This window comes from Apteryx mantelli, unplaced genomic scaffold (assembly GCF_036417845.1).
Source record: "Apteryx mantelli isolate bAptMan1 unplaced genomic scaffold, bAptMan1.hap1 HAP1_SCAFFOLD_59, whole genome shotgun sequence".
NCBI classification, from domain to species: domain Eukaryota; kingdom Metazoa; phylum Chordata; class Aves; order Apterygiformes; family Apterygidae; genus Apteryx; species Apteryx mantelli.
Genome location: NW_027118789.1, coordinates 711719 through 782269, shown reverse-complemented (window position 1 = coordinate 782269; position 70551 = coordinate 711719). Strand labels below are relative to the sequence as shown.

General features: G+C 50.2%; 1 protein-coding gene across 1 annotated transcript; it reads left to right on the top strand.

Annotated features, from left to right (window-relative positions):
* The first annotated feature begins 35802 nt into the window (after nt 1-35802).
* Nucleotides 35803-40357, top strand: LOC136996614 (perilipin-3-like). Its single transcript, XM_067317505.1, has 6 exons — nt 35803-35877; nt 37314-37536; nt 37790-37989; nt 38179-38313; nt 38406-38763; nt 40278-40357. Exons 1-6 carry the CDS (start codon nt 35803-35805, stop codon nt 40355-40357), a joined length of 1071 nt encoding a protein of 356 aa, XP_067173606.1.
* Nucleotides 40358-70551: the final 30194 nt, after the last annotated feature.

The following is a 70551-nucleotide window of genomic DNA, read 5'->3' as shown; positions in this document are numbered from 1 at the left end:
CTTCTCCCGAGCATCAGTGGCCCCTGGTGCTGGCCGGCCCTGCTACACACCTGACCTTGTCGCTCCGTGGCCAGCACTGGAGACACTGTGGGACGGAACCTTGGAAGCATCCGTGTTCCCGTGGCGATAACAGCCCCGTTGTGAGGTGCCGGGGGGTGGGGGGGAGGGCAGGGCCAGTGGGGACGCAGTGAGGAAGGGTGGTCTTATGTTGGCCTTACCCTAGCACTGATGACCATGGCGGCAGAGACAAATCCTTGGTGTTGGGCTTGCTGGCTGGGAATGAGGTCTCCTCAAGCAATCCAGTGTTGATGCTGGTGGTCGCCTGCCGCAGAGGCTGGTGTCCACTCGGCGCTGTTGTTAGGCCCTTGCAAGCACGCTTTAATGCCTTGCTCTTGCTTCACTGCCCTGCAGCTCCCCTTACAACCTGATTTACACTAGGAGGTGTCTTTCACATGGTCGAGACGTGTTCCTTGGTAGCCCAATTACCCCAAAGGCCAGTTTTGCCCAGCTCCCAGGTATGCATCTCTATAGCAGAGCACCTGTGAGTTGGTGGTGGCCTGGGAGCCTCTGGTGTCCTGCTGGGCTCCTTCTCTTCTCATGCTGGGCACCTTGCAGGCGCCATGTCCCGCGGCTGAGCCCAGCCTTCTCACGGCTCCTGCACTACCGCCCATCACACGGGTTCGCTTGGCCTGCTCCGCCTGGAGAGGGCAGAAGGGGCACGTGGCTGCCCTGACCAGCGCAGACCTGAAGCTGTCGCACCCCTGCTGAGCAAAGGCCTCAGCCCAGCGAGGCTCGTGGGCTGGCAGGGGGAGCCCGCAGCCACCCTGGGTATAAGATGGTGGTTCCTTGCCTGGCAGCTCAGCCCCCTGCAGCCTCCGTGGGGCCTACGCAAGGGCTTGCAAAGGCACAAGGCCCCCCACTGCCATTGCCCAGCCTGGCATTTCTGGAGGCCGTTCGGCAGCGTCCTCCCTCTGCTGCCTGGGAGGAGACGCAAGTCTCTGCAGGGGCTTCGCTCCGCAGCTCGGCAGCGCCATGTGCGGGACCGTCGGCAGGGTTTGCAGGGGCTGCTCAGCCTGGGGAAAGGGGCTGCGAGCAGTGCCACGGCCACAGCCCAGCGCCAGCGTGGGCCAGCTGCAGGCAGTGGGGGAGCTCGTGCATTTTAGCAGCGCACCTGCCCTCCCCAAGCCCCGACGCGCTCGCAGCTCCGCCACAGCCGAAAGAGAGAGGCTTCTGTAAAGCTGGGTACCAGGCCCCGAGCGAGCGGCGTTGCCTCCAAAGGGCGGCTGAAGGGCCGCCGCCGCTGTTACGCCAGAGCCTGCTCGAGCAAGGGGAGGAAGCAGGTGGGGGAGAAGAGGGGTAGGCACTGCGATAGCCTTGGGCCGCAGCCTGCGGCTGCTACGTGTAAAACCTGAGGCTCTACAAGCAGCCCTGGCGTTACGCGGCGGGAAGAAGCCTTGTCGCAGCAGGCGCAGCGCTGCCTCGAGGCGCCAGGCTCCTGCAGCCCAGGAGAGACCATTCTTTCAAGCACTGTCTGTGACTTGCCGAAGGAAAAACTGGTGCTGGGGGACGTCACCTGGGATACAGGTGTGGGAGGTTTCTCCCGTCAAGGAGTCAAGTGTTGCTGCTGTTTCTAAAAGTCAAGCAGGGGACATTTCCTAAAACAAGGGTGGCTGCAGCCACCCTGAGGTCATGCTTTTGGATCCGGGTGCGGCAGACTTCGTACATCGGGCCCCGGACTGGAAGGTAGTGGCTGCCTAGGCTCCAGCCTGACACGGGCACGGCCTGACAGCGTTCACTACGTAGTGTATGTGCCTGCAGTCCGGGTGCAGTCTGAAGAAGGCTGCCGCAGGCTGCCAGCCTGACCGGGATGGGGGAGCAAGCTCTGTGTCAAGTACAGAGCCAGGCGAGAGGCTGAAGGTGCCCTGACCCATCATTCCCTCTTTTGCACCTTGACTGTCGGGACAAAAGAAGGTTAAGCCTTGACTCCTGGCTGTCACCGCGCTCCATTCTTGCCATAGTTTCAGAGAGGCTCTTGGACGGGACAGACCCGCGCAGCCTTTGAGGAGACCTCCGCCAATGGGAATCTCATGTCAGGCAAGAGCAGGCTCTCTCCTCGGCGAGCCTCTCCTCCCCTGCGTGAAGCCACTAACCCCAAGGTGGCTGTGCTCTCACAACGAGAGTCCTGTAGTTGCATCAGGCAACTACCTTGTGACTGGCTCCTAGAAGAAAGGGTGACACCCAGGGGTGCCTTTGCCCCACTTCCTGGGCGACAGGTTAGAAAACCGCAACTTGGACGGAGGGAGAGTGGGAGTTTGGAGCACCACTGTCACAAGGAGGCAAAAGTTGACTCCTGGGACGGCTTCCTCAGAGCCACCAGCCCGCCATCCCGTTACCTGATCTTTTCCCAAGCCTGCCTTCTCTTCAAAAGGCTCAGAAGACTCTCTGCCATGAATGAATTCCTCACAAAGGACAGAGCTGCTCTGAGTTATGTCGCTTTACTGCATCAGCCCCCAGACTCTTTGCTGCTCAGCCACTGCCATCAGCTCGCTGGGGGTTTCTTTGCTCAAGCCACCGGAACAGCTTCCACCTGCCTTTCCAAGGCTCCAAACGCAGGCTGCAGCACTGTCGTGAGTTGCACCTTACAGCAAACACACAGGGTCCTTTTTATGTGTTATCTAGGCACTGTTTTGCAGGAGCCTCCTTTAGTTCTTTGCAAGATTGGCCCATAGCTTACCTGAGCTGTTCTGGGTGCCCTTTCTGTACAGAGAAATCAAGGTGACAGACAAGGGTCAGCAGTGCCTACATCTTGCCCCCAGGCTGTGTGCTGCTCAGCCACTGCCATCAGCTCTCTGGGGGGGTGTTTGCTCAAGCCACCGGAACAGCTTCCACCTGCCTTTCCAGGCTCCAAACACAGGCTGCGCCACTGTCTTTACAAGGAGCGCCTCTTCCCTCAGGATGCAAACTTTGCTTGCGCAAGCACAGTGGTCCAGCACCCGGGGGAGGAGAGAAGGGTTCCCTCAGCACTCCTCTACTTGGGGACGATTCTCCTGCCTCTCGCCACCCCCGTGCCCTGCGCTATCTCAGCTCTGAGCCTGGCAGTCACGTCCACGCCAGAATGCCTGGCCCACCGCAGCAGTGCTCATCTCACCTTTATTCTGTGTCTTTTGGAGAGAAAACAAGAAAAGCCCCAACCCTCCACACTCTGAGTGTGAAGTGTGAGCCGTACTTGTTCTCGCCTGTCGATTTTCTGTGGTTTCTCGGCAACTGCGGTGGGCCGCAAGGCTCCTGCTGCACTGAATTAACGGAAGGCAATCGACTGCTGGCCGTGGAAACATTTCACAAGAACTCTGAAGCACAGCAGTCTTCGTGCCACAGGCACCCTAACCTAGGGACATGAACTTAGCTCAGCAACACAGAGGCGAGGGCAAGCGCTGGGAGTCGCCTCTCCTTCCCTGATGACTCCTTGATAGCCCAGGCCTTCCCAGTCCACGTGAGAAAACTCATTGTGGCTGGTTGAAGAGAAACTCCCACTCCTCTGCCTTGCCAGTTAGGCATAAGGTCTTGCCCCACTGTTGGAGGAGCTGCTGGTGACTGTTGTGATGAGCTGTAAATCACGAGAGCAGCAAAAGAATCCCAGGAGGCAAGAGCAGCGCTTGGAAGTAAAGCCTTTATTCTCTGCTGGGGAGGCGCGGGGAAGGGAGGAGGTGCGGGGGGGCAGGGGGCTCCGCTCCCCGGGGGCTCTGCGGCTCTGGGCAGCAGCTATGCTGGAAGATCCTTGGGAGGGCAGCCGGAGGGGCTGTGCCACGCGGCGAGGCCTCTTCCGCACTGACGCGCGAGTCGCACCATCGGCAGCCCCTGCGGCTCCGAGGGAGGCAGGCAGGGAAGGACAGGGCCATGAGCGCCACAGGGTGCCGAGCCTTCCCCGGCCCGGCAAAGGCAGCAGGAGGGAGGTGGAGCGCAGCCCTCTGCCATGTGCTTTGTGCATGTTCTTTTCCCCACGGACTGTTCAAGAGTCTGAGCAAACTCCCTCGCTTCTCTTGCTGGCCGTTACTTCTCAGCACCGGTGTGAGAAGCAGCTCTGAAGGCCGGAGCCACACACCTCCTCAGCTCAGCCCCCAGCAGCCACCCAGCCAGTGGCCTCTCTCAGCACTCGCCTGGCTCGCTCTTGCCCGTCAGAGGCTTTACGCGCATGGCTCTCCGCCGGGCCCCTCTCTGGGAAGGGGGCTTTGGAGCTGATGGAGGGACGGGCTGCCTGCAGTACTGCTGGGAGGGGAAGGTGTCTCGCGTGCTCCTGGGCCTCGCTTGAGGTTGGCTTTCCAGCACTGGAGCACAAGGTCTTGATGTGGGTGCCGAGGGGTGATCGAGGGGCTTCTGCACGCCTTCTGGTGTGCTCTGAGCATCTTGCTCGGAGCTTTGCAGGACAGGTGGGAGGAGATTAGGTGACAGTTCCTCTTGAGATTCTTCAGATTCTGCTTCGTCCTCTGAAGGCATGACCATTCCGGGGATGGTGATAGGTGGGAGCTTCATGCCTGCTGGACGCTTGTGTAATTTTTTAGCAGGGATTTTCTTTTCTTCCGGCCTTAGAAAGCCCTGGCCCAGAGAGCTCTCCTTCCCACCTCTTGGTCTGGGCTCTTTTGCGACCCGCCTTCCACAGTTCCCTCCTGAAGCCGCTGTGCTCAGAGGGCGACCACACTGCTCTACTAGCTGCTCCACTAGCTCACTCTCCTCGGTGCTTTCTTCTGAAGTGTCCTCAAAGCATCTTGCCTCGGCATGCATTTCTTTTTCTAACAACTTCTTCTCCTTCTTCAGGGTGTCAAGAGCATCACGGACAATCATTTCCGCATACGCTTTTAATTCTGCATGGAGGTGCTGAACGTTGGAAATGGCATTTTGGATGCCACGCCTTGCAAGTGTGCTACTCTCTTGCGACACAGCAGCAACATTTTGCAAAGGTTGCAGCAGGGGCAACCTTGTGGCGTCTGGTGTCCGATGTCCAGAGGCACTAGCTGATCCTTGCCCTTCTTTTGTGACCTGGGTGGAGACAGGTGTCTGGGGTGGCTGCGGTTCTCTCTTGGAAATAGCCTCAAGGGGCAGCTTCAGGATGTCAGAAAATTTGCACTGGAAGTGCCGTTCAAATTGGGAAGCTACGAAGGATTGCAAGGTGGCTGCAACACGCTCAACAGCATCTGTGGCGATTTGGTCCCGAGAAGGCAGAGAAGATGCTCCGTCACAGCCTGCCACCTCAGCTTGCCTCGCTCTGCTTTCTCCCCATTTGCCAGCTCGCGTGGCTCCTCCGGCAACGCGCTGCTGCCTCCGCCTGGCCGACAGCCTGGCCTCAGAGGCGTCTGACGGGCTGCCTACCAAACGCTTCCCCAAGCGATCCAAAAGGGTTGCTGCAATCGCTCTAGCCACCTGTGCAATTTCCTGCTGGAGATCTGCAGGTGACGTCTCCGAAGGCTCTGCCCTTCTCGCGCTAGCAAATAACCTTCCACTGATTGCCAGGGGAGCCCTGCTTAGGACGTGCACTGACGGACGCAGCTCTTTCACCCTCTCCAGCACTTCCTCGAGCACGCTCTCAGCCAGCTCTTCCAGCTCCTGGGCTTCTGTCAGCGAAGTCCATGCCAGCGTGGTGCGGACTTGGTGATGCACTTCTTTCGTTACAGGCTTCTGTAAGAGAAACCAGCAGGAAGTGATGAGTGACTGGTGAAGAAAAGGGTAGAGGAGGGGGAGGAGGTTAGGTTGTTGGACTGGACTCTGCGCTCTTCTGCCATGGCTGCTGCCTGCTCTCATGACGCCTCCGCCTCTTCTCGGAGGCTCGCTTGCACTTTTTCCAGTGCTGATGGAAAGAAGGTGAGTTTTGAGACCAAGAGAAAAAAAACAAGTCCTTCTTCCTGCAGCACCCAGCTGCTGTCATGCTTTGCCTGTCAGGCTGTGCCACAGGATGGAGCCGGGCAGCATTTAACATGCCCCGCTAATGAGAATCAGGCAACAGCAGGCTCTTCTCTAAGCTAACCTCTGAGCTCCTGCAGGAGGAAACCAACCCGCCAATGGCTAAGCACTGCCACTACTGGCCTCAGGGACGCTGCATGCTTGGCTGCTCGCCACACGAGAAACCAGCAACAGGGACCGTGGGGACACGTGGTGCAGCTAAGGGATTTGTGCTGAGTGGCGGAGTCTGAGAGCACAAGAGCCCACTGAGAGTGCCAGGCGCACCTGCTCCTGCTCAGCCGGCTGGGGGAGGCGTGCGTCTTCTTCAGGAGCCTCAGGCTTCTCCATGCTCTCCGCAATCCTGGCGAGATACCTTGGAAGAGACATACAGATGGCTGAAAGAGAGCGCCTGGAGCTGTCTTGCCCAGACCGTTCCCTGCTCAGCCCCTGCCCTCCTCCTGCTCTGGGCTTCCTGGCTCCAGTGCCCCAAAGAGCTTCCAGCTGCCTTTGCCAGCCTCCAGGCACTGCTTGCACCACTCTAGGCACAACCAGCCTCTGCTCACGCAGCAACTGGGCACTTTCCTGGAACACAAGGCCCCAGGCAGCACCTCGCCGAAGGGCCACGGGCCCGCTCCGAGCGCAGGCCTTCCTTGTGCTGCCTCTTACCTGGCCCTCACGTCCTGCTCTGCAGCTCTCAGGCTCTCTCGTTGCTCCCACAGCAGCCGCTCTCGCAGGCGAGAAATGTCCATGCCTTGCGGCAGTTCGGGGGCATTCTTTAATTTTGCCGGTTGTTCTCGAAGCATTTGCTGAAAGTTGACAGCAGGCTTTAGCTCCCCTTTGCCACAACATGCTCTCACGCGCCTGCGTGTGCAGGCTTCACGCTGGCCCAGAGCAGCGCTCTGCTTCAGCCGCGCACCCAGGGCAGGAGAGAAGGACTTCCCTCGGCACTGCCGGCAGGCGCTGGGGGATGACTTTCCTGCCCGCCCCCAGCCCCAGCCCTGTGAACCCTGGGCTTTACGTACTTGTTCTCGACGGTACATTTTGTCAGCCTCTATCCTGAGCGTGGTCAGGTACTGCCTGTACTCGTTGAACTCCCGCAGGGTGCAAACGACCTATGGCGAGATGAGGGGGAGAAAGCAGCCACCACTTGTCACGCTCACTCCGCAGCCTGCCTTGCCCCAAAGAGCGCTAAGGCAGCGGGAGCTGCTCCCCTGCACAGCCTGCCCTGCGCAGCGGCTGGCGGCTTTGCTCCCAGCCAGCCAGCCAGCCAGCGGGGAGCAGCGCCCCTCGCTCCGCCGCCAGCCCACACGCCCGCTGCTCCGTCGGCGCCGAGGCAGCGCGGCACAGCCTTGGAAGAGCAGGAGTGGGAATTCCCGGAGTGGGCTCTGGGCTCCTTCTGCCCCCAGGGAAATCAGCCCAGCAGCCCTGCGCCCTCCACCCGCAAGAAGCGGCTGCAGCAAGCGCTCTGGCAACCTGCCGCTGCCCCTCCGATGGAAACTGCTCTTCTCACCCTGATGTCCAACCTACTTTGCCGTCGCTGGTGATGTAACCTCCTCTCCTTAGTCGCCGGAGGTTGTCTTTGCAGTGGTAGTAGGCTCGCAAATGTGGGTCGTGCAGACTGTTGTACTCGGAGCTCAGGGAGCGGCAGTATGGATCTCCCAGACTGAAATAACCGGATGGCTGGTGAAGCTGCAGAAAGTATCGTCCGCAGCATGAGCAGGGTAGGAGAGATCAGGAAAGAGAGAAAGAGACTTCCGAGCTTTGTCAGCCCATAGGGTAGTGCTTTCAAGCCTCCGAGGTTGAGGGTATTGCCTGCAGAGCCTGGATTCACATCTCGGGCCCTGCCAGAAGGAGCCCTTCCCCCAGCACCTGGACGCCTTGCTGCCTACTGCACGCGGGGCATGAGCGGCACGCTTGCACGGCGCCACAAGGCAGGCTGGCGTTGGCTCTGGCAAGCTCGCGCACGGGCAGAGAGCAGTGGTGGGAGACGCTCTGCCGACCTGTGGCCGGTATCGGGCCCTGCTCTTTGCAACTCCTGCCTTCTGTCAGCGGCACGGAGCCCGGAGCTTGCTTTGCCCGCTGAGGCCTGCCTCATTTAAGGACTGCAGCTCCCACTCTACAGCACGTCGCCATGCTGATTTCTGTGAAAGGCTCTTTCTTTTGCAGGCTGCTCAATGGGTCTGGGCAAGGAGATAATGCAAAAGGAGGGACTTTTCCTCCCCCGTTGCCCTGCTTTTACCTTTTCCCCCAGCTCGGTCCGGTAGAAGACAGCGTTGGAGCCAGGCAGCAACGGGAGTTGGACCCCGAGCGGGATATCCGGCAGCTCAGGACATCCTACTCGGAGTTGCTGTCTTCTGCGCCCGAGCTAAAAAGACAGAGACGCTCATGGGCATTCGGGCCACCATCTCAAGAGGCTTCTTGCCCAGCACGTACCAGAAATGCTCTTTAAAGAGCCCAAGGAGAGTGCAAAGAGTGGCCTATTCCACAGCAGCTCTCTGCTTCGTCTCCTCCTTCCCTACAGCTCCAAAGCCTGTAGACCAAAGCCCTTGTGTCCTTGCGCGCTACCCCTGCACCCCTGCCGTCTGCTGAGCTGGAATCCAGCATGGGCAGAGAGACAGGACCCCCGGAGAGCCTCCACTGCCCTCTGTCTATCGCTGCCACTTCCCTCCGCACTGCCGCATGCCCCAGAGCAGCCCTGCGTGGTCGCCGGCTCCCAAGCTGAGCCCTCTGCATCCGTCCAGCACGCACCTTGCCCCTCTTCTCCTCTGCACTCAGCAGTCCGTCTAGGTCTCGGAGGCCAGCAGCAAGATAATGCTCCATGGCTCCTATCAAGAGCCCTTCTGCAGCTGCGACCCTCCGCTGGCACCTCTCGCTCCAGCGGCACGCAGCTCTGCTCGCCGCAGCCGGTCTCCCAGCGCTTGGCACTACCAGCACAACCGCGCACGGTTGCGTCGCCGCTTTCCCACGCCACCGCCCCGCTGCTGCGAGTCCACCGCAGGGCCGGCCTGCAGCCCTGGCCTGCCCTTGGCTTGCAGGAGAGTTCAAGAGCAAGGCCGAGCCAGCCCTTGACTAGCCTATGCCAGGCCTTCCCCGGGCATGGACATGTGTGCCCAGGGCTTGGCCTTTCCCAAGCACCAGCCAGAGCACCCAAGCCAGTAAATGGGTGCTCAGAGACACGCGCAGGCAGCGCTGCCGACCAGGACGCTGCTCTGGCTCACTCCGTGCTGCCCCACACCTCGCCCTCCCCGAAGACCCCTCTTCCTGGCAGGCACCGAGCGGTGAAGGGCGAGCCCCCGAATTCCCCCCAAACCACACAAAACTGGAACGAGACTCAGTCAAAGCTGTTGGGACCTCTTCCTGCTCAGTTAGGGGAAGGACACCGCCTTCCTTGCACCCGCCAGCTCCTCTCGCCCAGCGTTTGCGTGCAGTGGTCAGCTCGTCCCTTCCTCGAGCTCTTTGGGAGAGGAAATCCGAGGCGTCTCAGCACAGAGCCGTGGGCTGGAGAGCCAGCCAGATGCCCCGGCAGCCGGGAGGCAGGAGGAGGAGAAAGCAGGCTGCTGCAAGGGACGGGAAAGCCTGGTCGCAGCCCTGGGACATGAGTGCCACACAACTGAAGCAGACAAAATGGGCCCCAACACATGAACTCCCACACCCGCCAAGGAACGGGGACGACCTCCCTTGGTCACTTGGTTCCAGTCCCCGGTGACTGCATAGGGACGTAGCAGCTGCCATCATGGTCTCCAGCACGGGCGCGATTCCTGGCAGCAGGCGATTTCTTCACGAGGACCCTCCTGGGAAACTGTACCCCCCCCCCATAAGGCCTTTCCTGACGGTTTCCAAGCCCATGCCGAGCCATGTATTCACCACGAGTCTCTGAGAGCTCGCCTTTGCCTTTCAAGGCTGTCCGTCCTTTGGGCCCTACAGCTTCCCTTTGACTTTGGCATGTGGACTGTGGGTAAATGTTCTCGCAGCCATCCTGAAAGCTTCAGAGGTACGCCGGGGGATAGGGCTTGTCGATCTTTCCCCCTCAGGCATCCCCAGACCCACATTTCAAGGGGAGTCCTACAGATACCTTTCTTCGGGACCTCACCTGCACATGATAGCTGAAATCATGCAGCTATTTAGCAAAGCTCAACAAACATACCTACAGTCTGCATGCTTTTTGTGACTGGAGCTCACTTAAAAACAACACACAACACTTAAAGAACTACACATCAATATATATTTAAAAAACACAAAAACACAAAAACACAACATTCTCTTCACTAAAAATCTACATAATGGAGGAAAGAGCTATAGACGGAGGCCTGAGGAAGCGCGGCGCTTCCTAGCAGCAGCCAGGGTGAAGGACATTTTAGCCTGCAACAGAAAAGGAGGCATTTTTAGGGGAAAGGAATGTGTTGGGGGCATCCCAGCATTAACAGAGCCTCTTTCCTGGCTTCCCAGACTCTTTCCGAGGAGAGCTGCTGCCAGTCGCGCGCTGCCAGAGGCTTCCCGTGCAGACGTGAGGCCACAGCCAGGGAGAGGGCTCAGGCAGCCAGCCCCCGAGGGCTTTGCCGCTGCTGCACGTTGGGCAGCTCTGCCCCAGCGCCCATGCCTGCGAGACCTCCCTGACACCCCTGCCAGGATCCCTGCTGCCTGCTTTTGGAATTCACCCCAGAAGCAACAGGAACGGGGAAGGCCAGGCCCCCACCTCTCCCCATCCAGCCGGCAGCAGGGGGAATACCTGGCCACTGGAGCCGTAACTCTCCCACTCCATTGGCTCAGGCTGGCTGCAGCCTGCCAGGCTGTTGGTGCCCAGAGCCTGGAACAGAGAAGGAGGCTTTGGCAGGGGAAGCCACAAAGCCAGAGGCTCTGGCCCCAGGGCCTCTTGTCCTCTCCCTGCCCGGGGCAGGCGGTGCGCAGCACAGGCAGTGTTATTGCCTGCCCACAGCAGGGTCCTTCCCAGCAGCCCATCCCTTTCAGAGCTGGAGAGCACTGTGGGCAAGCAGGCAGCTAAAGTGCCGGTGTTGTGCCTGTCCCTGGCTACCAGGAGCCTCGGGAAGGCTGTTCTCCAGCACATGCTTGGTCCTTCAGTGTCTTCCCCGCCTCTGGGAGAGGGCCTGGGAGGTGGCAGGGCCCTTGTCGCCGGCATGTTTCACCGCCTTCGCCTCTGCAGCCGTGGCAGCTGTGCCACTTGCCCTCAAATCCTCTGAGTGGCCAGCTCCTCTCCAGGAGGGTGGCAAGCGCCTGTGGCCTTTTTGCCCACCCGGGAGGTGACAGCAGTGCCGCACTCCCGTGAGCGCTGCTGAGAGCTTGTCCCCAAGTGCGCCTGCCCAGGAAGTGCTTGCAGGAGGAGGCTGATGGGTTTTCTGCAGCCAAAGGCATTGCAGTGTCCTGAGGACGCCTCCTGGCCTGTTCTCCCAGGACTTGCTCAACTGACATGCTTGGGAGGCAGAGGAAGGAGCAAGCCCCCATCAGTCCCCATCCAGCCGGCTGCGGGGGGAATACCTGGCCACTGGAGCCATAGCTCTCCCACTCCATGGGTTCTGGCTGGTCACTGCCAGCCAGCCTGTCGGTGCCCAGAGCCTGAAAGAGAAAAGGAGGCTTTGGCAGGGGAAGCCACGAAGCCAGAGACTCTGGCCCCAGGGCCTCTCTTCCTCCCCCGGCCCGGAGCAGGCGGTGCACAGCACAGGCAGTGCTGTCTGCCTGGAGTGGGCTCTCTCCCACCAGCAGTCCCTCTTCCCGCACTGCAGAAGACTGTGCACAAGGGAGCCCTGAGAAAGGTTTCCACTAGGAACTGCCCTGAAGAGTTTGCCTCTGTCACTGGCTGCAAGGCACGTGTGGATGGTTGTTCGCTGGGGTTTGCCTGGTGCTGCAACTGCTTCCGTGCAGCTGGGAGAGGGCCTGGGAGGCGTCAGGGCCCTGGTGCCAGGCACGTGTCTCCTCCTCCCCCCCCACAGCTGCAGCAGCTGTCCCACTTGCCCCCCGGCCTCTGCGAGGCCAGCTCCTCTCCAAGAGGCTGGCGAGCACCTCTGCCAGGATCCCCTCTGGATGCTCTTGGAAAACCAAGGCCCCATCTGTCCCCGTGCAGCCAGCTGGCTGCGGGGGCAGTACCTGGCCACTGCAGCCATAGCTTTCCCAGTCCATCGCTTCCGGGATGCCCCAGCCAGCCATGCCGTCCGTCTCCAAAGCCTGCAAGAGAAAAGGAGGCATTTGCAGGGAAGGCCATGAAGCCAGCGGGCTCTGGCCCCAGGGCCTCTTGCCCTCTCTCTGCCCGGGACAGGTGATGCACAGTGCAGGCAGTGCTAGGCCTGCCCGCAGCAGCCTCCTTCCCACCGGCAGTCCGTCTTCCAGCGTGGGGGCAAAGTGAAAACTGGAGAAAAGAGAAAACTGAAATCTGGCCTGAGCCTGCTCTGGCCTGCAGTGGATTTGGGCCATCCCTCTGAGCCATCATGCAGGCCCTCCTGTGCCCGCGCAGCTCCCCTGCATCTTCTCCCGAGCATCAGTGGCCCCTGGTGCTGGCCGGCCCTGCTACACACCTGACCTTGTCGCTCCGTGGCCAGCACTGGAGACACTGTGGGACGGAACCTTGGAAGCATCCGTGTTCCCGTGGCGATAACAGCCCCGTTGTGAGGTGCCGGGGGGTGGGGGGGAGGGCAGGGCCAGTGGGGACGCAGTGAGGAAGGGTGGTCTTATGTTGGCCTTACCCTAGCACTGATGACCATGGCGGCAGAGACAAATCCTTGGTGTTGGGCTTGCTGGCTGGGAATGAGGTCTCCTCAAGCAATCCAGTGTTGATGCTGGTGGTCGCCTGCCGCAGAGGCTGGTGTCCACTCGGCGCTGTTGTTAGGCCCTTGCAAGCACGCTTTAATGCCTTGCTCTTGCTTCACTGCCCTGCAGCTCCCCTTACAACCTGATTTACACTAGGAGGTGTCTTTCACATGGTCGAGACGTGTTCCTTGGTAGCCCAATTACCCCAAAGGCCAGTTTTGCCCAGCTCCCAGGTATGCATCTCTATAGCAGAGCACCTGTGAGTTGGTGGTGGCCTGGGAGCCTCTGGTGTCCTGCTGGGCTCCTTCTCTTCTCATGCTGGGCACCTTGCAGGCGCCATGTCCCGCGGCTGAGCCCAGCCTTCTCGCGGCTCCTGCACTACCGCCCATCACACGGGTTCGCTTGGCCTGCTCCGCCTGGAGAGGGCAGAAGGGGCACGTGGCCGCCCTGACCAGCGGAGACCTGAAGCTGTCACAGACCTGCTGAGCAAAGGCCTCAGCCCAGCGAGGCTCGTGGGCTGGCAGGGGGAGCCCGCAGCCACCCTGGGTATAAGATGGTGGTTCCTTGCCTGGCAGCTCAGCCCCCTGCAGCCTCCGTGGGGCCTACGCAAGGGCTTGCAAAGGCACAAGGCCCCCCACTGCCATTGCCCAGCCTGGCATTTCTGGAGGCCGTTCGGCAGCGTCCTCCCTCTGCTGCCTGGGAGGAGACGCAAGTCTCTGCAGGGGCTTCGCTCCGCAGCTCGGCAGCGCCGTGTGCGGGACCGTCGGCAGGGTTTGCAGGGGCTGCTCAGCCTGGGGAAAGCGGCTGCGAGCAGTGCCACGGCCACAGCCCAGCGCCAGCGTGGGCCAGCTGCAGGCAGTGGGGGAGCTCGTGCATTTTAGCAGCGCACCTGCCCTCCCCAAGCCCCGACGCGCTCGCAGCTCCGCCACAGCCGAAAGAGAGAGGCCTCTGTAAAGCTGGGTACCAGGCCCCGAGCGAGCGGCGTTGCCTCCAAAGGGCGGCTGAAGGGCCGCCGCCGCTGTTACGCCAGAGCCTGCTCGAGCAAGGGGAGGAAGCAGGTGGGGGAGAAGAGGGGTAGGCACTGCGATAGCCTTGGGCCGCAGCCTGCGGCTGCTACGTGTAAAACCTGAGGCTCTACAAGCAGCCCTGGCGTTACGCGGCGGGAAGAAGCCTTGTCGCAGCAGGCGCAGCGCTGCCTCGAGGCGCCAGGCTCCTGCAGCCCAGGAGAGACCATTCTTTCAAGCACTGTCTGTGACTTGCCGAAGGAAAAACTGGTGCTGGGGGACGTCACCTGGGATACAGGTGTGGGAGGTTTCTCCCGTCAAGGAGTCAAGCGTTGCTGCTGTTTCTAAAAGTCAAGCAGGGGACATTTCCTAAAACAAGGGTGGCTGCAGCCACCCTGAGGTCATGCTTTTGGATCCGGGTGCGGCAGACCTCGTACATCGGGCCCCGGACTGGAAGGTAGTGGCTGCCTAGGCTCCAGCCTGACACGGGCACGGCCTGACAGCGTTCACTACGTAGTGTATGTGCCTGCAGTCCGGGTGCAGTCTGAAGAAGGCTGCCGCAGGCTGCCAGCCTGACCGGGATGGGGGAGCAAGCTCTGTGTCAAGTACAGAGCCAGGCGAGAGGCTGAAGGTGCCCTGACCCATCATTCCCTCTTTTGCACCTTGACTGTCGGGACAAAAGAAGGTTAAGCCTTGACTCCTGGCTGTCACCGCGCTCCATTCTTGCCATAGTTTCAGAGAGGCTCTTGGACGGGACAGACCCGCGCAGCCTTTGAGGAGACCTCCGCCAATGGGAATCTCATGTCAGGCAAGAGCAGGCTCTCTCCTCGGCGAGCCTCTCCTCCCCTGCGTGAAGCCACTAACCCCAAGGTGGCTGTGCTCTCACAACGAGAGTCCTGTAGTTGCATCAGGCAACTACCTTGTGACTGGCTCCTAGAAGAAAGGGTGACACCCAGGGGTGCCTTTGCCCCACTTCCTGGGCGACAGGTTAGAAAACCGCAACTTGGACGGAGGGAGAGTGGGAGTTTGGAGCACCACTGTCACAAGGAGGCAAAAGTTGACTCCTGGGACGGCTTCCTCAGAGCCACCAGCCCGCCATCCCGTTACCTGATCTTTTCCCAAGCCTGCCTTCTCTTCAAAAGGCTCAGAAGACTCTCTGCCATGAATGAATTCCTCACAAAGGACAGAGCTGCTCTGAGTTATGTCGCTTTACTGCATCAGCCCCCAGACTCTTTGCTGCTCAGCCACTGCCATCAGCTCGCTGGGGGTTTCTTTGCTCAAGCCACCGGAACAGCTTCCACCTGCCTTTCCAAGGCTCCAAACGCAGGCTGCAGCACTGTCGTGAGTTGCACCTTACAGCAAACACACAGGGTCCTTTTTATGTGTTATCTAGGCACTGTTTTGCAGGAGCCTCCTTTAGTTCTTTGCAAGATTGGCCCATAGCTTACCTGAGCTGTTCTGGGTGCCCTTTCTGTACAGAGAAATCAAGGTGACAGACAAGGGTCAGCAGTGCCTACATCTTGCCCCCAGGCTGTGTGCTGCTCAGCCACTGCCATCAGCTCTCTGGGGGGGTGTTTGCTCAAGCCACCGGAACAGCTTCCACCTGCCTTTCCAGGCTCCAAACACAGGCTGCGCCACTGTCTTTACAAGGAGCGCCTCTTCCCTCAGGATGCAAACTTTGCTTGCGCAAGCACAGTGGTCCAGCACCCGGGGGAGGAGAGAAGGGTTCCCTCAGCACTCCTCTACTTGGGGACGATTCTCCTGCCTCTCGCCACCCCCGTGCCCTGCGCTATCTCAGCTCTGAGCCTGGCAGTCACGTCCATGCCAGAATGCCTGGCCCACCGCAGCAGTGCTCATCTCACCTTTATTCTGTGTCTTTTGGAGAGAAAACAAGAAAAGCCCCAACCCTCCACACTCTGAGTGTGAAGTGTGAGCCGTACTTGTTCTCGCCTGTCGATTTTCTGTGGTTTCTCGGCAACTGCGGTGGGCCGCAAGGCTCCTGCTGCACTGAATTAACGGAAGGCAATCGACTGCTGGCCGTGGAAACATTTCACAAGAACTCTGAAGCACAGCAGTCTTCGTGCCACAGGCACCCTAACCTAGGGACATGAACTTAGCTCAGCAACACAGAGGCGAGGGCAAGCGCTGGGAGTCGCCTCTCCTTCCCTGATGACTCCTTGATAGCCCAGGCCTTCCCAGTCCACGTGAGAAAACTCATTGTGGCTGGTTGAAGAGAAACTCCCACTCCTCTGCCTTGCCAGTTAGGCATAAGGTCTTGCCCCACTGTTGGAGGAGCTGCTGGTGACTGTTGTGATGAGCTGTAAATCACGAGAGCAGCAAAAGAATCCCAGGAGGCAAGAGCAGCGCTTGGAAGTAAAGCCTTTATTCTCTGCTGGGGAGGCGCGGGGAAGGGAGGAGGTGCGGGGGGGCAGGGGGCTCCGCTCCCCGGGGGCTCTGCGGCTCTGGGCAGCAGCTATGCTGGAAGATCCTTGGGAGGGCAGCCGGAGGGGCTGTGCCACGCGGCGAGGCCTCTTCCGCACTGACGCGCGAGTCGCACCATCGGCAGCCCCTGCGGCTCCGAGGGAGGCAGGCAGGGAAGGACAGGGCCATGAGCGCCACAGGGTGCCGAGCCTTCCCCGGCCCGGCAAAGGCAGCAGGAGGGAGGTGGAGCGCAGCCCTCTGCCATGTGCTTTGTGCATGTTCTTTTCCCCACGGACTGTTCAAGAGTCTGAGCAAACTCCCTCGCTTCTCTTGCTGGCCGTTACTTCTCAGCACCGGTGTGAGAAGCAGCTCTGAAGGCCGGAGCCACACACCTCCTCAGCTCAGCCCCCAGCAGCCACCCAGCCAGTGGCCTCTCTCAGCACTCGCCTGGCTCGCTCTTGCCCGTCAGAGGCTTTACGCGCGTGGCTCTCTGCCGGGCCCCTCTCTGGGAAGGGGGCTTTGGAGCTGATGGAGGGACGGGCTGCCTGCAGTACTGCTGGCCCGTGGAGGGGAAGGTGTCTCGCGTGCTCCTGGGCCTCGCTTGAGGTTGGCTTTCCAGCACTGGAGCACAAGGTCTTGATGTGGGTGCCGAGGGGTGATCGAGGGGCTTCTGCACGCCTTCTGGTGTGCTCTGAGCATCTTGCTCGGAGCTTTGCAGGACAGGTGGGAGGAGATTAGGTGACAGTTCCTCTTGAGATTCTTCAGATTCTGCTTCGTCCTCTGAAGGCATGACCATTCCGGGGATGGTGATAGGTGGGAGCTTCATGCCTGCTGGACGCTTGTGTAATTTTTTAGCAGGGATTTTCTTTTCTTCCGGCCTTAGAAAGCCCTGGCCCAGAGAGCTCTCCTTCCCACCTCTTGGTCTGGGCTCTTTTGCGACCCGCCTTCCACAGTTCCCTCCTGAAGCCGCTGTGCTCAGAGGGCGACCACACTGCTCTACTAGCTGCTCCACTAGCTCACTCTCCTCGGTGCTTTCTTCTGAAGTGTCCTCAAAGCATCTTGCCTCGGCATGCATTTCTTTTTCTAACAACTTCTTCTCCTTCTTCAGGGTGTCAAGAGCATCACGGACAATCATTTCCGCATACGCTTTTAATTCTGCATGGAGGTGCTGAACGTTGGAAATGGCATTTTGGATGCCACGCCTTGCAAGTGTGCTACTCTCTTGCGACACAGCAGCAACATTTTGCAAAGGTTGCAGCAGGGGCAACCTTGTGGCGTCTGGTGTCCGATGTCCAGAGGCACTAGCTGATCCTTGCCCTTCTTTTGTGACCTGGGTGGAGACAGGTGTCTGGGGTGGCTGCGGTTCTCTCTTGGAAATAGCCTCAAGGGGCAGCTTCAGGATGTCAGAAAATTTGCACTGGAAGTGCCGTTCAAATTGGGAAGCTACGAAGGATTGCAAGGTGGCTGCAACACGCTCAACAGCATCTGTGGCGATTTGGTCCCGAGAAGGCAGAGAAGATGCTCCGTCACAGCCTGCCACCTCAGCTTGCCTCGCTCTGCTTTCTCCCCATTTGTCAGCTCGCGTGGCTCCTCCGGCAACGCGCTGCTGCCTCCGCCTGGCCGACAGCCTGGCCTCAGAGGCGTCTGACAGGCTGCCTACCAAACGCTTCCCCAAGCGATCCAAAAGGGTTGCTGCAATCGCTCTAGCCACCTGTGCAATTTCCTGCTGGAGATCTGCAGGTGACGTCTCCGAAGGCTCTGCCCTTCTCGCGCTAGCAAATAACCTTCCACTGATTGCCAGGGGAGCCCTGCTTAGGACGTGCACTGACGGACGCAGCTCTTTCACCCTCTCCAGCACTTCCTCGAGCACGCTCTCAGCCAGCTCTTCCAGCTCCTGGGCTTCTGTCAGCGAAGTCCATGCCAGCGTGGTGCGGACTTGGTGATGCACTTCTTTCGTTACAGGCTTCTGTAAGAGAAACCAGCAGGAAGTGATGAGTGACTGGTGAAGAAAAGGGTAGAGGAGGGGGAGGAGGTTAGGTTGTTGGACTGGACTCTGCGCTCTTCTGCCATGGCTGCTGCCTGCTCTCATGACGCCTCCGCCTCTTCTCGGAGGCTCGCTTGCACTTTTTCCAGTGCTGATGGAAAGAAGGTGAGTTTTGAGACCAAGAGAAAAAAAACAAGTCCTTCTTCCTGCAGCACCCAGCTGCTGTCATGCTTTGCCTGTCAGGCTGTGCCACAGGATGGAGCCGGGCAGCATTTAACATGCCCCGCTAATGAGAGGGCAGCATTTAACATGCCCCGCTAATGAGAATCGGGCAACAGCAGGCTCTTCTCTAAGCTAACCTCTGAGCTCCTGCAGGAGGAAACCAACCCGCCAATGGCTAAGCACTGCCACTACTGGCCTCAGGGACGCTGCATGCTTGGCTGCTCGCCACACGAGAAACCAGCAACAGGGACCGTGGGGACACGTGGTGCAGCTAAGGGATTTGTGCTGAGTGGCGGAGTCTGAGAGCACAAGAGCCCACTGAGAGTGCCAGGCGCACCTGCTCCTGCTCAGCCGGCTGGGGGAGGCGTGCGTCTTCTTCAGGAGCCTCAGGCTTCTCCATGCTCTCCGCAATCCTGGCGAGATACCTTGGAAGAGACATACAGATGGCTGAAAGAGAGCGCCTGGAGCTGTCTTGCCCAGACCGTTCCCTGCTCAGCCCCTGCCCTCCTCCTGCTCTGGGCTTCCTGGCTCCAGTGCCCCAAAGAGCTTCCAGCTGCCTTTGCCAGCCTCCAGGCACTGCTTGCACCACTCTAGGCACAACCAGCCTCTGCTCACGCAGCAACTGGGCACTTTCCTGGAACACAAGGCCCCAGGCAGCACCTCGCCGAAGGGCCACGGGCCCGCTCCGAGCGCAGGCCTTCCTTGTGCTGCCTCTTACCTGGCCCTCACGTCCTGCTCTGCAGCTCTCAGGCTCTCTCGTTGCTCCCACAGCAGCCGCTCTCGCAGGCGAGAAATGTCCATGCCTTGCGGCAGTTCGGGGGCATTCTTTAATTTTGCCGGTTGTTCTCGAAGCATTTGCTGAAAGTTGACAGCAGGCTTTAGCTCCCCTTTGCCACAACATGCTCTCACGCGCCTGCGTGTGCAGGCTTCACGCTGGCCCAGAGCAGCGCTCTGCTTCAGCCGCGCACCCAGGGCAGGAGAGAAGGACTTCCCTCGGCACTGCCGGCAGGCGCTGGGGGATGACTTTCCTGCCTGCCCCCAGCCCCAGCCCTGTGAACCCTGGGCTTTACGTACTTGTTCTCGACGGTACATTTTGTCAGCCTCTATCCTGAGCGTGGTCAGGTACTGCCTGTACTCGTTGAACTCCCGCAGGGTGCAAACGACCTATGGCGAGATGAGGGGGAGAAAGCAGCCACCACTTGTCACGCTCACTCCGCAGCCTGCCTTGCCCCAAAGAGCGCTAAGGCAGCGGGAGCTGCTCCCCTGCACAGCCTGCCCTGCGCAGCGGCTGGCGGCTTTGCTCCCAGCCAGCCAGCCAGCCAGCGGGGAGCAGCGCCCCTCGCTCCGCCGCCAGCCCACACGCCCGCTGCTCCGTCGGCGCCGAGGCAGCGCGGCACAGCCTTGGAAGAGCAGGAGTGGGAATTCCCAGAGCGGGCTCTGGGCTCCTTCTGCCCCCAGGGAAATCAGCCCAGCAGCCCTGCGCCCTCCACCCGCAAGAAGCGGCTGCAGCAAGCGCTCTGGCAACCTGCCGCTGCCCCTCCGATGGAAACTGCTCTTCTCACCCTGATGTCCAACCTACTTTGCCGTCGCTGGTGATGTAACCTCCTCTCCTTAGTCGCCGGAGGTTGTCTTTGCGGTGGTAGTAGGCTCGCAAATGTGGGTCGTGCAGACTGTTGTACTCGGAGCTCAGGGAGCGGCAGTATGGATCTCCCAGATTGAAATAACCGGATGGCTGGTGAAGCTGCAGAAAGTATCGTCCGCAGCATGAGCGGGGAGGAGAGATCAGGAAAGAGAGAAAGAGACTTCCGAGCTTTGTCAGCCCATAGGGTAGTGCTTTCAAGCCTCCGAGGTTGAGGGTATTGCCTGCAGAGCCTGGATTCACATCTCGGGCCCTGCCAGAAGGAGCCCTTCCCCCAGCACCTGGACGCCTTGCTGCCTACTGCACGCAGGGCATGAGCGGCACACTTGCACGGTGCCACAAGGCAGGCTGGCGTTGGCTCTGGCAAGCTCGTGCACGGCAGAGAGCAGCGGTGGGAGACGCTCTGCCGACCTGTGGCCGGTATCGGGCCCTGCTCTTTGCAACTCCTGCCTTCTGTCAGCGGCACGGAGCCCGGAGCTTGCTTTGCCCACTGAGGCCTGCCTCATTTAAGGACTGCAGCTCCCACTCTACAGCACGTCCCCACACCTCCCCCTCCCCAAAGACTCCTCTTCCCGGGGGGTGCCAAACGCACAAGGAAGGGTCCCGAGCTTCCCTGAATAACACCCAAATCTGGAGCGGAGCTCAGCCAAAGCTGCTGGGAACTCTTCCTGCTCAGTTAGTGGAAGGACACCCACCTTCCTAGAAGAGCAGGCTAAACTAGAGGCCTGTCAGGCGGGGATGGTGCTGGCGACCTTGGGCCTCCAAGCTCATGGCCCGGAGTGTCTCTAGGGACACAAGCTTTCCCTGCTCCAGAGCAGCGGTGCTGCTCTTTAGCTCAGGAAGGTCTCTCTGAGCAGGGCTGGCCTTTCTCCTTTGAGCAGGGAGAGGCCGTGCTGCTGTCTGTCAGCGGTCATCGCCTGCTCCAAGTGTGCCGGGAGCCCCAATGAGCAGGGCAGGCTCACAGGTCGCAAAACCTGTGAACGGTGTGAGAAAGACGCTGCCTTTGCTGCAGTGCCCAAAGGGGCGCGAGGTGCTGGTGCAGGGGAAGCTCTGGCAAAGGGGCAGTGTGCGCGTGCCGCTCCCCATGTGGCAGCACCGCTGCCCCGACACCCTCTCTCTGGGGCAACAGCAGCCCACTGCAGCCTGGCACTTCCCAGCCATGGCTGCACCCCCTCTCATGGCCGACTCCTTCAGCTCCAAGCGCATCCCCTGCTGACAGCTGCTGGATGAGTCCCGTTTGCCCAGCAAGCTGCCCCATGTGCCAGGCTGGCTAAAAGGGTCACTTGCTAACGGAGATGAATTGCCACCCCCTAGGGTAAGGATGGTAAAGCCAAGGAGAGACAGAACGAGAGATTTCCCCGGTGCCGTAGGGCATCTCCCTCCCTCCCTCCGAGGAAAACAAACCCAAACCAAGCAGCGCAATCCCCCTGCCCACCAAACTCCTTGGGGCGAGTAGAGTATTTTCCTCCTCCGAAAACTTGCCAGGTACCTGCCTTGCGTGGAGGACGGCTCCACTGAAACTGAGTGCCAGCAAGCTTTCCGGCTGTGTTTCTGAAGTACAGCTACTTCCTCAGTGTTCAAACACCCGTGTAAAGCTGAGCTTGTCCTTGCTAGGGTGGCCCAGGCCTGTGAAGCTGTTTTCTTGGTGTGACGGGACAGCGGCAGCCATAGGTAGGCAGTGGGGTTTTGTGGCCGTGCTGCTGTGGCGAAGGAGAAATCTCGTGCTGGCCAGGTGGCAGCGTGGAGAGGAGGTCTCGGGGAGAAGCGAGGAGCTCCCTTTGCACACAAGACGGAGCTTATCCAGTGTTTTCTAAGCTTGCTTTGTACCAAAGACCTGCGTCTGCCTCAGTGGTCCGGGGGGATTGCTGCCGTTTGTAATTGGTTGGCCTGGACAGGCCCGTCCAGACAGTGCTGTGAACGTGGGTCTTTAGCCCGTGCCTGCTACCAGATGATATTACCAAAGGGACTGAAGAAAGAGAGGCTGTTGAATTCTCTTCTTGTTTTGCTATGGATGAAATTTTCTTACCCGGAGACTTGACAACTGACTGTGCAGCATCTTATGATCGGTTTCTTTATTTCTCGGCGATGATTAAGAACACGGCTCTTTGCTTCCACCCCACAGCCGAATGCTTGCCTTGCAGTCAGGCAAAGCTATGCAGTCGGCAGTTGCCACTATGCAACAGTTTTACAGGATCCCAGGAACAGGAGTTTTGGTTCGACAGCTATTGAGCAAGATGCGGGTAGGCTCTTTTTGTCTTTTCCTTTCTAAATACCTTCTAGTATTACCTAGGTTTTTATTCCTGGTGGCAGAAATCCTCAGAAGTGCTGAACATGACTAAATCAGCCAGTCTTAGAAGTCTTGAAGGCTGTGAAAAGGTGTCCCTAACCAAAACACATGGGAAAATACAGCTTCATCTTGTTGCCAAGAGTACTGTTTGCAAGTGTTATGATAAGTTCTTCCCTCCTAGTACACATGAAGCATGAATCAAGGGCTGTGTTGATTCCCATCTCTCTCTGGATTTAGGTGACATTCCCATGGGGGGAAGACTCATGGGTGCCATGCATTTTTTGTGCCCTTATCTGCACAGGGATTCTAACATCAAACACACCTGTGATTTGCCAAGGCTTCGGGAAAGTGCATTAAAACTGGTGCAATTACTCAAATCAGTAGTGCCGTGTCCTGCTGTTCCCTGAACCTAAAAGTGGCTGAGTCTGTATAACCATCACTCTTATATAAAAACAACCAGACTTAAGCACAACACAACCTTGGAACAAGCCAAGGCTTCCAACAAGCAACAGGGACGAATAACCAGTATTTTGCACAGCGGATCCTATGACAGAACTGGTGCACCCTGCTCCCCCAGCTGTACAGCTGTGCCAGCGGGTTCTGCAGGAGCTGTCACATAGGAGAAAAGGCTGGTCAGCTCTGCTGTTCTCTGAGGAAGACTTTTTAAGATGTAAAGCCAGGGCTTTGAATTAAAGGATGAAATTATTACAGATGGTAACTTCTGAAGAGAAGCAGTCCTCACCGGGCAGTTGCAGCTGATTATATACAAATAGTTTTTGTAGATTTTTTCCTTTTTTTTTTGTTTTTTTATTTTTTAATGTTCAGGAGCTGGCTACAGAGTGGGCTTTTCCCAGTAGTGATACTTCATGAACAGTCACAAGTCAGTACAATTTTGCAATATAAAAGCCTGTGAAGACACTGGAATACAGCTGAGTACATTTCTTCAGGTTCTGCTTTTCGCTTTCTAGCAAGAAATATTTTGGTATTTATTTAGTAAAGTCATTTCATCTTAAAATTTGCAGAATGAATGCATCTCTCTTGGCCAGTCAGAACAGCTTGTTTCAAAATTCCTTATACCTTTATTTGAACAGGAGAGAAAAGATCATATTCTAAAAGAAGCATTTTTCTCAACTCAGACCAAGTTTAAGTTTTTGGTTACTGCATTATTTTCCCCTTGTTTTGGAAACTGCCAGTCCCAAACCCCATAATACGCATGGGCCATAGCAATAGCAAAACACTGCTATTGCATACACCATGCAAACCAGCAGCAACAACTTTCCCTTGGACTTCCATTTTAAAATGGATGCAGCTGACATGAGAAACATGCCCATGAGAACAAAATGTTGGAAATACTTATATTCCAATAAGAAAAAGAAAATGACAAAATTCCAACTAAATTTTACTTTTGCCCAGCCACATTTAGTCAGGAAATGAACAAAAAAAAGTCAACATGTGAGTTAATATAAGTTCTGGAATTCTTAGTAACTTGATCTTGTCTCTGCAGACAAGCATGTACACATCTTTCCACTGAGCTGACTCCTTTTGACACAAGAATCCATTCCACATTAAGTCAACCCCCCCCAAAAAAGTTTTTTCTTGGAATTTGCTATGTCTGCTCAGATTTTTTTGCATAGATACTTTGGTGAATGAGATTCCTCAGAGAAAATAGGAACAGCTAGCTCAACTGCAGGGGAATGAAACCAAGCTCTTGGGCCCTCTGTCCTTCCTTACGTTGTTTACTCTAGAGTTTGCTGCGTTCTCTTTTGAGCCAAGTTCTTTACAGCAGTATTGACAATGGGAAGGTATGAAAACCTGAGCCAAGCTCTGCAACCATCAGGTTTTCTGGAAGGAGTTCTCCATTTTATTTCATTCTGCAACTTTTAAACCTGAGATGTGTGCCAAATCTTCTTACACAGTTGAGAATCTCCAGGTGTGACCATAAATCAAAGCCAGAATAAGGAAATCCTGAGACTAATAATATAAAAGCTTGTTTAGCTTCACACTGGATCTTAAAGAAAGTAAATGAAGAAAAAGGGAAATCTGTGTTGAAACTTTCCTTTAAGGACTGTTACTTAATCTTGTTTCTGAGTTAAAACGCAAATGAAAAGAAATAAGACTTTGGTTCTTCTGCCCAGAGTGGGTAAACCAGCGGACAGAAGAAAAGGGAAACTAATTCAGTGGGAGCAAAATAAGCCTCTAGTCTGCTCCAAAATCACTTTTGTGCTGATATAGTTGTGTAGAGAATTTTTTGTAATTTATCAGGCAGTGCAGCCTTTGGAGGAGGCACAACTCCTCCCCTGTATAGGAACTTATCCCAATAGGGTACAAGGAATGCACACATGAGGAAGTTAGCACAGGTAACTGATGTGAATTTGAGCATCTCAGCTCCTGGCTGTCTTATTTCCCCACTGTTTCCATAGAGAAGGCAACAGACTCCATGTTCATGCACTGAATACTCCACACAAGCCTGTTTGCCTGCTTATGCTGTCACTGCATTTTTGTCCAAGAACATCTCCATCTGTAGCTATTGTAGCTGTGTGCATTACCCTGTATGCTTTCTCCTGTGTTCCTCAAGGAAGGTTGTACTGCTTGAATTATTCTACTGTACAAAAAGCCCAAGAGACCCTCAGTTCCTTAATCCAGCATGGTGCTGAGCCATCCCTGGAGGTTGCTAACACCCTGAACTCCTTAGTCTTCAAGGGAGCTCAGAAATACTCAGGACCATCTAGGATGTGATCTTCCCTGCTTTACACCCACTCCTCCAGTGGCTAGACTATTACAAAGCATGAAGTCCCCACAGTTCTGCAGCTGATGCTCATTCACCCTTCTGGGCTCATGGTTCAGCTCCACAATGAGGATGAGGGGATCCAGACCAGGGCATATGAGCAGGGGATGAACAGACACTGCATCACAGACTGCATCCCCTCATCTGCTGAGGATCAGCAAGAAGGGATAGGAAGTGAGACATATGCAACAGTAGATATTACAGGCAGAACCATTTTGAAGGTTTAAAATTGCTTTTCTCTCTATTAAAAAAAAAAAAGGCAGTGCTTCCAATCAGTTTCTTGCAGGGTAAACACTGCACTCTAATTTGTTTGGTAAACCTTGTATTTTCAGCCATAATTACCCCATCAAGGCACCTAAATGAAGATGACATTTGAAGTGACCTTCAGCTTACAGCTGCAATAACCATCCCACAGGAGAGGTGGGGAGGGAAGGCAGCACTTGGTTCCCAAGGTGAGAGGTGCCTGTGAACATGCCAGCCAGATATTCCTCCAAAAATCAGCCCAGTTGAGACAGAGAATCATGTTTCAGTGGGGACAGCATGCCCAAGACTAAGCTCTTTGATGTCTCTGCTAGAGGAAGGACCACTGTAAGGTAAAGGCAGTTTGTTGTTTCCTCAAAAACAGATAGCTTAGGATATTTTTCCTTCTAGGGAATAACAGCTCCTGCAGAACTGAGGTAGGTGAGGATACTGTTTCTTAGGATGGTCTATGCAAGAGGGGGGTTACACACACTGCACATCTCCTGGAGTCCCTCCTCCAGAGGAGTATATTTTTCTTCAACATTTACTTGGCAATGGGGAGAGATATTCCTTTGCCTTGCACTGAAACACCCAGTGAAACAACTCAGTGGGTTACATGCACCCACTACCCTTACACAAGCAAAATCCTCAGTTTACCCTCCTCTCACAGCACTTTACATCTGTCCCCCAGCTCCTGCAGCCTTTGTGGGGGATCCCCAGCTATACTCTAACATTCCCTCTTTCTACCCCAGGTCACCAGAGGCTGTTCCCTGCTCAAGTCCCAGACTTCACAAGTGCATCACAAACCCTGTCTCCCCACTTACTTACCTTTTCCCACACTGGCTTGACTCTTTCCCCAGCACCTGCATCTCTTCCTCCTCCCCTGCACCTCCTATCTCCAACACCCTGCCCTCTGGTTTCTCTCCCCTCTATCCTTCAGCTCCTTCCCTTCTATCCTTCTCCTCCTTGGCCAAATCCCACCCAGACTGAACCCCTCTCTGAACAGTACTCTCTTGCTTTTCTCCCATTTCTCTGCTCTGGTCTCTTCAAACACTCCTCCCTGACACACTAATTCTCTCCATTAATCCCAGTCCCATTTGCAAGCTGCCATAGGGGCCCTTTACAGAGATATCTTGAGCTGAAGATCTGCCAGACCTTAGGAGTGTTTCTGCTGCCTGTCTCAACTCTTGCCCCAGCAGTCCTGGTACACTCAGCTGAGAAGGCAAGCTGCTAATTGATAAGAAACTGATTAAGAGCAACAAAGTCCAGAGTTTGCTTCCATCACCCCCAGGTGCTGAACTCAGACCAGTAAGCAGCTGAACTCCCTCGCCCACCTCTGAGAGCTGCAGAGTTGAGTAAGGACAAGACTAACATTTGAAGAATTCTGCAATAAAAAGGAGACTGCTGATACTCGCAGAGATGCCCAAGTGGGCAATGCAGGAGTAGAGATGGGCAGGAATCTGAATTTGCCTACCTGGCCAGCATTCCTGTTCCACTGAGCTCCCAGAGTTTATGAAGGGCTTAACACAAGTGGACGGAAAGACAGTATCAGTACTGAGGATGGCACAAAAAACAGCCACATCAGCATTCAGCTTGTTAATTATCCTCTGGATCACCTCCCCTCCACATTCACTGCAGAAGAATCTCAAAGCATTTCCAAACCTAAACAAATATGAGAATCAAAAGGAGACTGGGAAGTCAATACTGCAAATGGATTTTCCATTACCACAAGGGCAGGCACCAATGTCCAGAAAGCACCACAACCAGGGTAATTATTTGCTGCCTGTACTCTGTATTCACAGAAGGTGCCTTGCCTGGTTTGCAGCAGCAAAGGGCAACTGCGTTATTGATCAGGTCAGATGCCTGTCACCCTCACAGGCATCAGGGGGGTTTTGAACAAGCCACACAAAGGCAGTATTGGAATTGTCACAAGTTCATGCTTGATTTATAAGGCAATCCGAAGCAGATTTATTGACCCCCTTTCCTCCTCTGCAGGGCAGAGGGAAGCAAAACAAAGCTTTGTAGGACCTGTCTGGTCCTACTGCCAGGACCTGACAGAAGAGGCCTCTGGCAGGAACCTCTGCAAGAAGGAAGAGTGAATGCCGAGGCCTGCAGAGGTTTCTAACTGGAAAAGCACCAGTGTGCCCCATTTGGGAGCATGGATCACTGCAAAATGCTGCTATTGAAAGCAGCCCTGCCCTTCTCCAGCAAATAAATGCCTTTTCTCAGCTGCTCCTAAACCCATCCTGATCTCACCTGATCACCTCACCCTGTCCAGGGGCACAGGATCCAACTCAGAGCACATCAGGTGTATCGGAGCACAGGGAATCCCCTCCAGGGTTAGCACTCCAGTGCACTGAAGCATCCAGTCTTTCTCTGATGCAAAGTAGGGACAAGTAATAGGAAAGAGGGGATAGGGCTTTGCAATATAAAAGCACAGGGCCAAATACTAACCCACAAAATAGAATTCCTGCCTGCTCACATCAGACAACAGCTGGAGAAAGATCAAGCAGAGTAGTTCCCACAGCCTGATCCTGCTCCCACACTGACCAGTCACGATAGCATCATTTCCCAGCACTGAGGGTAGAAACATCATCCCTTTTCCTTTGCAAATTAATTCAAGTCAGCTTTGAAGGACTTAAGTTCCCCAACCAAGATGACTTAAGGTCATATAAAAATTAGAACTCACAGGAAGTTCACACCTAATCCAGGCCCCAGCTAGCAAAGCAGCCCTTAAGGGAGGTCACAAGCTTATTCTTTAAACAGAGTGTTTTCTTACAGCAGGCAACAGTACAGTTTTTGTAGAAGAGGTGACAGTATGAGTGCATCAAGTAGCATGGAAATAAGAGGGTGAAATTAAGCTCCTTGCAAACAACTAGAGAGCCTTTGCCTTTCAGCACTAGCCAAGAACTTTGTAGAGATTAGTCTATTACCTTCATGACAAGACTGCTAACCAGAGATTTGTGAAAGTGACAGCTTTTTAGAGCATGCCCAAGGTAGTCTTCACCCAAGACCAGCACACTCCCTGACCTAGAAGTCAAGCATTTGAACAAAGAGCAGGGAACAGAGAAAAAAAGGTAGAAGTGCATGAATACAAGTGGAGAATTAAATAATTAAAATATTAAGCAAACTGGCAGAGGGAAGTGAGGTGGCATCTAGGAAGAGGCAAACAAGGAGCAAGTGGCCCTTTGATTGCATTTAAAGTTCAAATCAGCCTACAACTGAGTTATCACATGTGGCCACAGCATAGCCAGGTGTCGGAGTGGGAGAAGGATCTGGAGTAACGACGGAGTCTCAATGTGAGTATGATCGTTCTCCCTTTATTCAAGCTGTTACAGAGTATATATAGACAGGCGATAGAGCATGTGCTAGCAATAGCTATATGATTGGTTTACAGTCTCTGTTCACACGCCTAAAGCGAATATATGATTGGTGCAAGGTTGCTGTTCATGTGGAGGGGTCTGTCGGCACCCTCCTTGACTTGTTTACCACTACTTGCCTTCCCCCTTCTGTAACGGTCTAGGGATGTTCAAGGACAGCTCGCATACATGTGGGGTCCTCCCTCCATTGTGAAGACAGGATTGCTCACTTCTAAGAGATCATGCCCCTTTTCGCTTAACCATTCTTCCACAGCCAGGGAGAAATAGCAGGAGGAAAGGGTAAAATATAATCACTTGGGTTATAACTATCAGAATCAAGGAACACCACATCATTCCCAAGGGCCACTAAGAGCCAAAAGAGACATCTCAAAGCATTTCTACTGTGCTGGGGTGCTTGGTGAGGATTGTCACATTACTTTGTACAGAAGTCTAAAGAAGTTTGTATAATTCAAAGCATAGCTAGTCAGAAAAACAGGTTTGGATAAGATTGAGAGCAGTCTCGATGCTCCCCACCGAGTTCAGATGAGTTCCACTTTAAACCATCACAGAAAGCCAGTCCATTTCTTCTGCATCCATCTCTTTCCACCTTCATCATTCTGCTGCCTCTGCAGCATGGATGAGACCAAGAGAGGAAGAACTCACAAGAAAGTCACACACCATTCCTAACCACAACTAGTCTGGTGAGAGTTTTGCCCTCCTTGCTACATCTAACAAATCTCAACGGTTCCCTAAACCTTCTGAGGTTAAATACAGGAGAAAAGGCACATAGACACTTCCACTCAGCCTACCCTTCCTAAGCAGAGCTTTAGGAGCTGCCATGAAGAGGATGGCTTAGCCTGTTGCAGGCCATAGAAGCTCTAGCAGTACTACAGAAGAGCCAAAGCCATACAGGTGCTAGGTTGCCCCCCACAAGGGCCAGCACAGGGAATACAAGGAAGATCCCAGCTGTGTGCACAGCTTGAGTTTTCACCTGCTAGCACCTGGAGAGAGGCCCAAGGGTAGGGTGGCTAGGGAGCAGCATAAGACAATGGCTCCTTCAGGTTACAAGCTGGATGTACAGCAACCAGGAGAGAAAGGAAAAGACTTTCTGCTCTGTCCTCTTGGGCTTGTCTCAAAAAGATCTCAGGAATGCAAGTACTTTGAAAGTCTTTCCCCTAAAGCAACAGTTTTATTTGGACACAAAACCTGGGCTAGGACTGCACAATGGGGCTTTGATTTCTGCAGTTTCACCTCCCTGTAACATCTGATAGTTGGCAGCTCTCTCTCAGGGTGCCTTGAGTAAATGAGGCAAGGTGGGAGCAGGGACAAAGGTAAAAAGTGCTATCTGGTAGCCCTGAGCCCTCAAAAGGCAGCCACAGAGATTCCCACCATTCGGAGCATCTCTTAGCTGGGAGAAGAGAGAATTGAGAATTATAGATTTTAAAAAGTCAAGGTCTTTAAGGAAAAAAAGTGATTGTTTTTCCCCTGACATTTGGGCAGTTCATTGCTTTAAAGACATCCTTGAGGGGCATTGCTCTGGAACCTTCTAACTGAAGAGAAGGAATTACTCATGCTAGCAATCATCCTGTTTGCTTAGCACAAAGAGGTCATATTCACAGAAACAGTTTACCTCCAGCATGGTTTAGTAGTCCATGTTTTTTCTTTATGAACTCAAACATCCAGAAACATCCTTCAGGGGGAAAAAAAAGAGCCCTTCAGAGTGATTCACCTTCTCCCAGTAGGAAGAGAACTGGGCACCAGGCTCCCAGGGTAAGAGTAGCCATTAGTGTGTATAGGAAATGGAGTTAAGCAGTAAGTTAGAATACGCCCCAGTGATCCATAAGTAGACAAATCATGATTTACTAGGCTAAGCATAATATTAATCTGACATGCTGCAATATTAAAGTCAACATAGCGTATGGGAATATGTAATTATTTCCTAAGAAGCACTTTTGTCCAAGGAAGTTTAAATAAAAAGGTTCAGACACCAAGGTAGCGAGGTGCAGCTTTGCTGTTGAAGAAGAGAAATTGCAGCAGATTTCCTACTGAATAGCAGGACTACTTCTGCTACTGCTTACAATTAGTGCCTCACTTCCCTCCCTACAAGCTCAGCTATGATGATCTCAGGCAGACTGAAGCTGCCTCTCCTTGAGCTCTTTGCCAGGGAGGAATTGCTTGGCAGTAATCAAAGCATCCAGAGGAGAGATGACCCCTGCAATTTATCTCACATCAGATCTCGACAATAGCTTGGCCTGGCAATTGTCATTGGCTAATTATTTTGTCTTCAATGAGACCTAGTGGCTACACATGAGAAGCAGAGTTTGGGCTGTTATCTGATAGTCTCTGAAGTGCTCTGCTCAGTGAAGCTGGACCCGGAGCTTTACCACATCAGGGGATCACATTGTATCAGTGGAATGACTGAACCAAGACTAAAGGGCCTCATGAACCTGCCATGGTACAGTGCTAAGCCATTACACACAATAATGTGGGGATAGAAGTGTAGTTGGAGCAGTAGCCATTTCTGCTTAAGAGAAGAAAAATAGAGGAAGAGTTCTTCCTCTAAACCCATACTTACTTCCCACAAGGGGGCCTCCTCCCCCGTCCCCATTTCTAACATCTAAGAAAAGGGAAGCTAATATTGGTGTCTCTGGCATTAAGTCTGGAGGAAGCAGCACTCACATTGGTAACAGATTCCACTTCTTTCCTTGAGAGGAAGGCAAGCCATACAGAAGAGAAACAAGTATGACTCTTATTATGTCAGTCCCTCACTCCCAGTGGCAAGCAAGGCATTTGCTCTGTCCTCCTCAGCTACTCCATAGTCTGGTAAGTCCGGGGTGGGGGGAAGGGGAAGCTGTTTGGAAGATGGCTAAGCTTGGTAGCTGAAGAGCTTTTGGCTCAATTGGAGCGCCTCCTGGCTAGGAGATGGTGGTGCCAACAGGACCAGCACCAGCAAGTATCTGTCACCTATGCTTTAGTGATTTCCCATCCCAATGGTCCACATCTTTCCCAGGCAGCCACTCCAGCAGTCCACTCTCCCACCACAGACCTTGAAGTCTTCACCAGATAGAAGACAACTATAACTCTAAGAGGGGAATTAGGCATAAGAGGTGTGGCAGAACACACCTACCCCCCCCCGACACACACGCACACACACCTCTCAGGCCCAAAGCATGGCAGAGCACAACTACCCCCCCATCTCAGGCCCAAAGTGTGGTGAAGCACAACTATCCCCCCCATGCACAAACACCTTATCTCAGGCCCCAGCTGACCTCAAATAACTGACTGCACCCATGGCTGAACAGGAGGAACTAGGTGATACTGGTTGCAACTGGTGAGGCCAGAAACGGGCATGAGAAAAAAAAAGGTACAACTCCACACCAAATATTGTATGACCATGAGTCAAACTCCGTGCCCATAAATAGCGCTGCAGCCTAGATCCCCTTGAGCTCTCCTGCACAGCAGCAGGCTGCACAGCAGTGAATCTCCCCTTAAGTTGTGACTCCTCTCAAGGTTACTCTCCTGGAGTTAAGAGAGCCTCCGACAAGAAACCGTTGGAGTGGTAAGAAACTGAGACTCGGGCACTAACAAATGTGCAGTAAGATTTGCTTGCTATGACTACACTGTATGGCCATCTTCAATAAATCTGTTAACTAATAACCAATAACCTTCTCCCCCTCCCCCTTCACCCCCACGACAAGAGGCCAAATGACAAAGGCTGTCAGGATCCTGAAAGCTCCCCACAGCTTTTCCAAGTGTTGGGAAGCACCAGGAGGACACATGCCTGCCACCAGGCCTAAAAATGAGAAGGCATTATAGCTCAGCCTCTCCCAGGCTAGTACCAAAGCTCACAGCTGTACTCCTTGTTGTTCCACTGCTGGTTGACCACTTCTTGCATTCCTGAGTGCAATATCCCAGCATCAAGATATGTTACCCAAAACACTTAAGGCCTGAATACTTGGATAGCCAGCAGCTGATGAACTAGTTTTGTGCATCCCCATTGCTGAAGGCAGGCTCTGAAAACTTCTGGGACAGGCACAAGCACTGCTACTGTTTTCTGTGACAACTCTTGCTCTGCTACCCAAGACCCAGGATGAGCATGCTCAGAGTCTCCATAGCAGAACTGCAGGCTTGCTCCTACGGCACAAGTCCAGCCTCTACTTTGCCCAGAACCAAGGAATAGGAAGATGACTACCTACTCCCTTACCTCCAGACCTATGGAAATTGCAACTTGGAAGCATCTTGGGAACTTGAAGACCATTGCTTAGTTTCAGAAGCCTCTATTTTCAGAACTTTGTCCACATACTGCATTTTCCAGTTCCTTAAGTGATACTGCCTTGTTCTGCACCAGAGCTTTTGCAGGTAGAAGAGTACAGTTCACATCTGTTGATCAATACCTGTTCTTGCAGCCTCTCTCCAAAAGAGAATAGAAGGTAAGCTTTCCTGCATGCAGTAGTTTTATTTGAAACAGTTATAACCTAGTACAAGCAGCTTCTAGGAACACACTTCTAGAAATTGAACACTAGCTGAAGGCTTTAGACCAACAGCAGTCACTGTGCTGAGCATAGACACTGTCTGGACACATTGGTGAAGGACATATCATGAACTCCTTGCTAGAGAGGAGGAAGCATTGGATACTTCAGCTGTTTTACTTCTGGCCCAAGTATCAGCCCCTACTCCTGAATGGATCTACAGCCATTTAGGAAGTGTGGCCCTGCTACCTCACCTCCCTCAAGAGCCTCCTTGGTTGCATCTATCACCTCTGTCACTTTGCTGCTCACAGCATCCTTTGCATCAGCCACTCTGGATGACATTAGCTCTTTTGTGTCAGAGAGAACCTACGGAAATAGGCTAGTGTCAGATAAGAACTGCAGTGCTCTGTGACCCAGTCCCTGCTGCACCAAGAGGAGTCTTCAGACAGTATCTCCCGCTTGCTTTCTTACTCCTAAGAGAGCTCACTCTATGCACTCAGAGATTTGTTTCCTCAAGAGAACTTGAAGTATTTCTATCCTTGTAAAGGCCAGCTCTGCCCTCCTCTTCCAGCCAAGGAGGGCATAGCCTTTGGTTCTTACCTGGTCCATTGACTTTTGAAGGAGAGGGAGCTACTCCCCTACTTTATCCAAGCCCTTGGAGGCATATTTGTTTGCCACAGCAACTGCAGAAAAGAGGAGGTGTCAAGACTTGGGTTTTCTACTATTTCATCTTGCAAGTCCTGCCTTCCCGATTATGCTGCCTTGCAGGGACTGTGGGTAAAGACTCCCACTCAGGCAGATGTGTTTTGATATAAACTGGATTTGCTGAGCAGCTTGTCTTGGTTTCCACTGCTGCTTGGTCTTGAGCTAAGTCTGTTCACTTTGAGAATAACCAGTCCCGACTTGCACTAGCAAGAACATAGCCACATACTTTGGAGTCCCACCTGCAGCTTGTTTAGTTCTTGACCAGACAGTTGCTTAGCTCTCACTTCTGCCCTAGCCTCCATGTCCCAGGGATCTAGAATCACACAGTAAACAGGAGGGGGCCCACTCTGGTCTTAGAGTTAAACCAGTCCTGTCACATCAGCTGTTTTGTCAGACCCTTGCCATCAGGATCAGCCCCTCTCCCTCCATGAGGTTTAAAAACTTCTCACATGCTGAGGGTCTAGTTCTGGTTCTTGGGTTTTTTTTGTTTGTTTGTTTGCTTTTCCCCCCCCTCCCATTTGTGGGGGTCGGGGGGGGGGGAAGGCAGCTCCACAGGAAACAGGACCATTAGTAATGATAGCCCTCCAAGTGGGGCTTTTCTTCCAGCCCCCATGGGCTTCTAAGAATCAAACTACAAGCAGCTGTCACCTAATACTTTGGGCCTGGCAAGATCAGTTTTAGGGTAGTCAACACCTGAGTCAAATCCAGTCCTTCAGGAAGAGACACTTCTTCACACTACTCTGATTAGGACTCAGCCTTTTTTGCTTTACTTGTAAGTCTGGAGCTATCCCTTTAGTAAGTCAATGAGAGAGGTGCCTTTCCACACCCAAGGGCTCCTTTCAGGGTTGGAAGGAACCAAAGAGTTAGGAGTCCCTCTGGGAAGGGGATTTGGCCCTCACAAGCAGGTGTAAGCCTCCCCACCACATTACCTTGAGGCTCTAGTGTAGTCAGAACTGGTTGCACACAGGTAGCTGTGGCTTCAGTCACACTCTTCACTCCTTGCTCTGCTGCCTCACCCACAGATCTGATGTAGGGGTGGCTCTCCTTGGTGGAGACATAAGCTGTAGAAACCACATCACAGGCAGAGCTGACCAAGGTCAGGTTAGCCACCAGATTTATTGCAGCCTACGAGGGCAAAAAAAATAAAACAAGCCATGAGGCTTCCAAGCCTGACAGAGCTTTCTATGCAGCCCTGCACCAAAGCTTCACCTTTCTGCCTGTTCAAGTAACCTGGTCTGGTTGAAGGAGGGCAAACCACAGCTCATATTCACTTCAAAACCTGCAACTCACTAAAGAAACAAGCTGTGGAACGCTGCTGATATTTATGGTTGGTCCATAACAGAAAGGTTTTCTTCCAATACAGAGTCATCCAAGGGACAGAGGAGAGTGTAGACAGTCTCAGTACTGCTAGAACCTTACCCAGCTCCAGTTCATTTGACATAGTTATTAAACAATTCCAGGAAAAGCTTTATCAGAACAGGATCACATTGATGTTAAGCTGGAAGACTCCACACTAGTCAGCAAGACACACGCTGCAGTCCACAGAGGCAAGTGCATGAGGTTTTGGGGCCCCCAAGACATGGGAGCCATTCCACGAAAGCATTGCCCAGGCTCTCGACTAGAGGTGTAGAGAAGCATCGCTCCTAGCCAAGAGCCAGGCTATTTTGCTTAATCTAGCAGGTTACTTACAGGGTCTTCAGGCCTGCTCTTTTGGCTGTGCTACCAGTCATTCCCAGAGAAGCTGCAGGGCACAGGCTGAGCAGAAGAGACTCCTCCCTTTGGGCAGGCTTAGTTTCCCCCTAGCCACAGTAGCAGCCGCTTCCTCACACCTGCACCCAGAAGCTGCTGCTCCAGTTACAGCTCACACAGAGTACCTACCTGCTGTTCCAAGTGTCTCCCCCCCTGCTGATGTGGGGGACATGCTGGCAGGATGTAGAAAGTCTAAGATCTATTTACATGTTCACTTTCAAATGCATTTGATTTCTGATTTGCCTTTAGTTGCAACAATGAAGGAATGTATTTACCTGGGACAGGACAAATTGGAAGACAAGTTGCCAAACCTGCAAGAACCAGATGACAAGGTAACAGTTTCTGGTGGATGGGAGGCCAGGTGAACTTGCTTGTCTAGCTGGACCTGGCCAGTCTCCTTGTTCTGGGCTGAGAGAAGAGCAAGGCTCTCTTCTCTTCTCCCACCAGGTATCTTGTGACTCACTCATAACTGACTTCAGTATTGAATCTCTTTGAACCCTTACCCAGCAAATGGTGTGCCTTGGTCCTGAACTTCTATGCAATAAAATTTAGACTTAAATCTGGTCTGTAGAAACAAACAAAACAAAACAAAAGAAGGGTGGTGGGTGGCTATGACCTCCAGAGAAAAGCCTTGTTACAGACCAGTTGAATCTACATACATGCAACTTCTACTGGAGAGGAAAGAACCAATATTGACTGAAGGAGTACCTTGACTAAAAATGCTAATCCTTCAATCTAACACAGAACTAGAAATTCTCGCCAACTAGGAACATTCCCCCCCCCCCTTCTTGGTGTCCATGACATGTTCTTCTGGAACGCTCTCCCTCACAGAGGAGATGAGACCTGGGTACCTGCCAGTTCCCTTGGGCTGGCTCAGATGTCCGTTCCCCCTGCTTCCTACCCCAAGGCTCCTCTAACAGCCTAAACCAGCTCCTCCTTTCACTCCCAACTTCCTTTGGTTCTTTTTGCCTGAATGGCTCTTTTGACTGTCTGATCAAGCCTGGTACATTTAGTCAATAGACTTAAATGCAAATTCTGAAGTTAGATGGCAAACATACTGTAATCTGTATTCAGTAGCTGCAGTGCAGACACTCCTGGCGCTGGACTTTCCTGCTGAAATGATTAAAAGACAAAGGAAACAAACAAATAGTTACTCTCCAAAAACAAATGAGTGTTACTTGAGCACTCTGTGTTGAGAGTTTCAATCCTGCAGCTCTGTCCCAACTGGGAAAAGTTTGAAGCTGCAAAGCCAGAACCCTCTGGAGCTGTCACAGCTGTTCTGACTTGCCCTTCTGTCCCCTTCTCTCCCAGCTGGTGGGTTGGTACTCTGCTACATGCATGTTCTAGAGTCCATCTTCTGGGAAGATGTTAGAGCACAGCTGGAAACTCTTTGTATCCTTGCTGCTGGACTACTGTCCCTTGACAAATTTGAATACTCTAACCTGAGGTGAAGTTTCTTAACATTTGTTGTCCCACGTTCTTCTCACTGAAGCTCTCAATGACAATTTTAACAAACTGTCAGATTATTTTTGTGGAAGGTCCCATGCAAGTCTCATTACAGTTTCCACATCCCACAAACTGGGTGAACTGCACCCCAAGCAGAGCTTACTCACACTTGTAGTCTGACTTATTCCCCACCTGGGCTGGTCAAATAGCTCTGATGTTGAAATAGTCTCATCAACCTCACGGTTGTACCAAATGCTGTTCTACAGAAGTGGGTACATTCAGTCTTCTGATCTCTCTCTACATTCTCTCTGGCATCAAAGAGCTGGTGTCACCCAGCATCACTGGTGCCGAAGACGCTGCGATCAGAGTGGTGGTGTTGGAGGCAGCCAGGGAAGTTGTTCAGAGAGTCCTGGAGTCTGCTAGGTCCGTGGTGACCAGCCAGGGCATGGCAGTGGATTGCGAAGCAGGCAAGATCACTGACAGAAGTGTGGAAGCTGTGCCAGGAAAATCGGATCACCATTTCCCCATCACAGATGAGGAACTAGGTCAGAAAACACTTGCGTGAGGCAGATCTGCAAAGAAGATCTTTCTAGGCTTCTCTGCAATGTAGAGAGGTAGCGCGAGTGTGTGTGGTTGGGGTACTCGGCCTCCCAGTTCCTGCTATATTTGGGGGATACAGACACTTTTAAAAGCCATGGTCACTCTGACTCTAACCTGCAAGGCTTCATGACTGCTGACTGTCTGTCGTATGCACTCTAGGACAATTAACAATTAACTTCTCATCGCTGTTTTTTCCAGCTGACCTTGTGGTCTCTGTGGAGGGGACTGAAGGGGCAGCTGTCCAGCAGCAGTCAGACCATCAGGGTTATTTCATACATCTGAGTTCCTTGCCCACTCATCTGCATCAAAAAGCCTACCAGTGCTTCTTAGCCAAAGTGAGGAAGATCAAGACGGTCACGCAGGAGACTTTCTCAAAGTTGCAGGAGGTCATTGAGCTGGTAGGAACACTGTTCTGTCTCCAAGCGTCCTGTCTTGAAGCTGCTTGCTGTACAGCAGTCTTCCCCTTTACTCCCTGTGAAGACCAGGAGGATCTCTGTGCCAGCTCACAAGCTGGCTGGGGTAGTCACAAGGCAAGTCTTGCTGCTATAGTAATTCACTCTTGTCTTTGCTTTCCTGTCCTACTCCAGATTGATTGTGACAAGCAGGGTATTGATCAGAAGCTTCAAAATGGGCAGGAGAAGCTGCACCAGATGTGGCTGACCTGGAACAAGAAGCAGCCAAAAGAGAGTGAGGACGCAACTTCCTTGGAGCTGAAGATAGTGGTCTGCCGGAGATGCTGGCTCACTGAAGCTGTTTTGGGGTGGGAGTGGGTGCACTGGGAGCTGCTTCTAAAGCTTCCTTTCCTCCCCTGTAGTGGCTGGAGGTCCAGATTCTGGCCATGTCTCATGGCATCACCCAGCAACTGCAGCACACTCTGCAGACTCTACTGGCCAACAGCCAAGGCTTCCCATCCAACATCCAGGACAAGATGCAGCAGGTACAGCAGGAATTACAGGAGACCCACAACTCCTTGCAGGCTGCTGCTTCTTTCCAAGACCTGTCCAGGAACATCCTGACCCAGAAACACCATTTAATGAACACAGGCCAGGAGTGCATGGATGAACTGCTGGAGTATGTGGAACATAATAGACCTCTTGCCTGGCTGGTGGGACCTTTCACACCATCTTCTAGAGCCTCTGTAGGATCACAAAAAGGGACAAAAGAGAAGGAAGGTGAGGGGAATAAGTCCTCTAATACCTACTCTTGTGGGAACCAACTTCTCTAGCTAGTACTGATATAAAAGTTTCCCCTGAACTGTGACTCCTGCTGTTGATAGTAAATCATCCCTCCCCTGCAGTGCTTAAAACTGATCAATGACTTCTAATCCAGGAGTACTCAGGATTCAAGAACAGTTTTGTAACAACAGGCATTCTTGCATGTAAAAAATAAGCAAGCCTGGTGATCCCAAGCCACCTCTAAATAAATTAAGATCAAGCGTGTATGATGCAGAAAGCTTTCTGAAATAAAGTCATGTGTCATCACTTGAGGCACTCCTCTGCTTGGCTACCCACCACAGCTTTGCTCACCCACGTGTTGGGACATAACCTTCATTTCTCACTGTGTCCCACAGGAACATGCAGTGCATGGTGAGGAGCAGTAATCACTAGGTGCTGCAACTTGTGTTCCACGAGAGCCCCTGGTCCAGTCATGGTCTGTCTATCTACATTGCAATATTGCAGTCTATCTTCCCTGCCCAACAAGGTTAGCCTAGTTCAAAAGGTCTTTCCAGATGAATCCCAGTGCTGCTTTTTCCTTATATTGTCAGCATTTCATTCCTAGGAACATTCTGTAAGACCTATCTGCAGTCTACCTAAAATGGTTCACCTAGATCTAGACGCCTGACTGTGCGTGGGTAGTGTGTATGTAAAACCCTGTGGGTTTCCCAGACGAAAAAACATTAATGTTTTTGCTTCTACTGCCTATGGTGAGTGTGAGCTGTCACACAGTAAAAAGCAAACAGCTAGATTTCTTCTTAAATTCCTTTAGTTGCCATCAGAGAAAAGCAGAACTGTTTACAAAGAGATGAGTGTATCATCCTGGCTCAGCACCTGTACTCCTGCAGAAAACCTTTCAAAACCATACTGATTTCCAAGAAACTGCTACTATTCCCTCTTGCACCCACTCTTTATCGCTTATTTTTCATGGCTCTTTCTGAAAGTAAAATGTTTTGCTAAGTCCCCTTAGCAGAAAAAAACTCATACAGAGGTAGAAAACAGCAAGCAATTTTGTGTTGTGGGTATGCTGCTGTTGGTACCAAAGAGCATGTCCCAGTGGTTTGTATCACAGAGGAACAGAAACTCTCCAGATGGAAATTGCTGTTCAGATCCTTTGTAGTATTGGCTTAGCCTTGCTTAGCCTTTCTATCTTAGAAAGATGTATTGAGTGTGATAACTGTCAGCCTGCTGCGGAGTTTAGCATACTGCTGGACAGTCAGGTTTCAACAACTGTGTAGTTATGGTGACAATTACCACTGTTGCCTTGGCTGAAGCTGCTGAGCACCTGTATTTATAAGGAAAATAAAGATGAACGGTCAAAAATAAAGGGAGACTCTTGAAAAAAGAAACAGGAGAGTTTCCTTTGTCTGGGTTTTTCTCCTCCAATAAAGATCAGCATACCCCTTCCCCTGGAATCTGTTAAATCAAATTATTTTGGTTTAATGGGTAACCTTTTTCCCCATCTCTTTTAGCAGCAGAGGAGGAGAGGGAAAGTAAAGCAGGACAGGAAGAGGTAGCCAGAATTGGCATTGGCTATACCTTGTGCTTGTAGGCTGATCACCTAATATAAGGTGATGCAGAGAGATTAGGGAAGCTGAGAGTGGTGAACTGAAGTGGAGAATCCATTGCTGCTAGACCACTGACAGTCAATGAGAAAACCTGTGCCAGCATCTCAGGGCTGGAGTCGCTGCTATAGAGACTGTATCCAACTCAGTGGCAGGTTGCTAAAACAGCCAAAGGACCCAAGAGGTAGACTGACTCTGAAGGACCAGACAACATCAAGCTGACTGCTCTGAAAAGGAGTTTGGCGCTTTTTTTTTTTTTTTTTTTGGACAGCATGGGTGGTATTGACTGAATGCAGTAATTGGCTGAGCAAAGTTTGGTCTTCAGAACTGAACCTAACCCATCAGTATGTACTAGGAACTGTTCCAGTCTGGGGTGGGGGAGGACAGAGATCCAGAAGCAGAGATTTGCTTCTCATCTACTTTATCTCAGATGTGCTGAGCGTGTTGCAAGTGCTCGTAAATCCCTATAACAACAATCTGGAAGAGACTAGTGGAAGGACAGAGAGCTGAGCCTTGCTTGGGCAAGCTGCCTGGCCACAAGCTTTGACTGTGCTGCTACCATTTCAATTTATTTAACATAGGAAGGATGATTTAACCCACCTCATCCACACTAGACAAGGAAGAAAAATACACTTCTTTAAAACAGCTAAGTTAGAAATCAGCATTTCTGCAATACAGCTGGATCAGTCTATCCCTATTTTTAACAGCTGGCCAAACTCTCTGCACCAGCTGGGCTCATTCCTGTAAACGGTTCTGCTCCCCAAACTGAAGGCTGTTGTGGATAAGGAGGTCTCTGTGAGGCACTGCAAAAATGCCCCTTTCCCCAGGGCTGTTCTTGCACAAGGTGAGCCTAACGTGCCACCCCTCAGGTGTGCTGCCAGAGGTAATCTGAATATTGGCTCTGAAAGCATGGCAAAACCTCTTATTGGAAGGAAGATATGTAAGGAGCCACCTGAGGGCTGGGCCAAGCTCAGATGGGAAAGCTGGCACCTCTGAGAAGGAGATGGTGTGATGCTCTGATGAGCTGAGTGTCCCCGCATGGGGAGGAAGAAGGCAGGGAATGGCAGGGAGGTTGTTTGTAGGATGTCAGCAACACCACAGGTGAGTTCTCAGCCATGTCTGTCACCAGCTGAAATATTCTTGCTAGGGTGTGTGTGTGTGAAGGAATGGGGGGGGGGGTTCTCCCTGTTCAGTGCTGAGACCACATGTTGTTGAGGAGAGCTAGTGTCCAAGGCAGGGGATGGAGATAATACTGATGCTCTGTTGTGAAGGACACAAACTGAGTGAAAGTTTCATGTCACAAGTCATGGAAGGTAACTGATTCAACAGGGCCTGAGAGTCTGCTCCTGAGCAGTTGGTGCTGGACAAATCAGTGAATCAGCTAGCTCAGTTAATCTAAGAGGGTTACAGTCAACGATTTATTTTGTCTTCTTATTGCATAGTAAGCATCTGCACCAGTTGCAAATGAATCCCTATTTCTGTGCTCATTGTTGCATTGACATCTGAAGACCACAGAGCTATTGTGAAAGAGAACTGCTCCAACCAAGTCAAAGGAGAGCCTGTGGATGCTGTATCCATGACGACAGCTCCTTCCACTTTCAAACATTCGACACCAATTAAAGGGAGTCTTCCCAGTGTTAATAATGGGACTAGAGATGCCAGATCATTGAGCTGGATGTGGGAACTGTGGGATACTGTCCTTAGTTCTGTCAGCTGCCTGTGGGGAGACTTTTTTTGCGGCCCTTCAGCTCCTTGTCCCCATCTTTAAAATGGAGATCATGATTTTGACCTTCTTCTGCAAAATGCTTTGTGATCTGCTAATGAAAAGTGCCATATAAAATATAGGGATTAGTGATTATAAACTCCACACTTACCATTCAAAAGGCAGCTCATGCTCAAGACAAGCCACAGTCCCTGTAACTAGAGAAATACAGTTCCTCTGCGTAGATCTGATGAGCACCAGTTTTCAAGTCCTTGACTTCACTTCACCAGGATTAAGAGGCACATTCAGCCTCTGATGCAGTGATGTGCATATGCAGACGTTTGACTCTGAGCATGTAAGCAGAGCCACCAGGAGGACAGACTGGGCTCTGCTGCTTGTCAAAGTTTGCTCCTTCTGCTGGACCTGGGTGATCTGACACAGCGACTGCACAAAATAGATTTCTCCCCCCCCCCCCCCCCCCGAGAAAGTACCAGCAGCTGGCCTCCGCTGGCATCCCCTTTAGCAGGACCAGGACTTCTAGGCAGGCTGGATTACAGTGCAATTTTTGGCTGAAGCAGAGCTCATGTTGGATTACCCATACAAGACCATGCAACAGCGTTCTTCACTCAGCAGTTGACATCTGGCTAACTGCACTTGGTTTCAATTCAGAAGACATCTGGGGGGCTTGCAATATGCATGTGAGCAGAGGGGGTTGTTGCTCTTCAGCAGCGCAAAGTAGGAGGTCTGAATGCCCTTCTGCTCTACAACACGCTTGCTCAGACTGCACCAGCCTTTTCCAGGCACCTCTGATTCATGTCATCAGCAGATAACTTAGGCCCAATAGTTGAAGAGAGCACCCACTAAACTGTCAGAAAGACCCTGTAAACTATTCAGAAATTTCATCTGAATTCCCTTCCGTACAAAGATACTGGAGCTTGAAATATGTACAGAGCACCAAGGAACAGGCTCTAGCAGCAGATTTTTAAATCAGTGCTTTAGGCAATCTCCTTAGCAGCTTGTTAGATGTTTTATAAGTGTCCTTCCCAGCTACAGAAGAAATAATAATACTAACGATTGTGTCAGATACAAAATAATTTTGCAGCCTTTTTCTCTGCAAGCTCTCCAGTTTTGATAAATCATGCACCCTTCCATGCAAGGAAAGGTATCTAAAACCATAGTACAGACAGCGTGGCAGGAAGACCAAAAAAAAAGCCAGGGCCATCTTTTTCTGAGTTAGTTCCAGCCAATAATTTGTTTGCCTTAGCAAGTCATGCATTTGCTGAGCTGTGATACCTTCCCATTAGCATAGCTGAGTGCTCTCTGGGCTCACAGGAGGAGGTGTTAGAATTAAGCATGGAGAAGCATAATAAAGGAATCAGAGATGGGTTTTTTTTCTTCTTCTTCTCTCTCCTGGTTTTGTTTTTCTGTAGCAGCAAGACTGAAAGATGTGCAAATGGTTTGGAATCACTTCCCTTACCAAAAATAAAAGTTCTGATTTAAGTAGGGCTGGGAGACTCTGAGAAAGGAAAGAAACTTATGTCTCTTGCTGAGAGGAGACAGACCCACCTATCTGGAGCCAGACAAAAACTCGAAGAGCTGCCATGCTGCATTTAAGGTGGCCCATCTGGTGCTGGCACTGGTCTCTTGCAAGCACATGGACTGCATTAATTTCTCTCTTCCAAGAGAAGTGGGACCCATGCATTGGCATGGCGCTCCCGGGTCCTGGTTCTCATGTACCTGTATGTTTCACTGGTCTGCGAAGTGGACCAGCATGACCAAGAGAGGTGGTGGACATCCAAACTAACCCAGAGCTGGGGTGGAAAGATAGTCACCCTGGCAGTGGCTGCTGTGGCAGAATATCCCTTCAAGCAGGGAAGTGATTTGAAGCTGAATGTCCAAGGCACTGGGTGAGTGTTTTAACCAGTGAACTGTGAGAACTAATAAGCTCCCTGCCCAGGATGATTGTCCATGTGGATATGACCACACCTGAGTGATTGCATCAATCAGACAGGAAAAGCTTTCCTAGGTAGAAATATCCCTGCAGATGGCAGAGATGAAGCAGGGCAGAAAGGACACAGATGCCTTTGCCTTCTACCCAGCAATAAAGCAGTCAGCAGTGAGGGGTTTATTTCTTTGATTTTAAAGATGGAATATCATATAGGGGAAGTGGCAAACATATTTTACACTTCTCCTTTGAAATTGGTAGTTTATTTCTAACAAAATCATTGCAACCCAGGCTAGCATTTTTTGAAGTACCCAGAAGTAGCCAGTAAAAATCTACATTTCCAGGTATTCTCTGAAACTCTATGTTTAATTTTCATTACGGATGATGGAAAAAGGTCCCAGGAATGACTGTAAGAAAAGAAAGAAAAGAAAAAAGATGCCCTGAAATGAGCAGAGGAGAATGAATCTTCAGTGTTCAATGCAGTTACAGACCAAGAATAAATAACTTACACTGCTAGATCAATCTTCCTATACTGATTGTATTCATCTACTCTTTTTGTTCTGAATAATAGAAAACATCACTCCAGACTCTGCGGAAAGTAGACTGAGACCAACAGCTCCAGTATCAGGGTCTGGGCTCCGATGGTCTGTAGAGCATTTGAGAGGGGGGTGATAGCCTCCTGTTCTGGCCCTCCTCACTTACAGTTGCTACCTCCTGTTAAATGCAACTTATTGCGTATGTTACTTTGGGCCAGGACGGCTAGCAGAGCTGCTCCGTCTTTGTTGGTGGGTGAGAGAGAACTCACCCTACCCTGTGCAAAGAAAAGACAAGAGCTCATTGCTCTGAGCTGCCCATCACCACACACAGTCCCTGAGCAGTAGAGCAGATGAAGGAGGCTTATGTCTCATGACTGACAGAAAATCCCGACTGAGGCTTTATCTGGAATTTGTACATCTGCAAAGGCCTTCCCTCTGCAGCTCAGTCTCTGGTGCCTAGCATACTTTGAGCTCACACGACGATCTTTCTCTCAGTTGGGATACTTACACTACTTCTTATTCAGTTGCCTATTTTTTCACATTTCATAAGAAATTAATTACCTTTGAACCCCCTTCCCTGCTCTGTAAGATCTGGTTGAAATTTAGCCAATGGATTCAGAAACTACTATGTAGGGACAATTTAAAAACCCAAGGAGATACTTACGCTTCAATGTGAAATAACATATAATCCATTTGAGTTTAATTTATCCACAGCACTTAGAACTTTTTCCTGTATGTTACCTGATACAATTCTGAGAAAATTATTCCAGTCCTGTATGTCACCCCCTTTTTTTTTTTGAAGTGCCTGAAGTACACAGCATCACAGTAGCTATTCCCTCCCAAGACCTGCCAGGAACTCCTCAACAGGCAGAACGGCAGCCTCTGCTCACAACCTCTTCAGTGTGACTGTGAAAGTGGAAAATGTGATTCAAATGAGAAACAAAAGGTCAGAAATCAGCAAATATGTGATTCTGATTGAATTTAAATATATGTGTGTGGATATTTAATCACTTAATTGTTACAGCTGTCTCTGAACTCCTGGGCATGGCCGTATAGGTAATGAGCAACTCAAGTGCAGTGATCTGCTTCAGGGACATCTTTGTCTTCTTTGTTTCCTCTCCATTGCTCTGTGTCTAAGACTTGGGCCTTATCTTGCTTATTCCACTGGCACGAGCAGTGATAAACATTGCACATATAGAAATACAGGCCTTGCTCTCTTGGATTCCTGTCGGTAGTGCCGACTTTGGTTTCCAGAATGCTGCTCCTTCCAAACTGGCATTTCACACTGTTATGGACAGGCACTTTCTATCACAAGGTGGCCTGCAATCCTTTTTAATCTCCCTTCAGTGCATCCTTTTAGGTAGCAGGCCTAGGGGTACAGCTCAAATCAGCTTAGAGAGGCTTTTTATCCAGATTACACTCCCTCAGTTCCAAATCCCCGTGCCTGGGGAAATGAGAGCCATTGCGCGGGGACCCAGTGAGCTCTTGGCACAGTGCTTGCTGTGCAGCTGCAGCCTCGCGCCAGCAAGCAGGGAGGACACTGCAGACCCACCGCTCAGCATTAGCCCCATAAGAGATCCCTGCTCCCTTTTCTATACCTCTGATACAAAAGTCTCCCAGTAACTGCAGTCTGAGATTAATAAGAATGACTAACTGGGGCAATATGGTGTTGTCAGCCCTCCTGTGTATTGCCCTTTTTGGAAAGCACCTGACCTTTAATATCTTTCTTCAAATTGTCTTTCACTGTACCATGGATTAATCCTAAGTAGATGTCCTTTTTCCACAAAGCGTGGCTTAGGACTTTCATGGGAGAATGAGGACATACTATCTGGTCCTAGAAGTCTAGAAACTTAGTTTTAGAGAGGAGATTCTACGTCATACTTCTTGGCAGGGAGACTGCAGGGCAGGTGTTATTAAGTATACAGATGACTTCTGAAGGAAGGTTGTCTGCAGTCAGTTGAATTCTAGTCACTAAATACAGATGTTGAGGCTTTAGGCTTTCACAGAGCATTTGCAAAATGTTCCAACATTTAAGTGCAGTTAGTAGATTAATTTCACTATGGTTCAATTTGCAGTTTAATGGAGTCAAGGTTAGAATGGATTACAGCCATTTAGTCTGGCCTCCAGCTTTAACCACAGTGCAGAATGTTATTCACTGAATTTCACAAACATTTTAGGAATATCACTAGTATGCAAACAGCAGCCTATGGACTATCTCAACTCTTTTGCATTTGAATTTCAGAACTGGTGGCCTGAGGGACAAATAGCTTAAATACTTGTTTTCACAATTTAACTTCCAGTCTTATTTGGTTTTACGATGCCTGGCAATCAAGATCTTTCATGAATGTGCAGTTATGGAAAAACTCTGATGCAGTCAAAGGAAGAGCCTGTAACATACACACATTGTTTCCCCCACCTGCAAAAAGCTCCGTTTTTTTGGACTGAGAAAGTTAATTCATTTTAAAGAAGATGTTACAGGAGAAATGTGTGTGTCTACACTCCAGAGCCTGCCTACCTTTAAAATAATGCCCTCCATGACTAATGACAGTGGAGTTTCCAGCAGCCCCATTTTAGAGCAGGCAGGGAACAAGCCCAGACAGCCCTCAGCCAGCTGTCCTGAGCCAACATCCGTGCCGCCACAGCTGTGGGATCATCCATGCACGAGGGACGTCTGGTTCAGCTCCACCTGTGGCAGAAGGCACTTCTCCTCCTCCTGCTGGAAATCTCCCTTGCGAATCATCTGTATGATGAGAGGCACAATCCTGTGTAATCCTTGCCGCTCAGAGCTCTAATGATGGTCGTGGTGGGCTGTGGCCAGGAGCTCATGTCCCTGCTTCCAAGGGATTGCTGTTGCTTGTGGCAGACTTTTCCAGAAATCTCTAAATATCGGTGCAGCTCAGTTCACAGCTCATGACTTGCCCCTGTTTATTTGGTTGCATGTTCTCAAGTAGCCTTTGTTTGCATTATTATCTGGAGCAGTGTGATATGACTGTCCTACTTTGCCTCCTGTAAAAATAGCGCAGAAATAAGGTTTGATCTCTTTCCAGCCACAGAGATAATTGTGAGCTGTTTGCATCCAAGATCTGCCTGGTAGGTTGTTACAGCTATTTTAAAATAATTCCTTTAAAGTTCTTTTTTTTTTCTTTTTTGATGGGGTCACTGAGATTGGTGGTAAATCTTGATACACCTGTCAAAATACTTCTTTTCACTGAGAGAACATCTTGTATTACATGTCTCCGCGTTAGCATATTTTAAGACATATCCCTTTCTTTTTCTAGTCTTTAAAATAGTTTTGAAGATACAGTTTTCAAATCTTTTATTGTACATCTTTTCATAGAAATGTCTTCATAACTGCTTCTTTCTTTCTTTTGAAATCAGATTTCCTTCTGATAGGATCAGATCTGAAATCATTTGTTATGTTCTTTGTATTTTTCATTTCTGAAGTCAGTCATTGCTTTTCATACTGTTTCTGGGGGATTTTTTGAGGCTTTTGTACTTTTTTCTATTCTTTTAACACTGATTCTCATGTTTGTCATGCAATTTTATTTCTGGTGTCTTTATTCTCTGCTTTATGTGATCTTTTCTGTTGGTTCTTTCCTGCAAGTTTTCTGACTAAATTTCTTTAATTTCCAGTTGATGTACTTCACCTAAGTATTGCTGTCATGAAAGAAAACTGGAAGAAATATTATAGACTTTATGCTAGTTTAACTGTCTAATAAAGAGATAGAAGGAATGGGAAAAACAAGCTTCCTATAAATCTAATTAATAGATTTCTGAGTTGGCTGTTAGGAAGCCATGGAAGGGGAGCTAAATGCCAGAGCATGCAGCTCTGTTCAGTGTGCATCACAGTAAGCGAACAAGGATGTTATTAGCTCTGCAAGGAGGAGTTTCTGAGCAGCGCAGAGATGACCACTGCATCTCCCTGCCAACAGAGAACTCTGGGAGCACCATGTTCACAACCAGCCAGGTCATCCGGGGTTTGGATTGACAGCATCAAGGGCCAGGTTCAAATTTAAAGGAGCCTCTAAGAAAACGCTGGCTGATATTCCCATGCAGAAACCTCAGCAAATTCAGCGACATTTTGGATGCCTCAATTTTCTCTCAAAGAGGTTGTTGCTTAACAAGGCAATTCATGATATGCTTCACTTTTTTTAACAGGAACACCTCTGAAACCTACCAAAACATGGTGTGTAAAATCTACCTGTTCCCATCTGGCCCACAGGGCCCTCTTTCCACCTGACATCACCCAAAAATGCCTCCTTTCAGGGTTGCTTCTCCCTGGGATCTTCTTGGAGAGGGTGGTCTCAGCCCCCAGGACAAGAGTACAAATAGGAAGACAAGAACAGGAAGAATCCTCTGAAAATTTTAAAGCAAAGACACTGAAATGACCACAGTTTGTTTACAGCAGCAAAACCAGGTAGGGGAATGAGGTTTGTAAAGACCTCAGCAGTGATCACGATGACGAGATCTTATGAATTCTCTCCTCCATTCCTCAGAGCAAGAGTGTGGGGGCTTTCAGTGCTGCCAAAGAGCAACAGACTCCAAAACAGCAAAAAAATCCTGTTTTTCTTCTCGGCAATCAAATGTGGAACTCAGTGTCATGGAGAGGCCTTTAGCCCAGGAGTGTAATATTGAAAAATGGGATAAGTCTGTTATATGATTATAGGTGATAATTGGTGTAACTAACAAAATGAAATCTGTGAAGGCAGCTTAAAACCTTAAGGTTAGGGCTGAGAGCGGAAAGGATCACTTTAAAGACCTATACCCCTGGGGGGGGGGGGAGTTGTACCATCTTCTGTAACAGCTGATGCTGGACTCCGTCTGGTAGAAGATTTTAGACCTAGAGGGTCCTGGTGCTCTGAAGTAGTGCAGTAATCTTTGTTTTTCTTCAGTGACGCTTCCTCTTACTGTGGACCTAAACTCTGGGCTGTGCATAGCTGGTGGAGGACCAATGACATGTTCTTAACCATCCCCAAGAGATGAACCCCTAGGAAACAGCAGCCACGACGTGAGTGATGCCTCCAGAGAGCTGATGGTCACCCACTGCGCTGCCCATGGAGCAGACTTGGGGCTTACTTTTAATGGAAAAGTAATGTATTTCACAAACATAAGTGACTTCCAAAGAAGAACAGCATCTAGCTGTGGATCCAGCCAAGCCTTGTTGGGGACATAAATTAGCAGTTGCTCTCGAAGGTGTATCTCCTTAAGGAGAAGAAATGAAGCTATTTCTATCAGATTCTGGCTGTCAGTGGAAGGTGATGTATGGCATATTCTGAAGTCTGGATAGAGGTGCATCTTTTCACTGTCTTTCCACAAGAATTCAAAAGGGTGTTGTTATATAGCAGGGTGAAAAGTCAGGGACGGTAATATAGCAGCTGAACACTGATGTAAAAAATTAACTAGCAATTTAGAAAAACATATCCAGATACTGAAAAAAGGCTGGAATGAATTGCATTCAGCTGCTGTTTTTTACATTTCTCACGCTCTTCTTGTTTCTTCAATTTCTTATGTCCCACGCTGTTCTCACTGTATCTGTTCTTGATGCTACTGCACTGCCACGGCTAGTTTCCCACTCTGCTGGGGGTGGAGAGCAGCAGCCAAGGATTCAAGGAGGGACTCTCTCAAGGCATTTCTGCTGCTTCTATTTAACTAATAAAATCGGTTTTTAACATTGCTGTTGAGGTCTAACTGAGGGCTCTGGCAAGGGTGTGCGGTGCATATACCCATGATCCCAAATGAGAAGTGAGACTCTGCTGCAACGATCTTCCAGCCAGAGTAGAGCAGGTAGCAAGCAGGAGAGATGTCAGAAAACCATGAGACATTGCTAATAAAATTAGCAACGGTCTGAGCTGCCAGCGTGTGGCAGAGGGCTTTGCAACATCACGGCCGAACTGAGGGCTAAGGCAAGAGGAGACGGTCTTTGCAGGTCTGCTTCTTCCTTGGAAGCAGTGGAGGAAGCATCCGGCTGCTCCCACCGGGTTTGGGGCGAGCCATACATGCGAGGCAGGCTGGGGACAGCACCACTGCCTGCCAGTGGCCTGAGAGGTGCAAAGGCGAGCTCACAGTGAGGCTACAGCCTAGGGGATTCCCGGGAAGGACATGAATCCAGGACTGCCTTGTCTGCATGCCACCTCCGGAGCAGCAAGGAAAAAGAGCAATTTCCTGGGCCCTCCTGTGGTGTCACTGCCCTCCTTACTCTAAAGACAGCCAAGAAAGATGTGCAACTTTTTTCCTTTTTTCCACAGTATTCAGCTTTCCCTTGGAAGGGGTTAGCAAAGCCAGGCCTCACCACAGCCTCCCCAGAGCCTCCCTAGCTCAAAGGTTGCTAATTTTGAATGATTTACCCCCCTCCATCTGTAGGAAGGGGGAAATCCCCATGTGCCCAACAGTAAAATGGAGTAGTTATCTGACCTTTTAAAAGGAATGTTTTCTGTGTAAGGAAACAGAGCTAGCCAGAGAGAAATTGTTCCGCGAAGAGCAGGAATATCATGAGGCCTTTTCTCCATTTCTAAGAATCATTGTTACAGAATCACAGAATTGCTGAGGTTGGAAGGGACCTCTGGAGATCATCTAGTCCAACCCCCCTGCTCAAGCAGCGTCACCTAGAGCACATTGCACAGGATCTCATCCAGGCAGGTTTTGAATATCTCCAGAGAAGGAGACTCCACCACCTCTCTGGGCAACCTGTTCCAGTGCGCTGTCACCCTCACAGTGAAAAAGTATTTCCTCATGTTCAAGTATTACCAAGTAATAACTTGCTATTGATCGGGCACAGCCTAGATCCATTTCTTACTTTTTCATTTATGAGCCTGTTTTAAGAGCCTTATAACTCAGCTGTTCAGGGCAGAATAAAGGAGAAAATCACAGGAACGTGTAACATTCAGGGAGTTCCGCTGAAAGACACCACTTGCAAGAGGTCTCACTCACTCTCTCAGCTCCAGGTACCTTGGGGAGTCCAGCCTAGCCCTAACTATGGTCATATCAAAAAAGCAAGAATAAATGTTGCATTTGACAAGTTCAAGAGAGTAGATGTTCTTCTTCTGCGACCTTTCCATTTGCTCTATATGTGCTGGGGATACAAGTGAGATGTCAGGGAGAGGGATGTCGGCAGCAGCAGTGAGCGTGAGAACGAGCACGGGGCTGCACGTGCTGGGCAGTGTCTCTGCATTCACGTCCAGCCACTGGGATGGGCTACACCCACAGCATTTACGTCAATTCAGCTGTATGCATTGAAACAATCACTAGCACAGCACAACTCTTAATATGCGTGAAGACGCATGGAATTTATTCTCTCTCCTGTACAGAGTTAAACTAGCGTAAAAATGATTATATTGGCACAAGTGTATCCACCAGCACGCTCCCAAGCTAATCATGTTTAAACTTCACGTGCATCATTCAGGCAATACAGCCTTGCAGCTCAGCAGCCCAATCTGTCCAAACTTCTTGGAAATAAATCCCTGCTGCCACCACCCGGCTCCTGGCTCTCCGGTTCAGCCATGGCCATCACACGTGCAGGCTCCAGCTCCCCATTGCTCCCCAGACTGTTGGACGTGCCCAGGTGCAAACATCTGTCTGCCCCTGCCTAACATGCCAGCATGGTGCCTGCGTGCCGGAGGGCTGCTCCCAGTTACGTGCGGTCACTGCAGGAATGACTGGGAGCATCCCTCCTCCTCGGCTCACCTACGAACACCCCAGAGGACCAGCGGGCTCCAGCTCTTCTGGGGCTAAAGATACAGGGCAAAGTGGAGCATCCCTGGGCACGCACACACACAAGCTCACCATCAGGAGTGACAAACTGCTTGTAGGGTCACAGAGACGCCACTTCTGAAAACAAACCCTGAAATATCAGCACAAGAAAGCTACAGGGTGTCTAGAAATCCAGCACGCTGCAGTAAGAGTCAAAAGCATGACCTAGCAGGAGAGATTTGAAGGCTGCTTACTTTCGAGGAGAGAAGATCAACAGCAGACGTGGCTGCAGCTTTCAAATGAGTAACAAATTCCTGCACAAGGGCTAGAGCAAAAAGCAGTGGGTTTAGCTTGAGGCAAGCGAGCAACAAAGTTATATGGTAGAACAAATCTCTGACAGTAGGAGACTGAAGCCCAGGGAAAGGTGCAATTTCTACCACTGAAGGTCTTTAAGAACAGGGTAGAGATATGTCAGGTATAACACAGTACAGCTGCTCATGCCCTGGGGCTGGAGGGGTTGGACTGCTTCCAGCCTCCTTCTCAGTGATGCCTTGAAACAAAGAGATTTTGCCATCTGCTCCAGTGAGAGAAAAAAAAATCAACATGACTTCACAGAAAAGACAATGAAAAAGCAAACTTGCTATAGGCTCATTCTGAAAATTGGAGTCCCAGATCTCAAAAGAAAAGTGGTTCCTGAAATGCCCGCCCTGCTCAAGCACATTATAGGATCAGACTGTTCCCTGACATACAGATCTCATTTTAACATTAAGGAAGCAGGAAAGGCAGTGTCTTGCTTTTTCAGAAGGTCAGGTTTGGGCTCAGGCTGGGCTGTGAATAGCCAGGATGGGACAGAGAGGGATGGAAGGAGAGAAAAGTATGTAACTAGTCAGAGTGGACTCCAGTGAGACCAAAAAAAAAAAAAAAAAAGATTCTATAAAATCATAAGATGTAACCTATTTCTTCAGGAGACAATTTAATGTTTGTTTTCTTCCTTTGCACATCTGCTGCCTCATTGCATTAATTGTAAGTAACAGCAAAAAATAAAAAGAAAAAAGTAACAAAACAAAGTACAAAAGCTTTGTAAAGCCTGAAGGGGTGGCACAGGCCCCAGCCATGCCCAACGTCTCTACAATTTATTCCTTCAGGTGTTCCAGTGCCCAAACTAACAGGCAGAGAAATGCACGCTAAGTCCTGCCAATTGCTCACTGCAGGGTTGCCTCTTCACTTTCAAGAGTCCAAGATTTCAACCAAAATTTAATTTTAACACTGTGGTTTCAGCTGAGAGGCTTCTGAAGCTAGCAGCCTAAAGCCAAAATTGTCCATGGTCTCTCTGTCCTAACTTTTTGCTGCATCCTGCTTAGCATAATGATTTACTGAGCTGCAGCTGGCATGAGGCCCTAACCATGCTCTCAGCTACATCAGTGCCCAGAAAAACAAATACTGGCAGAAAACAGATTTGCTGGAGGAGAAGGAAGCTGGGCCATAAGTTAGAAAGGCAGGGGCCACTCCGCAAGCCTGGAGCCCTGGAGGTATTCAACTTGTAAGGTTGCTACAGGGCTGAAATGCCAGCCAGAGAAGACCGTGAAGACTTGCAGGTCCTCTGCACTTGCCTTGCTTCCAGGATTCACTGCAGGAGGGGACATTCGCTAATCTTTCCATCTATATTGTACCTGAAAGCCTTTCATATAAAACGTCAAAAGCCTTCACCTTCCCCTCACAAAGATTTTGGCTTTTCTGCTTTCACAGAGTTCAGAGACTCTCTTTTAAGGAAGGATTTTCTCTTGGGGAAAATATTGCGGGAAGGAATGCAGGGAACGCAGTTGTGCAGTTTTTTGTTTGCTTGTTTGTTTGTTTTAAACAAATCTTCCCATGCTTGGAGTACGCTTGCAAAGCCCCTGTGTTGGGAGAGCAGTTTGTGGCTTGGTTCAAGCACCCGTAGCCACTTGCAGAGAACTGCACTGTTCTGCTATGCAACCACTCTCCACCTCCCAGGGGAGGGAGCCCAGGGTGTCCCTTTGGCAAACCCTGGCATTTCCTGCACAGCAAATGATTTGCCTGGGCTGTATTATTAAAATAATAGTAGTAACAGTGCCATGTGTTGGCTGTGAGCTAGCACAGCTACTCGTTAGGTCACCTGTGAACATGCTTCACTTCATTTGTAAGAGTGCTGGTGAGGAGCAGCTTGAAAATAGGGGGAAAGCAGTATAAATTTCACAGAAAAAAAACTTCATTAGTCTAAAACTCCTTTGCAGGCATGAAAGCAAGCCAATTAGCCATAAATCCAGCCAAGCACTGTGGCTGACAATTGCTCCCCTCTCTGCATTTCAGGTGAGCTAACACAGACTATGAGAAGCTCAGTGACCTTCACTGCATCCTGCAGACAGCCTGCAGGACCTCCTTGGCTTTCTGACACTCGCCTGTCTGCCCCCAGCCCTCTCTGCATGGGGAAATTCAGATCCCTGAGGCCTCTCTTCCTCCTCAGCCCCATCCTAGCTGCAGCGCATCCAGATGCTGCCGGACAGCTGAGTAGGGCTAGCTGCAGCCCTCAGCTGATTCCCCAATTTCTTCACCCCCCCAAGGTCCCTCTCCCCCATGTGTCTCAGCAGCCTGCAGTGCTGATAGCACCCCTTTGCTCTGTCAGGGAGCTGTGAGCTCTCAAGGTCAGGAACAGGCTTTTTCTCATGTTCTGAAAAGACCCTCATCTTCCCCTCAGTCCCTGAGGACTGTTGTCAAAGTGTGACAATCATTACAGGTGGGGACGTGGGGTCCACAGGCCTCGGACAAGAGTTCTCCGACCTGCTACAGACCAGCTTCTCAAAGACCCCCAGACTGGGCCTCTTGCCTCTAAGCAAGGGGCCAAGGCAAATTCCAGCACTTTGTAGAGAATTTCTAGATCTTCTGAATGCAGAGAGAAGTTGAAAACATTACGGAGTCCCCTACAAACTGAATCTCTGAATTTTTGAGCCCAGTTCCCTGATGCAAAGCTGATCCCATGGGAATGCTCCTAGCACACCTCCAGCAGAGAGCAAGGGCACACCTCCCACCCAAGGAAGACCTACAAAGCCTTCAGCAGCCCCCCCAAGTATGTAGCTACAGCATACTCCAGTATTGACCATATAATACAAAAAAACACCAAGTTACGTTTCAGGCCGTATCTCATTGCAGAGTGCAGCAGAGTGTGTTGAGCTATTGGGAAATGCATGTCAGCAAGCCCGCTCCATCACCACCAAATGGAAGACTTAGACCTCCATGGCCAACACAGTTCTTGGCTCCCAGCCATAAGCTGGTAATTGCTACTGGGTTTGTTAGATTCTTTGTAAATAAACAGGAAGCCCAAATACATGGCACTATACTCTCAAATTATGGCAGCAATGAACTGAGAGTGCTGTGCTTTATCGTTAGCTTTGTCTTCATTGGCAAAAGGAAGAAAATCCCAGGCCCTTTTGTACAAAGCTGTGCAAGCATCAGTGTTGCACAGCACATCCCTGGGGTAGGAGAATCTGCAGAGGGTATAAATCAGGCATGGCAGGACGTCAGGCAGGCAGGAGCAGGATGGAGCCAAGCGCTCCCTACTTCTGCAGGACTAGGATTTCTGCTCAGCTGCATAACACAAATTCCCCAAAACCTTGGCTGGCTCACACAGATTGGGAAACAGGTGTGGACTCCACAAACCGGATCAACAGTGACTCTAGCACCTCCAGCCCTATGCTCACGGACTCCTTCAGGCACCTGCAGCATTTGATCCCCCAATGCAGCAGCTGCCTTTGTTTTGCTTATTGGTTGAAGTAAAAAATTCCGTTCCAAATATTAAGCTTCAACAACAAAAAAAATATATAGCCCCTGCCTTGCCCAAAAGCATTCCCGGAAATTCCCCTTGAAAAAAAGACAATAACAGTAATATTTCCATGTAGATGGACATAGATGGCCTTTCTGCCTTCTACCTTTCTCCCTCCTTTCTACCTGTCAGGCTGGACTCACCTGTATCACTCCCAGGGGCCAAAAGCCCCCCTAGGGGCCCTGCTGAGCACATAGTTGGTTACTGTTCTATGCTGCCACCAAAAAGGCTACTGTCAGGTGAAATGGGTGCTAAATCAACAATAACCAGTATCCTTTGTAAAATCAGATTGGAAGGGATCTCAGGGGGTCATTTGGTTCAACTTTCTGCATAACTTCTGTCCTCTTTCACATGCTCCTGTGGTCAGCGAAGACTTTCATTCACGGCCGTGTATCTCATACGCTGATGATTTGCCTTTTGCTGCAGAAGAGACCTCCTTCTCCTCATTATTCAGACTAAAAGTATGTGCATGGACTGTGATGGAGGCTCCCTCCCTGATTGGTTTAAAGTCTGCCTGTGTGTTAGAAATTCTGACAATTTTGAGCCTTCTCCTGCCACCTCTTATTGAAGACAACGTCCCATTTCTCTGCAAATGCCACCTTTGTACTGTTAGCACGTGACTCCAGCCTTCTGCAGACGTCTTCTTTGCCAGGCTCAAGGCTGTGAGGGTTCAGCGTTACCTTCTCTTCCCAGACATTGGCATTTGTCTTGTCCCTCCTCACTATCAGCTCCCACAGGTAAGCCCCCAGCACCTCTGTCCATTGCTCCTGTAGCCAGAGCCTGGTTATACCAGGAAGGCAGCTTATGCTGTTGTAGGTTGTAGCTTAATTTTAAGAAATTTATGCTTTTGGCCTCTGCACTGCCACGTGGCTATGAAGTGAAAATGACCTTTGCAGGGTTGTAAACTTAACTGACTTATCGCTTCATGGGGAAAGTGCCCCCGGCAGGGGGGCTGGCTGGTTCTTGGATGGAGCGTCAGCCACCATGTCAACATATAGGCTGAAGTTCAGCAGCTACTGAGTCCTTCCTCTCTTCCTGCAGCACAAGAATCTGCTTGCCTCACATTCATCGGTTGTTTTCCTGGTCTCAGCATAGAGATGGGAGCAGCTGTATCTTTCCTACCTTTAGCATGACTGATTTTTCCAGCAAGGACTCCAGTCGACTCAGACATGCTCTACTCACAGTAACGCTCCTTCCCTTCCAAGGCCTCAGTATTCACTCCCTTGCCCCCCAACCTCCTTTCTCAGAGATTCCTCAGGTCTCAACTCTTTGGGGGTCCCTAACCTAAAGTCTATATAGGATTGACTCCACGAGTATGGCCTTGGGTCTCCACTGTGATTGAAGCTGGCTCACTCCTCCAGACACTCCCCTGCCCCATGGTGCAGCACACCCAAACAGCGATCCCACTCCCACAGCCCTGACAGGAGCTTTAGCAGGAGGACAACCAAGCCCCAGAATGAGGGGAGAGATCCCATGCTACCAAAAGCACCGTGCTCACAGCAAGGAACTGCACAGGCAACACAACTGCACTGGGATGGACGAGCAGGAGGGGTTCAGATACCAGGTCCCACTTGTCCTTGCTAGACTTCCCCACCTGCCTGCAGCCACCCCTCTACAGAGCAGGGAACCACTCTAGCAACCTGCAAGCCCTCAGGAGCACTCACCCAAAGCCCCGCCAGCTGCTCCTCCACTCTGCTAAGCTAGGCATCAGATGAGGCATTACATGGGCCTCCATCCTCACTGCTCTCCTTCTCTGGCTGCTCTCCTTCTCTGGCTGCTCTCCTGCTTCCACTCACCCAGCACCAGTGCCAGCTCAGCACCAGGCTCCATCTTATTAGGACTCACTTGGCTTAGTCTCCCTATCACTGCCTTCCTTCAGCTGTCTCCTCAAAGCTTAACATCCACTCAGCTATTATCAACATTTAACAGCACACAGCTGCTTGCACACCCATGAGATGCTATTATATGGCAGGCTGCTGCATCCTCCCTGAGTGAGATAAGCTTGTCAGCCTTTTCAGGTTTAACATCCCTCAGCTGAGTCTCCAGATCTGGTGAGTTGTTCAGGAGCATCTATGCTGCCTGGAAAGTCACCATATTAAGCAGCATACTGGGAGCAGTTATCACTATACTTGGCTTTTTGTTTGACAGTGATAAGTAAATGAGATGTTTAGTGATTTCGCCATGTTTTAGTTTACAGTTGAGAGAAATGGCTCTGTTGAAAGCTATCTATCTCAGCTCCTGCACTTCACTATTTGTTTAGATAATGGGAGAGGAAAAGAGAAAATTGCTTTGAGGTTGGGAATTAAATTCTCTTTTCTGTTTATTCTCCCTTGAAAAAAAGAGCAGCAGCATTTTGGCTTTTGGCAGATCCCTGTATCTTTTAGCTAAGGGTGAAATGTGGGACGCTCATAGCTGGTCATCAGAGGGGCTACTTGGAAATACCCTGAATGATTCCAGCTAAGTCTACCAGAGTCCCTGTCAGAACTGTTGAGTGATAGGCCCTCTAGCATGGATAATTTTTTTTTTTTTTATAGCAAGGAAAGGGAGAGTAAGGAAACCTGACTGTGGTGCTGCACATGGGGCCTGATGAACCCTGCAAAGCCACTGTTCACTGGAGTACAAATCTCGACTTGTCCTCCATAGCTGGACCTCACCAAGGCATCACAGCACAAACTGCTCTGCAAAAGGTGTCCTAGTTCACACTAGAATTCATTAAAAATAAGAATATAAAGTTTCTAGTCCTCAGAAGTGTGGAAAAATGTCTCCATCTGAGGTCATTTGACATTTTTAGTCCCTAGTCAACCCTTTTCTATTTTTCATTTTCCTTTCACTTATTTCTCTTTTGAGTTCGGCCAGATATTAAAGTCAAAAATGTCTTTGAAAGAGCAAGACAGAAAAGCTGCCTTTGAAAACCTCAAAGAGGAAAAACTTAAAAATGCTCAAAGTATTTTATGGGGAGTGGGAGTTAAACTCTCTTTTCTCATTTGAAAGCTATTCACTGAACCCCACTTTGAGTTTCCAAGTCATTTTACTCCCCCAGAAACAGTGTTTGGGGGCAAATACCCTGTTTACTGGGACACTTCACCAGCCCTTGTTTTACAGTCAACCAAGGATCAGACTTTGCCAATGTAGGAGGCACGTGTGTGCCTCAACCAGAGACCAGGAGCTCTGTGGTGGCTGAGGGCAAGGGCCCGGTACACTGAACTTGCTGCATGCTGTGAGCGCTCCTGGGATTAGTGCAATTAGTCCTTTTTTTCCAGAAGAGTTTGGCAGGCAGTGTTCTCACAGACAGGAGCAGACCTATTCTGAGAGTTTGTCCCTGACTGTGAATGATGCAGCTTCTTAAACTCCAGCCCTCATCCATGCAGCCTCCTAGAGGGTTTATTGTCCTCAACTTTGGCTTTTTGACATGGAAGAAGATCTCAAGGAGAGAAGGACTCAGATGCTTCTGTTACTGGACACCAGCACCATCTGGCCCCCATCCTTACTTGGTTTACATTAAAGACTAGAAAGCTTTTATTAAGCGGAAAGAAAGAAAAAAGTGATATGTCTTTCCTACTGTTTGCTGGTAATTAAGTTTGCCACAATCTCGACAGAGCTGGAAACAATGGAGGGAATCAGAAAAAAAAGACAGAGGGAGGGAAAATATAATAAGAGTCTCTCCAGAGCTGTTTCCTTCTGATTCCATTACCAAAGAAAATGAATAAAAGAAATAATTATATCTCCATAGTGTTTGCTTCCCCAGTTCCACTACAGATGTAAATTAAGCCTAAAAATTTATCTTTTTTTTTTTAAGCTCAGGTAATGTCATTCCAATATTTACTGGGCTGCATGCCAGCTCCTGGGTTTTATATCAATTCAAATCTAGTCTCTCACTTTATCATTCTCTCTCTGTTCTTTTGTCTTAGTTTATTTCATTTCTTTAACCTGGAGAGGGAAAAATCATTCTAGCTCAGCAGTACAATGTCTCGGGTGCCAAGCTGAAGGGCATGTCAGCAGAAGAACCTGCCCATCTGTATTCTCCTGCAGCTAAAAGTGATTCTTAGAGTTCATTTTCATTTTTTAGTGACTGTTCACCGCAGACCAGACTGCACGGTAAAGCCAAAACCACTTAAGGCTGATTGCTGCTACATGAACTAACCTTGCTGCTTATCCTCCTGGATCCCCTCTGGCCACCTATGTCTCAAAACACATATCACAGAATCACAGAGGTTGGAAGGGACCTTTAGCGATCATCTAGTCCAACCCTGCTGCTCAAGCAGGGTCACCTACAGCACGTTGCCCAGGACCCTGTACAGACAGCTGTTGAATATCTCCAAGGAGGGAGACTCCACAGCTTCTCTGGGCAACCTCTTCCAGCGCTCAGCCACCCTCACAGCAAAGAAGTTTTTCCTCATGTTCAGACAGAACTTCCTGTGTTTCAGTTCGTGCCCATTGCCTCTTGTCCTGTCACTGGGCACCACTGAAAAGAGTCTGGCCCCATCCTCTCTACACCCTCCCTGCAGATAGTTAAACACATTGAAAAGATTGCTCCTCAGTCTTGTCTTCAGTCCAGGCTGAAGAGTTCCAGCACTCTCAGCCTTTCCTCATATGAGAGATGCTCCAGTCCCCTAATCATCTTAATAGCCCTTCACTGGACTTGTTCCAGTAGCTCCATGTCTCTCTTCTATTGGGGAGCCCAGAACTGGACACAGCACGCCAGATGTGGCCTAACCAGGGCTGAGCAGAGGGGAGGGATCACTTCCCTTGACCTGCTGGCAACACTGTTCCTGATGCACCCCAGGATACCATTGGCCTTCTTGGCCACAAGGGCTCATTGCTGGCTCATGGTCAACTTGGTGTCCACCAGCACTCCCAGGTCCTTCTCCGCAGAGCTGCTTTCCAGCAGGTCAGCCCACAACCTGGACTGGTGCATGGGGTTAATCCTCCCCAGGTGCAGGACCCTGCACTTGCCTTTGTTGAACTTCATGCGGTCCCCTCTGCCCATCTCTCCAGGCTGTCAAGGTCCCTCCGAATGGCAGCACAGCCCTCTGGGGTATCAGCCACTCCTCCCAGTTTTGTATCATCAGCAAACTTGCTGAGGGTGCACTCTGTCCCTTCATCCAGGTCACTGATGAAGAAGTTGAATAAGACTGAACCCCGCATTGACCCCTGGGTGACACCGCTAGCTACAGGCCTCCAACTAGTCTTTGCACCACTGATCACAACCCTCTGAGCTCTGCCATTCAGCCAGTCCTTAATCCACCTCTCTGTCTGCTCATCTAGCCAGTACTTCATCAGCTTGCCTATGAGGATGTCATGGGAGACAGTGCTGAAAGCAAATAATATGGTCAGACAGTCCTTTAAGCTCACGTGTGACCTAGCAAAGAAAATCTTAGCACAGTGCTGACGAAGCAGCTGCAAGGCCCACAGATGTACTGCCCCATACTGCAGATTGCTCTGCATCCCTGCCTTCACTCTCTAAGACCCAGGAACGGTGATCCTCCGTGTCTGAGCCCAGCCGCCAAGTCCTGAAAGCCCCAGCATGCTGCCAGGGAGTTATTTGCACTTCACTACTGCCAAGGACCCCCTCCTTGCCAAATATCCCACCTACACCAAGCTGATGGAGACCAAGATGTCTGCAGATCTTCCTTGTCAGGAACAGGGTTTCCTCTGGGATCAGACATAGCATGCAAGGACACAGGCAAAGCTGGGGGTGCAGATGGCACTGCTTCGGAGGATGGTGGCAGAGCCACACAAAGCTAAAACGAGGGGTGGAGGGCTCCATCTGTGCAGTGTCCAAGATGCGTGAAAAGGGCACTCTTGATGGCAAAGGGATGTACTGCACAATGGGACTTTCTCCAGTGGAGAGGCAGTTTCAAAACTGGAAAGGCACTTTCCCAGAGAGAAGAACAATCTTCTTAATGGAAATATTTTTAAAATAAAAATATGATCATGGGAAAGTCATTGCAAGAAATCACCCTGAGCAATTCTGTCTTTGACCCCAACTCTGCTCTGTCAGTGACCAGCTTTGGAGCTGTTGCTGGCCTCTGCATGTCCATGGAGTTTGTGACAAGCAGTTTTGTTCATTTTTTTTTATAGTTTCCTGGGTTGAATGATAATTGTTTGCCCCTTCAGGGAAAATACTGTCCCTACCTAAATGTCCCCAGAGTTCAGGGGCAGCACAGGACAACTGCTGTGACATAAATCTTGTGCTTTCTCACCTCTCTCTGAACTGGTAAATCTATGAAGAATTCTAAAAGTGGAGTTTGCAGAGGGTCATGAGAATAGATTTATTTTGGAATATTTCAGCAGGAATAGAAAAAAAGTGTGTCTGTTCAAAGACAATTAAAGTAAATTAGAGACAGACATTCAGTGTTAGTGTTTCCACAAGCAGGGTGTTTTGGTGGGCGAGTAACAGGAGGCACACAATGGGAATGTAGAGCAGGAACGACCGTGTGAAACAAGCCAGCAGCACAAAGCAGACTGACCAGGAATTTCACAGGCTTCTTGACCACCGCTATCTATGAGTAAGATCATAGCCAGTTTTGATCATGAGCTTTGTTAGTAATTCATAAGCAGAAAACACATTTGGGATTCTTCAGAAAAATTACTCCTCATGAATAGTTCACTATCTCTGTCCAAAGCTGAGTGCTTTCTGAATATGCTCCTGTCTGTGAAGCTCCTGTTAGGCACACGTCCCTCTGTGTGTGCTGTTATTTTAAGTGGACCTACCAAAATCCTCTTCAATATTCCCTAGTGAGAAAGCCCTCGGCTGGAATCTGCAGAGGGAGGGAGCTGCCTGCTCCAAAAGGTAAAATTGAATTTGTGCTTAATAATTAAAACTTAAAATAACAGCTTGCCTGTGTGATCTGAACCATTAAATTATAGGGGTGAATCTAAACCTTTTTACATTGGGTTGAGTTTGCTTATGTGGAAATTTCCTGATGCATTCTCCCCTGGACTCATTTATGATGTAAAAAAGGTGAGTGGGCATCAGTTTTATGGCACTGATTAAAAATGTTTCTCTTCCCTGCCAGACTGCTAAAGAATTTATGATTATTTTTTTACTCCATTTGGCATAAACAACTTCCTCATCATTTGAGCTGTAACTCAGTTCTGAGACTCTTTTCAGAAAGACACTGTTGAAACTGCAGTGACTGTACAGCAACCAGCTCAAGCAAGGTCTTCAGGGCTGGGAGAAGGGGTCAGTGATACCCCCAGCATCTCTCTGGCAATCTTCTCAGGGGTCTATTCTTGGGCCCCAGCCATCAGACATGTAGTAGCCAAGCGAGTGCAATGGAATCACCGTGCCAATTGCACCCACACTACCATAAGACTCCTCCATGATAGGGAATTAAAGCAGAGGGTCTGAAATGTTGGACTTTATTGTTCAACACTGCAGCTCAAGCAGTAGCGATTGTACAACACAGGCAAACACCCACCTCTTAGACTGGCCCAGGAATCTCAGCACAAAGGGATGCTTTTGATAAAACAACTTTCTCATTGCTCATGTAGGCCAGCAGAAACACTGACCATGAGCTGTTCTTCCCAGATCCCAATCAAAGAGCTCTTTGTTAAATGTAAATAATTTAAAAGACATGAGCAAAACCTTTCTAGCTATTCGCACACCCAAATCTTGCTGAAAAAAATGTAGTAGGACTAATGAAATTGTAATGTACATACTAATTAATGTACATATTTTCTCAGTAAATTTTGCACAGCTATAAATGGCCAAATAAATAATGAATGCCATGGAATAATTTATGTGAGCTCTGTTTCTTACTTTACATGTTCTAATTAGCAGTATGAACATATCCCAATGAATTATTGAAAACCACAGAATAAATAATATTAAAATTAATTTGTCACCCATAAGTACATGAGAAGCCAAGTCCAAATAAATATTTAATTCTACTAACATGTTGCATTCTAGTAATACTTGCCCAATAAATGAAAGCAGGAGAGGAAATGTTCCTTCTGGCCAACTTGATTAGGAGCCCCATTTCCATTAGGCTTTGTTTGTGGCTTCCAGTGTTGAAATTCAGCAAACAGAGCTATAAAGATGCTTTTCATTCATTGGACCTTCTTGGCATTAGAGGGAACTACAGGAAATTAGATTCCTTTATGAAGCACAGCATATAAAACCAACATAAGTCTTAAAACATCATAAGCAATACTTCACACTCTCACAGCATCTTGCAGCTGACAATTTCACAGTCACCTGTAGATTAATTAGTTAAACTTTACTATTTCCCTGTGGGGCTACATGTTATCATCCCACTTTTATACAGTGCATGAAAGGTCGGGGATGTTCTGGGGCCTCTCAACACAATTGTCACACAATATGAACTGTTTTTGCAGCTGTGACCAGAGATTAGAAACAACTGAAACAAACGGCTAGTTATTAATGTAACTGGTTGTTAGCATGCTTGATTGCTTGTTTCTCATATGCATGCAGAGCAATTGTGTGCATCTTATTAAAAAAAAAAAAAAAACATACTCTACAGCTTTCTGAAAAGTGCTGCTGTGGTCTTTTGAAAAACTGCCATGGAAAAACTTGCCCAAGAAGAAACACTTGCAAACATTTAGTAGAAGCAGGAACTGAACACCTCCATCATGAGACACCAAGTGTATTTCCTGAATGGATGGATGCAACCACTCCCCTCCATCCCAGTGGGCACACTCCAGCAAGAGTGTACAGCTTACCTATTCGTTATCCACTTACTCTGTGTACCCTTATGTGCATTTCATCATTCAAATCCACTCCCTTTCCCTCTTTTAGCACACCCATGGTTAACATGATTGATGAACTGTGGTTCCACAAATGCTGGATTAATCAGGAAGAAGATTCATTCTACATCATGATGTTCATTTTGACATTGCCTTCAGCACAGTTCAGCTGGGAGACATCTCAGAGAGCGCTGCAAAGGGTCATTTCACCACGGGCAACACCAGTGCAACACGCTACAACCCTCCCTGCTCCAAGCAGATCATCTAGGCTGGACCTGGAGGGCTACCAGGTGGCCACTGGCAAGGAGACAGCTCTCAAGAGCACTGTTTTTTCTATCAGGCACTCATTAGTGACTAAATCATTTATTAAATTAATAGCACATGTGCAGAATGGAAGAATGGTTCTGTGCTATGCTTGGAAAGCCTGAGTTCAAGTCCTTGCTCTGCTGTAAGTGCTTCTGTGCATGTGACCTTGGGGGTTTAGGAACTTAACTCCCAGGGAAAGCCACAGGAGTTAGGTGCCTTAATACCTTTAAGGATCTAGCATTTAGGCTTAGGGAGGGGTTCCTCTGCTTTTTGCACACACAAATCCAGATTAAAGACAGTGGAAGAGCTCCGCTCCACCCCATCAACATGAGAAACAAACAAAATCCATAACAACCCCTGGTGTGTGGGAAGAGTAGTCAGCATGGCTTCACCAAGGGGAAATCATGCCTAACCAATCTGATAGCCTTCTATGATGGAATGACTGGCTGGGTAGATGAGGGGAGAGCAGTGGATGTTGTCTACCTAGACTTCAGCAAGGCTTTTGACACTGTCTCCCGTAGCATCCTCATAGACAAGCTCAGGAAGTGTGGGTTAGATGAGTGGACAGTGAGGTGGATTGAGAACTGGCTGAATGGCAGAGCTCAGAGAGTTGTGATCAGTGGTGCAAAGACTAGTTGGAGGCCTGTAGCTAGTGGTGTCCCCCAGGGGTCAGTACTGGGTCCAGTCTTGTTCAACTTCTTCATCAGTGACCTGGATGAAGGGACAGAGTGCACCCTCAGCAAGTTTGCTGATGATACAAAACTGGGAGGAGTGGCGGATACGCCAGAGGGCTGTGCTGCCATTCAAAGAGACTTGGACAGGCTGGAGAGGTGGGCAGAGAGGAACCTCATGAAATTCAACAAAGGGAAGTGCAGGGTCCTGCACCTGGGGAGGAATAACCCCATGCACCAGTCCAGGTTGGGGGTTGACCTGCTGGAAAGCAGCTCTGCGGAGAAGGACCTGGGAGTGCTGGTGGACACCAAGTTAAGCATGAGGCAGCAATGTGCCCTTGTGGCCAAGAAGGCCAATGGTATCCTGGGGTGCATCAGGAAGAGTGTTGCCAGCAGGTCGAGGGAGGTGATTCTCCCCCTCTCCTCAGCCCTGGTGAGGCCACATCTGGAGTACTGCGTCCAGTTCTGGGCTCCCCAGTACAAGAGGGATGTGGCACTACTGGAGCGAGTCCAGCGAAGGGCTACAAAGATGATTAGGGGACTGGAGCATCTCTCTTATGAGGAAAGACTGAGAGAGCTGGGCCTGTTTAGCTTGGAGAAGAGAAGGCTGAGAGGAGATCTTATCAACATGTACAAGTATCTGAAGGGAGGGTGTCGAGAGGATGGAGCCAGACTCTTTTCAGCGGTGCCCAGCGACAGGACGCGAGGCAACGGGCACAAACTGAAACACAGACGCTTCCATGTGAACATGAGGAAAAACTTTTTCACTGTGAGGGTGACAGAGCACTGGAACAGGTTGCCCCGAGAGGTGGTGGAGTCTCCTTCTCTGGAGATATTCAAAAGCCGCCTGGATGCAATCCTGTGCAATGTGCTCTAGATGACCCTGCTTGAGCAGGGGGGTTGGACTAGATGATCTCCAGAGGTCCCTTCCAACCTCAGTGATTCTGTGATTCTGTGAAGAGGATAGGTAATATACACCTGAGCATGGCCCTGAACCCAGACAACGGAGGGGCATCCATGCAACTGCCCATGAAAAGACCTGCTGGTGGCCCAAAAGCTAACAGTGATTCTGTCACAGGTGAGAGGGTGTGAACAAAGCTGAGACATGCCATAAAGGTCTGTCTTTTCATGTCCTCCCAATGTGGGTTTGCAGGTCCCAGCCTGGACTACCAGAGCCCATGGGGAGGATGGCAGGGCAAGAGGCAGACACCCCATTCATGCCTGGAGGCTGGACATCCCTCAGGGTACCTGTTGCGTGAAGATCATGTGCTGGGAGCCCCGGGAGTCTCCTCCAGATCTCCGTTGGCATCTTCAGCCAGAAAAGGAGTCTCTTCCTTTGAGCATTTGATCCAGTCTCAGGCAAGGAAGCTAAATAAAGTCTTCCTCCTCCCTGTTCACAGAACAATCCCATCCCTGAGGAGAAGCAATGCCACACAATGGAGGACCAGGAAGGCAAGTACTAAGTGAATAAGACAGACTGCAAAAACATTCTCAAATTATGTTTCTTCAAAATTATTTTCTGTGGCTGCAAAATGAGAATAACTATTTTTTCCTATTTTTGAGTTTTGGTTGGGATTCATTTTCAAGTTTGCTTGAACTGTATCAAGCATTTTCATAGAGCATGCTTTTCATCCTTTTTAGAAAAACAAAGAAGGACTAATATTTGTCTTTTTCCTGTCATATCCCAAACATTGATCAATTTTCCCACAGAGGGAGTATTCACTTTTGATTTTTTTTAAAAAGGCATTTCTACGGACATTCTCAATGAGCAGTTTTGACCAACTGTACAAATGAAAAATACCATATACTTGATGAAAGAATAGCAAACACAGAGTGGGCAACTCCATCCTACATAGACAGACAAAATATCCTTCAGACCGTTCAGTTCACAGACAGAGCTGTGAAAATTAGTTGCAGACTCTGCAGTTATTTGCAATTTGCAAATTCACCGAAGGCAAAACTCATGAAAAAAGTTAGGAACAAATGCAAGAATTACTACAGTGGGAAAAAATCTCTCCTGTATCGAGCTGTGCCAAAACACAAAGTTATTGAACCCAGCCCATGCCCAGCATGGTCTAGTGTAACAGGAAGCTTTTGCTAGCCCATCTCATTGGGGCTGGACCAGCACTTCCCTGACGCACCAGTGGAAGCAGTAACTCCCACCAGCAGAGGCTGGGTCCCAGGGTAATAAGCACCCTCCTCAAGTTGTCTGTGTAGTACGCAGTTTTCAACATGAGCTATGTGCAATTCCACCCAAACATCATTTTCCTTGTCTCCACCTTTGGCACAGTGAGAAAAGCTGCTCACTGCTATTTAATGAACAGCAAAGCACATGTTGGTCAGGCAGAGGTGTAGGACAGAGACCAGTATTAGCCAGGCTGAAATATAGTTAGAGCCAGAGCTGGGCTGGGTTGCTGGCCCAGGATGTCACATGGCCAGACATAACCATCTTCACCTGGCTCCACACAGAGCACAGCACAAGTCACTCCAGCCCGGCTAGCAGGCAAGATCCGAGTTTAACACCCTCCTAGCAATCTCAGCCAGAACAATCCCAAATGTTTAAATTTAAATACAAAATGCTCAGAATGGTAAGGTCAGTTGTTTCTTGCCACCTTTTATCCTGGTCACCCATAGAGGTTAAAGATAATGCAAAGATCATTAGCAGCAAACAAGGAAAGCAACACTACAGGTACCGCCTGAAACAGAGCAGCTGTTAGCTGAGACAGCAGGGTCATTTCAGTTTTTCAGAGACATACCATAGTCGCTAACATTCGTCTTTTTATGATAGTACAGGTGGTTGGTTCAGAAAGAAAGGACCATTGCTTCCCTCCCTTTTTCCAGGTGTCCACGTGCAGAGCTGGGCAAAACGCTCCCCTCCTAGTTGAGGATTGAGATTTGCTCTTGCTTTGTCCAGGTGCAAACAAGAGCAGAGAGGAAGAGGGACGGAGACCTGAATCCTGGAGCACAGCAAAGCAGGAGAGCATCACCCTTGGCCACCATGTGTGTGGCCCAAGATTGTGCCATTTCCAGCAACCTCAAGGGCTGTCTTTGCTAGCAGAAGAGAAGCGAACCCAGAAGGAGGCTCCATGTCTCTCCTTTGTTCAGTTTCAGACAAAAAATAAAGTCAAATAAGAAAAGTCATCATTCTTGCCAAGCTTTCCTCCTGCACCCTGGCTAATCAAGTGACTATTTGCTGAATATTTAGCTAGCACATCTAATATGAACTTTGCTTTATAAATGATAAATCAAACAGCTTTTTTAAAGCTATACCTTGTCATAGTCTCCTCCAGTGCTTTCATGGGCAAGAATAATTATTTAGTGCACACTGCATGTATAATGAATTTTCAGGCATACTTGTTTGATCTATAGCCTTGGAAATAAAAATCCCATTAGTCTAACAAGCTCACCAATTATTTCCTGAGATCACTGAGCCCATTTCAGTGAAGAAAGTTACATAAAATTGAAAGTGAATAGAGAACAGTGCAATATGTTGTTTTACAGAGCAAAACATTTTAAAATAGCATTTCATACCATGTTTGGGGAGTAGAAAGAGCAGAGAACTTAAGCCTGCTTTACCTAGGTGGATTTAAATAACTTACTGCTGGAAGGTGAGGGTGAAGAAAACAAAAATAAGGGAGAAGCTCATTTGTCCAAATTTAGGTATAAACAGCTCAGGTGTCTCTGTCCAAGCTAGTCACTCAGATTCCTTTTAAAATCCTCTGTGGTGAAAAATATACTCTTAAGGGACAGGTATTCTCACCTAATTCAGACAGCTAAATCTGGTGAGGTGAATCATACTCTAGAAGAACTTCTTTCTCTCTTGGCTCCAAGGGAAGCCTGTAAAACATGCACAGATGTAGCTGTCTGTACTGGAGAAGTGTGAAGCTGGATAACAGAATCTCCCCTCAGTGTCCAATCTAACCTAGTCACCCTAGGCTTGTAGAGGCAGCGAAGACAACGTCTCCCGAGAGCCTGCCAGCCTTTGTCTTCAGGTACCAACCTCCAAATTAGATGGACTGCCCTCCAGGGCAACCACTTTTCTCCACTGCCTCTGCAAAAAGCCTAAAATATTAGCTACAATGAGATGCTTAAACTTCAGATGGTCGATGCTGGTGAGCTCAGTCCACCAAGCATCAGAGGGATTAGTTAGCTTAGGGCAATGAAAGGGCCCAGTCTGAGGGAAAGATTCCCATTGAATCCAGTTAGTTTGAAGTTTGGAATGAGCTATTACTGGGCATAGGCACAATACAAGATTGGTTTGACAGCCTATGTCAAACACAGTGGCATCATTAAAAATGCTCAACAGAAAGTCATTTGCTTATATTACTGTTGGGAGGTTAACAAGGATTAAATCCAAATATTGTTCCTACATACACTTCCATAGCTCATAGATTAATACACTGAGGAAGGCAGTAGAAAAGAGGCCTAAACTCTGCTGCTTCTCTGAAGGGAGAGATGGCTCCAGGGCTTTTGTCAGGCCTTTCTCTGCCACTCAAAATACTCAAAAGAAGGGAGCCACCAGACTGTCTCTAAATAAAGGAAGTCAGAGCACAACTTGACTAATTCTTGTCTGCTCTTCAAGGCTGTTAGGAGCTGCTTTTTATGTGATTTTGAGGGCCAGAGGTGTCTGCAGCAGCAGCAAAAGGTAGTGGTCAGAGAAAAATGCCGTTAACATGAATACACACAATATTGGCACTTGACTCTGCAACAAAAAGGTGGACTTTTACTACTGAAACATCCAGGAAAAACAAATACGAAAGAATTAAAGCCATACCCTGAAAACAAAAA

Coding starts and splice junctions, on each gene's coding strand:
- LOC136996614 (XM_067317505.1), top strand. CDS start 35,803: ATGAAGGAATGTATTTACCTGGGACAGGACAAATTGGAAGACAAGTTG. Junction 37,537..37,789: donor CATCACAGATGAGGAACTAG/GTCAGAAAACAC, acceptor TGTTTTTTCCAG/CTGACCTTGTGGTCTCTGTG. Junction 38,764..40,277: donor AGGGACAAAAGAGAAGGAAG/GTGAGGGGAATA, acceptor CATCTCTTTTAG/CAGCAGAGGAGGAGAGGGAA.